The sequence below is a fragment of the Mustela nivalis genome (genome assembly GCF_964662115.1).
Source record: "Mustela nivalis genome assembly, chromosome: 1".
Classification (NCBI taxonomy): Eukaryota; Metazoa; Chordata; class Mammalia; order Carnivora; family Mustelidae; genus Mustela; species Mustela nivalis.
The window spans coordinates 75476350-75548438 of NC_139020.1; the positions used below are offsets into that span (position 1 = coordinate 75476350).

At 42.4% G+C, this 72089-nt stretch overlaps 1 protein-coding gene across 4 annotated transcripts; it reads right to left on the reverse strand.

Moving 5' to 3' along the window:
• Window positions 1-2840: 2840 nt before the first annotated feature.
• Window positions 2841-39967, reverse strand: CLRN1 (clarin 1; the record flags this gene model as incomplete). Of its 4 annotated transcripts, none has more annotated exons than XM_082686432.1 (3): window positions 39638-39967; window positions 15799-15978; window positions 2841-3106 (listed from the first exon to the last, which is right to left on the reverse strand). In XM_082686432.1, the coding sequence occupies exons 1-3, from the start codon at window positions 39888-39890 to the stop codon at window positions 2841-2843; spliced, it is 699 nt and encodes a 232-aa protein (XP_082542558.1). In that variant the 5' UTR covers window positions 39891-39967. The 4 variants fall into 4 exon arrangements, with proteins under 4 accessions (XP_082542558.1, XP_082542557.1, XP_082542556.1 ...); XM_082686431.1 differs by having other exon boundaries at window positions 2841-3148; XM_082686430.1 differs by having other exon boundaries at window positions 15799-16022; window positions 39634-39967.
• Between the last annotated feature and the right edge of the window lie 32122 nt (window positions 39968-72089).

Consider the following 72089-nt stretch of genomic DNA (forward strand, 5'->3'; position numbering starts at 1 on the left):
ACACCCCATGGCTACCAAGGCAAACCCAGCCTCCCTCTACCAGGGTTGGGCAGAGAGAGGGGAGAGAGGTGCCCTAAGATTGTATAATGAACTGATCAGCTTTGAATGCTTGCAAAGTGACTTAGAGCTGCTGCCCTGAAAGACGTCTGGTGGACTGCAAAGTACACAGAGGTGAGGGGCCCTCCTCCTCCTTGCAGCACCACCTGTCTGCATATAATCTGGAAGCTTCCCCCCACGGCAATGCACATGTCTTGCATGGTCAGTGCAGGGTGTACTCTGAAGGACTTGGGATGGCTTTCCTAGCCCCTTACCATCCTTTCCCCCAGTGTGATAAGTACTGATACTCTCTGAGTGAGGGTGTCTGCACACACGTGGAAAGGAGCCCCAACTGGCCTAGCCTCGGAGCTGTGTTTGCAGCCCCGAAGCCAGCAGGGGGCCCCGCGTCCCCGTCCCGAGAGAATGTGAGCCTGCTGGCTGCCACCTGGGGAAAGAGGTCGGACACCGCATAATGAGCATCATTCCCTGGCGTCTTTGATCCTCACAGAACCACAAAAGAAGTCCTGTCCAGCTCGCTCTTCTAAAGGTTACGCAGGCCACTGTGACCACACATTTCATCTGAGACAAGAGAGGGAGACAACGTGAGTGCACTCTTCTGAGGACCCAGATTGTATCCTGTTTTATTGTTGTGTGCGGCACAATTTCAGGGATCGGCAGCCCTGCCTCTACTTCCCGCCCAGGGACTATTGTTAGTTTGCCTATTAGGTTCTCATTAGATTTTCAGCCGCTGCTCCGAGTTTTCTTTTTGTGCAGAACAGAGAACAACCAGGGACTTGTTTCCTAAAGAAGAAAGCTTGGTGTTAGAAGTTTTTCAAACCTTTGAGAAGAGAGGGAGGTCAAATGAGAATGCAGGGACCTGGCCTTCCGGGATCTCAGGCCAATTACCCACTTCGGGGAAGGTCCTTGTGCCTTCCTGCCTGCTCCCAGCCCCAATGTTTCTGTGTTTAACTGTTGCATGAAGCCTTCCAGCACCGGCTCCACTGGCCTGCGCTAAAATAATCATCCCCTTCATCACTACACTGACCTATGGGTCTTCTAGAAACTCTCCAGGTATCGGGCGCCTGCATAGCTCAGTCGGTTATGCATCTAACTCCTGGTTTCAGCTCAGGTCAAGATCTCAGGCTCTAGAGATCGAGCCCTACATCAGGCTCTGCACTGAGTACAGAGTCTGCTTGAGATTCTGTCTGGCCCCTTCCCCGCTAAAAATAAATAAATAAATAAATAAATATTTTTTAAAACTTCTCCAGGTATATTTCCTGAATGAAGGCAAAGGGACAGGCATCTGGAAACTAACTTTGTGTTCTGATGTCAGCCTGTGGGCACAGATCACCATCAGAGCAATTTACTCACCAGGGATACAAACAGTCGTTTGTTTCTAATAAATTGTTCCAAAAGGGGAAAAGTGTTTTTTTGTTTTTTGGTTTTTTTTTAATGAGCACTTTCAGGACCTCTCGAATAGGGCCTAAGTACACAGTGGCTGTGGTGAGGGGACTGGTGGTGTCTTCTGTCACTCTCTGGGGGATAGAAGGAGAGTCTGTTTCAGGCTCAGTTGTGGGCTTTGGTCAGCTGCAGATGAATTTCATGGATAATTCAGGAAAATGAAAACGGACTTGGGTCATGCTTTGTGACAGATCAAAAACTAAGATGCAATGTTACCAATGATACCATCATGATCCCAGAATGTAATGCAATTTTCATAATTGGAAATTAGTGCTTAAAGACACTAAAGTTAGAAACAACGGCCCCAATGAGTCATTTTGTATTGTTTACTAGCAAGAATCATTTTTCATGATTTCTTTATGGTCCCAGCAATTATGTCTGTGTTTTCTTTTTTTTTTTCCCTTTAGAGGTTTGCCAATTTTGACCAACAGGAATGGATAATAAGATTGTGCTTTGAACAAACTTTAAAAAAGTATGTTGGGGGGCGCCTGGGTGGCTCAGTGGATTAAGCCGCTGCCTTCGGCTCAGGTCATGATCTCAGAGTCCTGGGATCGAGTCCCGCATCGGGCTCTCTGCTCAGCAGAGAGCCTGCTTCCCTCTCTCTCTCTCTGCCTGCCTCTCCATCTACTTGTGATTTCTCTCTGTCAAATAAATAGATAAAATCTTTAAAAAAAAAAAAAAAAAAAAAAGTATGTTGGTACTTTTTATCAATGCTCGCTTAATGCACTGTCATTTTAGGAAAGTGATTCCAGCTGTTTCCTGGTATCTCTGGCAACAAATGTGTGGATATATCAGAAATAGTATTTGTTTGTATAAAAATATATTCCTCATGCCTTTTGATTCCTCCCCGATGGAGCAGGCATTTTGCATTTGATATGGAGAGGGTAACAATGGTCCATTTTAGTCAACTGCCTAAAGAACCCAGTTCACCTGGGTGGCTCAGTCAGTTGAGTACCGGCTCAGGTCCTGATCTCAGGGTCCTCAGAGTCAGCCCCATGGGCTTCTCACTCAGCAGGGAATCTGTTTGAGATTCTCTCTCCCATTGTTCCTCCCCCTTCCCTGCACTTACAAGCAGCTGCTCATGCTTTCTCTTTCTCTCTCCCAAATAAATAAATAAATACAATCTTAAAAAAAAAGAACCCAGTTCCCACCAGGTAAAACAACCTTCCTTTTTCTCCCCTTCCTTTCCAGCCTGTACCCTTAGTATATTACTTGTAAACACTGCCGTGGAGGGTTTGGGTGCTTTAATTGGTGCATCTAGAAGGATGGACAAAATTAACCATTTCCAAGTGACCAAAACCAGTCTCCTCCCTTACTTGGAAGATTACAGAAGAATTTGCCTTTCAGTACATTAGATCTGCAGCCACATTAGTTGTCTCTGTGCCTTTGGATTTTGCAAAAGGAAACTGAAATCCAGCAAGTCGTATTAGGAGCCCATTCAAAAAGTGAACAAAAAAGCAAATGAAAACAACCCAGAATGAAGTGGTGTATTTTTCACTTTGCGTTTTGTAGGCATAAGTCCCCTCTTTATAATTTGCTATTTTTTCTGAGAGGTTGTGGATTTTCACTTCAGAGGCAAACAGTATCATGACAAGACAGCCACAGGATCCTGCAACAGAAGGAACAAACAATGGGTTGGCACAAATATTTCCTGATTGTAAGGGACAGGGAAGGGGGTCAGTGTGCAAACTAAAGAAAGCCTTTACCATCATCCTCATTTGCATTCTTCTGCAAAAAAATGCATCATTTCAAATTGGTAATCATGAGCCTGATTCTCCAACTGGTGGGTGGTAGGGCCCGAGTTATGTCTCTGCATGAAGACTTGGTGGGAGGGGGAAGGGGAGAGCCTAGCTGATCTCACCAAGGCTGGGAGATGTTCTTTTCTGATGATGAGAAGACTGCATTGCTGGGGACCTTAAGAGCACAGTGGTGGAATGAGGCTACAAAGGAGCCACTGTTGTGATGTGGCTTCAAGAGAACAAATTTATCTATACTTCACAGGCCACATAGAACAAATGTCAGTCATACAGCCCTGTCGTGAAAGAGCCTAGGGCTTCCTTCAGAAGGGCAGCTTGCCTTCCTCTCTTCACCAGCTCCCACCTGGCCATAGCTGCACACAGGAGTCCCTGGGCAAAAGGAGCCATAGATAAGGTATTGAGGCAAACCGTATTTGTTCTCCATGTTCCTAACAGAACTCGGGATTTTTACCTGGGCATGTGGCTGCCTTGAATAAAGGCTACATTTTTGCTTGAGGAGAGGTGGGTTGTAGGAGCGAGAATGTTTCCTTGAAGTCTGCGTGTATCAGCTCTTTCTTTTCCCCCTCCTCCTTCCGGTAGCTGAAATATGGATACAATGGCTGGAGCTCCAGCAGTATTTTGGAGCAGGTGGCCTCAGAAATGCAAGCCATATGCTATAGAAAAACAAGAAAGGCAGAGTCTGGATCCCAGACACCTGGAGCTATCAGACCAACCGTGGACTTCAAATTCTAGGTTTTTATGTGAAAGAAAAATAATTCCCTATTTTGTTTAGTCCACTGTTGTTATTTCTGCCTCATTTACCACTCATTGGTAGCTTAATCTAATCTTAACTGGTGCAGCTGAAGTCTGGGGTGAGCTCTCTTCAGGGAGGGGCTCTTCATACTGAGTGCTGCCTGGAAATTCTGATAGGTCCTCTCCCACTGAGGATGCAGAATGGGAGACCCCCAGATGGGCAGATGGCACAGGGGGCAGAAGCAGGCGACCAGATTAGGAGCACAGTGGGTAGCCCAGGATGCCAGGGACTTCCATGGCTAGTCCTGCTTCCCACGCCAGCACCTTGGGGTATCACTTAATATGAGACTTGCTGAGATGTCCTTCTGACTTAGGTCAAACCAGTTTGGATTCAGACCCTGATTCTTCCTCTTATTCTGTGAAATTAGACAATTTGAATCTCCAAGTCTCCATTTTCTCATGTATCAAATGTGGATAATAAATGTGGTGCCCAATTAGCATTTGTCATTAAAATTGACACATATAAATGTTTACTAATAGTAGCTCTTCCTATGAATTTTAGGTTTTCCTCTCATCTTGCAAGTTCTTACCATAATCCCTTACCTTGCCCCACCACACACCAAAGAAACCTGACTATACCAGATAGGCCACCCAAAAGAATGCATCACAGTGCCTTGTTCCTCCAAACACTCTCCCATTAGGTTTATGACTCCTTTAGGAGGGGTAAGTGCTCCTCGCTCTTCAATTACAGTTAATTCAAACACTCTGGGAGCAGCAACATAGTGGCTTGAGTTCCCATTCATTAGTTCACTCATTCATTTATTCTATTTGACTTGTTATGTGCCAAGCACCGGGACAGTGGTGGAGATTTCAACATTAAAGAAAACACATATGATTTCTCCTCTAACAGAGAGTATAGTCGGACAGGGTAAGACAATTACAAACCCGTTGCACTGAGTGTAAGAGCTGGGAGGGATAGATGGTTGTTACTGAGAGGGTGGGCGGCATCATGGAAGGTTCTTTGGAAGCAGCTACAGGAAAAGTCAGCTGAGTGAAGGGAGGCTGGACTATGTGGGGAGAGTTGTCTGGACATGAGGAGCTATAATGCAAATGATGTCCTCCATTCTTTTCCCAAAGGCCAGGTTTGGGTTGGGGTCGAGGAAGAGAATGGATCGTATGAGGGTAAAGGGTGAGGGGTGGGATGAGCAGAGAAAGAGAAATCACATTTTTTCTATTTTAGAATTTCACAGAGGACTGGCCCATCAGCTTGATCACCATATATACCCCCTGAATAATCAAATGATCTCGTTTTCTTGAAACTTCACTTCTCACCAGCCTTAGAGCAGCAGTCGAGAATATTCCTTTGTAAAATTGGTCAGCCTATTTTTGTATTCTGAACTTAAAACCAGAGTTCTCCCCTGGCAAAACCGTATTATTCCTTTCTTGTTAGATCCAACAAAAAGGCTGCAATGCTGTTTTCTCTTTATCTTTTATTTGAAAATTGTGGAGAAAATGCCATTGCTTTTACCGGAAGAACCTTCTTTGTCTGAGGAGATGGTGAATTTCAGACAGAAGCGAAACACTGTATTTCCTTAGTGCTTGAAAGGAAAATTCAAGCTCAGTTTCCTTTTCAAGTTGTTAAATATTTTAAAGGTACTACTTTGTTAAGAAGACAGCATCATAGTGAGACTGTATTTCAAATTCCTAAAGTAAAGGTTGCGTGGGGTATCTTCAGACTCACAGCCTTTCTCCACGGCAAATTGCCCAAGCGTGTGAGCTCCCAGAACAGAGTGCATGGTCCAGTAGTTGAGAGGATGGTCTGGGATTCTGCACTGGATTCTGGAGTGGACCATGAGGTCACCCTTGTCATTTCAAAGGTGGAGCAGAGCTACCTAGCTTGAGTTTCTGCCCCCCTCGTGACTCTGAAGAGAAGCAAAGGGAAACGACTCACCGTGACATCAGGGTATTTTTGCTTCCCTCTGTCCGTGGCTCTAAAAGACATGTGGGGCCAAGGATAACTACAATTTATGGACCAAAGAATACTCATGAAGTTTATCTTCTCTTTGTGGCCTGGCTACTACACACTTCTCACGGAGAGAAGTGTGTAGGGGATGGGAGTGATGCTGGAAATAGGGCTTGGCACTTGTCTAATATGCCCTTCAGTTCCCAGCAAGGGGGCCCCCGCCTTGGCTCCCACAGTTGGAGGGTATTACTCGCTCTCTTTCTTCCAGAAAGATCCTTTCTCATAAGGAGAGGAATCCTTGAAGTCAATGGGATGAGCCCGTCTTCTGCCTTTGACCCATGTTCTAGACCATACCCTCGGGACCTGGGAATTCCCTCCCCAAACAGCTTTGAGCACATTCCCAGGACTGCATGAGCATCTCATCTTCCTTGGACAGATTTTGTGGCTGATGATGCAGAGCCCCGAGGCCTGAGGATGCCCAAGGAACAGCTATTCCGAGGGCCTTGTTTGGATACTCAGGGTATCTTGAGGCCCATTACAGGGTAGTGCAGTGGAACCAAGCAAGGGGAGGGAGGTGGACAGACAGCGGCCCGTTGTCCTCCATCACTACATTGAGGTCCAAAATTCTAAATGTGAATCTGGCCTTCCAGGCCCTTATGGAGAGATGTTTGTCAAAGCAGGAGGATAAAACATGTCTCACTGAATAGTTTATTTGCTTAGAACTTTAAAATGTTTGGACATGGGGTAGGTGGGCTGTCATTAACACTTTTGCTCAAGGCCTCTCAAATGTTCGGATAAGGTCTGCATGCTTCCTGCTTCCTTCTCCCGGTTATCCAGGCATCTGAGGAGTCCAAACTCAGCGGGGGTCACTGGGACAGATGCCTCCCTCGTTCGTCTGACCAACATCACTCCTGCTTATCAGAAAGGTTAGAGCACACGAGATGTAGGAAAGCCTGCCAAAACTTGCTCCAGCTAGAATTTGGAACATAACCAGGCACAGGACCCAGGTTTTGCTGCCTTGCCTCTCACTGAAAGACCAGCCATTTTCCTTTATGTGTTTGATTGCCCTGCCATCTGGCTGGAACTGTAATATTTTTCCCCCTTTAATGACTGATTACTGAGTTAATCCCTGACTGAAAAGGATAGCTGAGGTATACGGCTGTCACACAATGAATTACCAGTCAATTAACAAACATTTGTAATGTGCTAGACACTGCACACTCATGACCGTCCTCTGGCAGCTGTCGGGGACTGCAGAATTGGATGCCTCTCTCCTCCAGCCCTTGCGATATACAGAGCAAAGGGCACAGCCAACGGGAAAGCTGCCTCTTCATCCATGGCTGACCCTGAAGCTGACTATGCCTTTAGGGGTCGGAATGTCCTGCCAGGATCTGTGGGGGACCAGGGGACCTGGGGTTTCAGTGACAATATGTGCTCAGGGTTAAAAAAAAAAAAAAAAAAAAAAAGAGCTTTCATACATTCTCCTATTATCACCAAGATTGTATTTTGGGAAATAATAAATTAGAATTTCAGTTCCATTTAAAGTAATGGCCAACCTTTCCAGAAAGCTAGCACGTCATCTTTAAACTCTCTTATAGATGACAAATATTAGAGGCATTCCATTTCCTCCACAGAATGATAAATTGATAATTTCCTTCTTTAAGGAGTCTTGAAAGATGATAAATGGGGGCGGGAAAGCCACAGCTTTGCAGGTGTAGGTGCTAATTTTCTGTGAAATCATGCAATCTCGGTAGAGAGCCAGCCAGCAAAGGTGAGGTCTCCAGCAATAATTTCTTCCACAAATAAAAGGAGTTCTGGCTGCCAGTGATATGGAGACCAGTGGCTGCCATCTAGAAGAGGGGCAGAGGGACAAGGAAAGCAAGCAAATACCTAAGAGTAGATTTGGAGGTCGTCATGGGGAGCAATCTGGTCCCACGTTTCCGAAGAGCCGGGTCCTCTCTTTGCGTTCTCCTGGGGAGTGAAAGAGCCCACCTCCGACTCACGTTTTACAAATGTCACACTGGTGAGAGTGGGATTGGTGTGGAGAAGAAATGACCTAAAATCAGCAGTCTTTCTCGAACCTGAATTGCCTTTCAGAAAAGACTACCTTTTGTTGCCAGGAAAGGCACAGAGCTGATTCTGCTTTAGTCGTTTATCAAACAAATAGTTATTTCATGCCTAGTGCATCGCTGAAGGCACTGGGGTAGAGCCCCGGATGCCCCCCAAAAATCCCTGCCCTCGGGGCACTGCTGGTGGTGAGGACAGTGGAAAAGTGGCAACACACAACAAGGCCAGCAAGGGCCCTCTAGTGCTTGCTTATCAGAGCATGGTTTGCTTCAAGGAGAATAAGGGGGTGGGCAGGGGAGGCCTCAGGGACAGGGTGATATTTTAGGCCTCTTAAACGAAGTCAGGGACTGAGAAAGTAGCTAACTGAGGGGAATAGCCTTTTGGGGTGAGGGAACAGCCTATGCAGAGGCCCCAGGGGGTCTGGGCCGACTCGAGAGAGGCAGGGAGCCGGGCAGAGAGGAGTAAGAGGTGAGTCGTGTGTGGGGCTGTGGTGGGCAGAGGGGAGTTGGGGGAACCAACAGGGGGAGTTTGGAAGTCTTGGCTTTTGTTCTAGATCAAACAGAAAGGAAGACACGTGTGCATGTTCTGAATAGGATAGGAGCCTGTTTGCTATTGTGATGGAACAAGATTGAGCATCTCCCCTCCCCGGGTCATGGCCCGGTACGGGGCACATGTTGGATGTGGAGTTGGATGGCTCTTTTCTGGCTCCCTCAACATGAGTAACCTGGAGCACCGTCCTCTTGTTATCCTGCTGCCCCCTGCACCTCCGAACAGGAGCCCTGGTCCTTTGCCATCACAGGCCGGCTAGTATTACTTCTCTCCTTCTGTGGCCGCCTTTCTAAAGTCTATGCTGAGATACTAGCAGTATGTTTTTATTGCTGACTTCTCCTACCACCAATCCTGTCCTTCCTCAGGTCCAGTGGCTCCGATACCTGGACATCCCTGTATCTGCTTCTTGGACTTCGGGTAGGTGCTCCTTGGTAAGGATGGAAGTCAAGACCAGGTAGCCAGTGACCACCGGTTGCAGAATAATATGCCCTAGACCTAGTACAAGGGCTGGGATACCAGGAGTACTAAAGCTGATATATAATGCAAGCCTTCTTCTATTTCTGTCCTGCTCGTTATTTTCCCATGTGTTTCATGTGTGACTGTGTTTATTTATGTTCTATGCCACAGCTAGAATAATAAGAATTAGGCCCATATTAGGAACATTCCCCTTTTATTTATTTATTTTTTAAAGATTTATTTATTTATTGGAGAGAGAGAGAAAGAGCAGGGGAAAGAGCAGGGGAGATGAAGAGAGAATCTTAGGCAGACTTCGCGCTGAGCGTGGAGCCTAACAGACGGCTCGATCTTGTGACCCTGAGATCATGAACTGAACCGAAATCAAGAACAGATGCTTAACTGACTGCACCACCCAGGTGACCCAGAAAAGTCCCTCTTTTAAAGGAAAGCAGTCGTTGTATTTGTTCACCTTGCTTGGTATAACTCATAACATGATGCTCTATTTAAGGGAAGACACAGTAAATACAATTTGCATTAAGTCAGCATTTGGGAGGTTTTTATCACCTCTAAAAGGCCCGAGTCAATACCCTTCATATCATTTTCAGGGAGTATTTACTGAACTATCTAGGATGTTCTATGATTGATCCATGGCAAGTCCTCTACCTAGCCTGCTCCCTTTTCCTGGCAGATCTGGGACCTCGCCATCAATTGGGAAACTTCTGAATGGAATATAGAAATAATGGAATAGAATGGAATATAGAAAGGCAGATATTCATACGTCAGAGCTCTGATGTGAAACAAAGGATCTTCTGTGCTCAGCTGCTTCTTCTCCAGGGCCCTCTCTTTCTCTACCTTCTTAATTTGTGTACATCTCTCTCTCTCCTGTTGTATTATAAACCTTGGGGGAAGTGTTTTACCCCTGTTTGACCCATTCTGCTTTCCCTTCTCATCACCTCTCCCTTTTATGCTTTCAAAAAGCTCACCATTCAGCCATACTCTTGAAATATCCCAGTCTGATAGCCTCAGAAACAACATGGCCTCTTGGTTTTCCTTCCTCCTTTCTGGACACACCTAGTCAGTGCCATAGCTGACCTCTCTTCCTTCCTCCTCATCGGTGTTCTTTAGGGATTGGTCTCACGCCAGTTTTTCTCTATCTACATTCTCTCTCATGTAGATGATCTCATCCATTTCCATTGCTTTAAATAATATCTATATCCTGACAACTCCTAAATTTATGTCTTTTGTCTAGACCTCTTCTCCGAGCTCCAGACTCATATATCCCACTGGCTACTCGCCATCTCTACTCGGATACTTCTTAGGATCTTAAACTTGACATACCACAAATAGAACATTGATTTTCAGTGCCAAGCTCCTCCTCCCAGCTCTTCCTTGCCCCAAACTCCAAGTCTGTTCCTCCCCTTGTCTTATTCATCTTAGTTAATGCCACCACTGTCTACTTGCTTAAGCCACCTGCAAAACGTTTTGGATTTACTCTCAAAATGTTTTTAGAATCCATTCATCTCTCTCCATGTCCAAGGCAATAGCCTAGTCTTTCGCCAGACATTTCTTAAAAGGTAAATCAGCTCTCCGACGTCTTCTTAAAATCTTTCACAAGCTTCTCAGTGCAATTAGAATCAATTCTAAAAGATTTACCATGGCTTTTGAGGTCTGAGTCTGACATTAACTGGCATCAACAGGTCTTGCAAATGATTTTTTTTTCTTGGCCATTTCTCCCTCATTACCTACTCCAGGCACATGGGCTTTCTTTCAGTTCCTATGGCAAGCTGACCTCTTACCCTAGACTGTTCACTTGTGCTTTCTCCTCTCCTTGGGTAAGTCTCTGGGGGTCCTCAGCTCCTTTGTATCCTTGGAACTACTTGGTGACCACTGCATCAAAGCCCCCATCTCCCCTTTCCCTTCATTCTCTATTCTAAAGTTTATCACCCTTATTGGAATGATTGTCTATATTAATTACTTAGGTATTTTTTTTTTTTAGGTATGCTTTTGTTTGCTTCTCCCACCAGACTTATTCCATGAAGGCAGGACTGTGTGCCTGATGGGTAATAGCATTTAGCACTGGTGCCTATGATCATGGTGGGCACATAGCGGGCTGTCACTCAGGGTTTGTTGAATAAGGGAAATGTATGCATCCCAATCAGCGGTTCTCAACACTGTCACGCATTAGAATTGCCAAGAGAGCTTACAAAAACACCTGTAGGTTGACCTGGGTGGCTCAGATGGTTAAGCGTCTGCCTTCGGCTTAGGTCATGATCCCAGGGTCCTGGGATTTAGTCCCATACTGGGCTCCCTGCTCAGTGGGAAGACTGCTTTCCCTCTCCTACTCCTCCTGCTTTTGTTCCTGCTCTCCCACCACCAGTCAAATAAGTAAATAAATAAGTAAAATCTTTAAAAAAAAAAAAAAAAAAGAACACCTGTACCCAGACTCCACCCCCAGAGACTCCAATTTAATTAACGTAGCACGGGGCCTGGTGTCAGCATTTTTAGCAAGTTTTTCAAAGGATTCTAGTGTATAGTCCAGAAAGAGAATCACTGCCCAAAATGAAGTAAGGGGGACCATAACGGTATTACTGAAATCCTAACTTGGGGAAAGATTTCTCAAATCTAGTTAATAATCGACAAGATGAGAAAGAGCAAATGGATTGGGTTGCGTGTGTCTCGTGAACAATGACAGCGGACAGAAATGCAGCACAAAGAAGGCTGAGGAATGTGATGGACCGAATTTGGAAGCTGTGAGAAGTGGCCCCAACATCTGGTCCAGGAGGGCAACAGATTATCAGGCCATAGCTCGAGCCAGCTGTGGCGAATGAAACCTATGGTGGCCTTATCCGCAGGTGTATTCCTTTTCCCTCTTTGTCTCCGGGATCTGGCATGCACAGGGGAACACAGAAAAGGATGCTCAGAGCACTGTTACTCAAGGCTTGTGGAAGGAAGACACCTTCCCTTTCCTTCTCCCCCATCTTCTTGCCTCAGGATGTCAAACCTTAGGTCCCCATCACCAAGGGGGTGGGCAGTAGACCCGAATGATATCAGCACAAAGAAAGGGGGAATCTTGGGGAACCCAGGGGTACGTGAGAGAAGAAGAGAATAGAGGTCTAAGGTAGAAGGGGTTTTCCCTGCGGATTGTGAGGAAGGCCACCTGGGCAGCAAAACGGTGGAGGACACTTGGTGGAAGAGAGCTGCTGCCCCTCCCCACTTCCCCAATGTGGGCCTGTAAAGGGGTCTCCAGTGGAGTGTGACTCATGTGGGAACAAAAGGACTTCCTCATACAGGCTCTCCTCTCTTTGGGCGTAAATCTGTTGGCTCAGAGTTACAGGGTTTGGGATGAGGCTGTAAGTCCCCATCCGTCCACAGTTAGGATATAGAGCTGGGATCTCCAAGAATGTTACAACTTGAGATAAACATTTCCAAAATGCCAGGAGCTTCTGGTTATTGTATGTGGACCGAACCAGAGGAGGTAGTCTGTGATTCAAGAGTGATCTGCTTACCCCAAAGGTCACCAACCATCAGTCTTTTTGACCCAAAGCAAACATGCTTTGCTGTCCTGCACAGTTCTTAAAAAGTTACTGGGATTTTTGGCGCTTAGAAAATAAGGATTTGGTCGTGAAAAAGCAGATAGGGTGCAAACAGTAGGCTTTTTTCTTCTGCAAGACAGATCTAGAGCTAGCTCCTTCTTTTCCTTACTCCTCTTCTCTTCTTTCCCTCATCCACAAACCTTTATTGAGGACCTGCTTTTGCAACAAGTTCAAAGATAAATAAGATATAATGTAAGCACAGGGTCTGTGTGTTCCCGCATATATTTCCGTGCTCAGGTTTTCGTTGCATTAGATTTGGCCAAGGGCCGAGATAAGATCTGGGACTTGGATTAGATTCTGCATTCTCTGAGTCATCTTGTCTTTCAAATACCGTTAGTTTGGTCGTCCGTTAGAACTGTCAAATAATTTGTCTTCCAAATGGGCTGCTCTTCTGAATTTCATTCAGAAGCTGGAGTGCGAGATGGTTGTGCCAGTTAATAAGCTGTTGTATTTCGCCTTCGAACCGCGCTTTTTTCCCTCTGCTTTGTGATGCTGGGTCAAGACTGCCCTGACTCTGGTTCTGCCTTGTCAGCTGCTTCCCGTTCTGTTCTGTCAGTACAGCACTGGGGAGGCAGTGGGGGATGTGGGCACAGCAGGATACAGCACTGGTGGTGTGGGGGGCAGGGAGGCTTTCCAAACCATTCCTACTCCCCCAGAGCCACCGCTGGTGTCACTCGACGGCGATCTCCTCAAAGGTCTGACACCCAGTGCCCCAGCCTCTCTCAAGCAGCTAAGTTCTGGTAACTCCAAACTCTTCCCTGAGTTCCATAAACCCTGGGAACGGCAGCTGCTTTCTGAGATGACAGTCTCCGAGTTACCTTAGGGTCTCCATTCTGTGTCGCCAGTCGTCTAACACCTGTTTCATCAGTTCCTGACAGCCCTGGTTCTCTCACCTGAGCTTGCTTCGGAATCACCTAAAGACTTGTTGAACGCATTGCTCCCCCCCACCCCAAGTGTTTGATGCCAGTAGCAGGTCTGGGGAGGGACCGGAGAATTTGCTTTTCTATCAAGTTTCCAGGTGCGGCAAATGCTGCCAGTCTGGGGAATTCCACTTTGAGAACTACTGCTGATCATTGTATTCCCGTGATCAAAATCGTGCGTATTCCCTGTTTTCTGGCTGGCCTCTGATTGATTTAATGGCCTTCACTAAAATAGCACGCCCCCCCAGATCTACCGGTTTGGTTTGGTATGTTGAGGGAGCAGGAGGTAATGCCAGCATCCGCTTCTCACCTGGACCCATCCACCGTACTGAATCACTCTCTTGGTCTGTCTGTCCGCCCCCTGTACCGGTGCTCTTGCTCCTCTGCCCTAATTCCGAAGCCCTCAGCCTTCCTTTACAGAGTTCATCCACCCCGCCCCGGCTCCTGTCCTACCAGCCCTGTGGGCCGGCTCTGCTCCCCGCAGCCCATTGAAATTCTGACTTCTCTAACCTGTACTAAGTGCCCACCCGACATCTCCTTCTGGGTTTGCTTTTTCAGATCCGCCAACATATACTGAATTGTTTACTGCACATAGAGCCTCATGGTGGATGCTCTCTCTGGAGATACACAGAAGAAAAAGACTTAGTCTGCCCTCCTGGGGTCCCCGTTTCTGCACGATTGAAAACTGCGCTATCCGCTGGTGAGAGACGTGAGGGAGAATGGTAGCAGAAACCCCACTCGAGAGAGAACCGCTTTGGTGAAGTGAATTACTAGATGGGCAAGAAGTGGATAAGGGAAGAAGCCAAGAAGTGTGCCCAAGTCCGAATGGATGAAGGCCGGACTGCCCTGAGAGCTGAGGGAGCCCCTGTTGACCCAGGACTCTGTTTTCCGGAGAGGGAGACATGTAAGCTTGTGGCTGGCATTGATCTGTGCTAGGCGAAGGGAGCAGGGGCCAGACACAGCAGGGCCTGGCACCCGGGGGCAGCCAAAATGCAATGTCAGAGGAGAAGGAAACAGACTAATAGGACTTTTCAATCTGCTGTTTGCTGGTGTGACTTGTAATCTCTCTCGTCTCCTCATGAAATTCTTAAGAGAAAGGCAGATGCTTCCTGGGAATATGACAAAGTACTAAGTCTTTTTGCAAGTTTAAAATGGGATGAAATTAGAGACCTCCGATAGAAGAATGGCTACATGCAAGTTACGGGTATAGTCTTGATTTTCTCGTGTTTCTCTTCTCCTGGTAAATATATCCTAAGCACCCTGTGGCAATATCCGGGGTTTCTATTCTTTTCCATCAGCCTTAGTTTTTGAGTGGGATTTGTTTACTGATGAACTGGTTTCTGAGCTCAGAGTTTATTTTTTCTCAGCTACACCTATCATTAGGCTACACAAAATACCTGTGGGCCTGAATAGGACAACTCATGTGGGCGGAACACTGGTCTTTACTTTTTGTGGGTGACTTTTACTTATTTTCCTGATTATAAATAAATAAATGCATGTTACTGAACATTCGGAAATACTAAAAAGCATAAGAAAAAGTGAAAATCACCTATAATTTCACTACTCGGTGGTAATTACTATGAACAGAATGGGACTCTGTGTGTGTGTTTGTGTGTGCGTATCTATATGGAGGCTAGAAAGAGGATATGTACAATCCAAATATTTATATACGCTGTCTCTACTTATACATAATCAAATTCAGTTCATAAAATCTTATGATTTTATTTATATTGATAAAATCATATACACTGTTTTAGTCACTTAATTTTTTGATACAAGCATGCATCCTTTTGATGACATCTTCAAAGATACAATTTAATGCCAGCATTTATGCATATAAAATATCATGATGCAGATCTAGAATTCCCTATTGTTGGATAATCATGTTTCTCTTCATTTTGGCGATCAGATACAATGCTACAATGGAAATCTGCGTCTATGTACAGTCACTTCACATTTAGGTAGACCTGTCTTTTGACACCTTGGAAGGCACATTTTTCTGTGTGTCAGAGTAGAAGTGCTTTGAAGCAGAAGTGGAATTTTGTACTCAGGGGCACCTGGGTGATTCAGTGGGTTAAGCCTCTGCCTTCAGCTCAGGTCATGATCTCAGGGTCCTGGGATCGAGCCCCACATCGAGCTCTATGCTCGGCAGGAAGCCTGCTTCCCCCTCTCTTGCTGCCTCCCTCTCTGCCTACTTGTGATCTCTCTCTGTCAAATAAATAAATAAAATCTTAAAAAAAAATAAAAAAGAATTTTGTACTCACCTGAAATGAAGCTCAAAAGATACAACCCTAGTGGACCATGCAGGGTTTCAAAGGGCTTGCCAAAAGCATTGTACATGAAGAAGGCTGTTCCCACCATGGTCAGAACGACCAGGATCGTGGAGAAGAGGATGACATTGACGTGGATGCTCACGGGGATGGCTTGGATCAAATCTGGGAAAACTAAAGATAAAACAAAGGTTAGAAGAAATTTCATTAGAGGTAGTCTGAAAATGCAATTTCAAAAATCAAATCCTTCTTTTTAACTTCAAAAATCACTAAAATCCTTCAGATGAATTCATTCTCACTTATTAATTTACAAGGAATTTAGAAAAAGGTTTAAACACAGGATTATTTTATAGAACTCACCAGTAAAGACCAACAAGGAGGAGATTTGGGGGAATTTTTTCTGCCTTGGGTCATATGTAATTACTTAACTAAACAAGTGGTGTCTTTATAACCAAAAACTGTACATATTGATGACCAAACTTTTAATAACATTTCACAGTAGCTTTTTTTTTTTTAATCTGTCTTGAAATGACATTTTCAGTTTGAGGATATCTGGGGGAGTTTGAACATCAGGAAGCATTTCTGTTTCCTTTGCTCCAAAAAAGAAAAAAATTGTTTCTAGTCCACACCAAGATGAAAAAATGAGGTATTTTCAGTGAACTTCAATATTTTGATGTCGCACAAGCTGTGGGAAAATAATTTCTGGTGATACAAGAAATATTTTCCATTTAGAAAACATGCCAAATCTATTTCTAGATTTTGTGTTCAGGACAAGTTTTTCTTGTTTGCAGAGGAAATGAAATACTTTATAAATGTAGGGTCTCTCTTATCTGGTGAGGCATCAGTATTCTTAGCATCAATAAATCTGGCAAGACCAATCCGGGGAAGTTTAGTTTCCCAAACATTTATCAAGTGCTTCTTAACTTATTTACTGAGCACCTAGTATGTGCCAGGCATTGTTCTAGGTGCTGGAAATAGAGCCATAAAACAAGACAGACAAGGTCCCTGTTGTCTCGTGGAGATTATAACCTAATGGGAGTAAACAGACAAGAATTAAACAGGCAAATTTCATAGCTTATCTACAAAGATGGCCACCATCAATTATTTCCTTCTACACACATGGCGCTTCCCCTTTAGAGAAATTTATTTTTCAGTCCCCTTGAACCTGGGCTGATTTGTGACTGTTTTGTCCAACTGAATATGGCCCTAGAACTACAGCATGCCAGTCCCAGGCTAGCCTCTGAGAAGATCAGCGGTTCCTACGTCTTTTCTCTTGATGGCTTGAGCGGTCATTCAGGAAGTCCAAGTTACTCTGCTGGAGAGAAAGGCCACCCAGAGTAGCAGCAGACATGGGAGGGAAGAGTCTTGGATGTCCAGCCCGGGAAAGCCTCTGGGCGACTTCAACCCCAGCTGCTATTTAACTGCAGCCCAAACAAGACCTAGGCAGGTGAATGTAGACCTTTTTCTTTCAAGCCCCTGACCTTTGGGGGGTTATAATGCAATGGTAACACTAAGACACTGTCACAAAATGCTGCCGCTATGCAGAAATGAAACAGGGCAATGGAATTTTGAGTGATTGAGTGAGTGGATAAGGGTGGTCAGCAGTTAACACCTGAGCTGGTACCTGAATGCCAGGAAGGAAGCCGCTGTATAAATACCCAAATACCTGGGGAAGAGCATTCCTGCGGAAAGGAACCCCGGCTGCGGCAGCAGCACTCTGATGAGGCTGGTGAGTGAGAGGAAGGGAAGTGCCATTGGGAGACTGGAATCAGACTGCTGCACCCACTGGGTTCTGGTCAGCTGACCTCTGTAAGGAGTTGGCTTTTCATTCTAAATTCACTGGGAAGCTGCACGGGAGTTTCAAGTAAGAGGGACACAGTCTCCTTCGTGATGTGAAAAGATCACTCTGGCCGCTGATTAGCAGGAATAAAGGATGTGGGGGGCAGGGAGGAGGGCAGCTGTGGAAGCAGGGAGACCCAGAGGAACCCAGGGAGACCCAGAGGAACGGGGTATTCACAGTGGCAAGAGACGGGGGTGGACCTAAGGTGCAGCAGTAGAGGTGGTGGGCAGTTATCAGATTTGGAATCTATCTTGGAGATAGAAGATAGGACCTGTTGAAAGAAGGGAATCAAGGATAAACAACCAAATAAGTGGTGGTGTTATACTGACACAGACAAGTGGAAGGTGTGAGTCAGGGCATGGGAGTGAGAAGTGAGGTTCTGTTTCAGATTTCTTTTTTTAAGATTAAAAAAAAATTTTTTTTTTATTTACTTATTTGGGAGAAAGAGAATGTGAGAGAGAGAGCATGAGGGGAGAGGTCAGAGGGGGAAGCACACTCCCCTTTGAGCAGGGAGCCCTGTGTGGGACTCAATCCTAGGCCTCTGGGATCATGACCTGAGCCGAAGGCAGTTGCTTAACCAAGTGAGCCACCCAGGTGCCCCTGTTTTAGATATTTTAGTTTAAGTTGCACCTAAGATATGCAAATAGAGGTTCCAAATAGGATTTATGTATCCAGAGGCCAGGGAGAAGGTGGAGGTCTTTAGGGAAGTGGTACCAGGGTGAGGCAAGCAAGGTGCCTAGGGCATGAAATTTAAAGGGACCAATCACTCTCTGGGGTCAACCCCCTCTAGCACAAGCCCAGGAGTAAATAAATGTCTCCTTAAATTTCACGACCTAAGGGCCTCTGTGACCTCATCCTGGTATGTAAAGCCAGAGGAATGGCTATCACCTGTGGAGAAACTGTAACTAGAGGAGAGAAGGACACTGAGGCTCCGCCACACTGACTTGCACAGGAGAGAAGAGAAACCAGCCCAGAAGCCTGAGAAAGAGAGCTTGTGAGTTAGGAACAAGTCCATGGATGGGATAGCAGAGAAGCCAAGGGAAGAAAATGTTCCAAACAATGACATGAATCTATAAGAACAGGTATGGAATGATCATCAAAATATGTTAGGTGGAAAAGAAAACAAACACCCAAACAAATAGAAATATGCATTCAGGGACAAGCCGAAGGGGAATGTATGTAATAACAAATAATTAAGTACTCACCTGATTTTATTCTCTCAACAACTCACCTACTAACAGGAAAAACTGGGGCTCACACACCCAAGATTTGTACTTAATAAGTGGCGGAGATTTGAACTCCTGTCCATTCTCTAAACCAGCATGCTAGAGCAGCCTCAGGGACAGGCATGCTTATCCAGGCAGACATTTCTAGAAGGCTACACACAAAACTTCTAACAGTGCTTCTGGAGAAGGAGACTGAAGGTATTTCATTATGTACCTTTAGGTTTTTATTTTTTCTCTATCTTTTTTTTTCTCTATAGAGATTTTATCTCTAGCTCTATCTTATTTTTCTCTATCTTTATCTCTATCTGTATCTTTCTCTATTTTTATTTTTTTCTCTGTCTTTTTTATTTTTTCTCTATCTTAAGCAATCTCTAGTCAATGAATACATAAATACCTAAAAAACAATAATACTAAATGGATAAATGAAGACTGAAAACTCCTGTGCCTTCTAGATTAAAGGAGGCTTCAGAGACTTAATACTAGATGCAATGTATGGATACTGTTTGTGATTTGAACAGATGCTTTATGAAAGTCATTTTTGAGATAACCAGAGAAAATTGAACATGGACTGGATATTCGATGGTATTACATAACTATTACTGATTTCGTCAGTTATGTTAATGGTATTGTGGTTGTACTTTAGATTTTTATTTATTTCTTTTTTGTGGTTGTACTTTTTAAAGTCCTTATCAATTAGAAATGATGTGGATGGGTAGGTTGAGAGGTAAAATAAGGAAATTCCTCAGCTACTGGGAGGAATGGCGGAGTGGCAATGTGGATGTTCATACTCTAGGGTGGTAAGCCTCTGCTGTCCCCTCCCCCACCCCCCGGGGTTCTGGGGGCACAGAGTGAAGCAGCTAGTCCTGTTCCTTGATGCTCTGCCCACCTGAGCTCCCAGCTGCTGAGATGTACCATGGATCCAACTTGCTATTCTTAGCTCCATCAACTGTCGATTTGGTTTCTACTAGCAGTTATCAAAAAACCCCGCATGGTCTATCTCCCCACCTGTTAAAAGTGGCAACCTCTGCGTCCCTGATAGGGTAGCTAGGGGGAGCCCGTCTGAAAATCAAGGCTGGTGACCAGTGAAACAAAGACAGAAAGAAGTTGCACAGATTTGCCTCCTAGAATTTTTAAGCTAGGAGCTAAAACAAATTGTCACATGGAGCATTGTAATTCTTAGGAAGTCTCTTACAATTTCCACTGTGTTGAGAAAGTGACCCAGCAGGACACTAATCCTTGTGAGATGTACAGTTACTTACACTTTCTCGGGGTTTCTGTTTTTGGTGAAAATGCTCTGAGTCTGTCATGACCAGACAGAACTCTGGTAACAACCCTTCCATTTTCCAACCAACGTTCCTGTGACTTTTGCTTGGCTGAAGCTGAGAACAGACCGTTCAGATAAATACAGGGAAGTGTCACTTTCATCGTATTGGATATGGTGTATCGAGATGTAGGTTGGTTTGGTCTTTCTGTTCTTTTAGGTGTGGGATTATAACACAGGGAAAGGATTTGAACATTTTGAGCTGTGGCAGGGCTGTCATTAAATCCAGCAAGTCACTTCTGGCCTCCAGAAATTACTTAATTAGCTGTTGACAGGTGAAGGGGACATCAGCTGCCTGCCGATGCCATATTCGTAGGACAGGATTGGTCCAGTGTATTCGGAATGACTTCTTGTCTTTCGTTCTCTTCTCACGGATTTCGTCCACTCTGTGCATGAGTCCATATTATCTCGCTCTTCCCGTCCTCAGACCACCCCAGCCCGAGTGCCTTTCTTTTCTCTGCTCTTTCATCACCAAACTTCCTCAAAGAGCAATACCTGAGAAATAATAATAGGACTGAAAATAACAGCCAAAAATTATATAGTATTTGCTAAGTTCCAGGTCTTTACCTATATTACATAAATGAGAAACTAAAGTCTTTATATTTTTACAACATAAATTGAAACATAAAGGAGAGATTTGAATTTTTTAATTCTTATGACAATATAAAGAAGGGACTATTTTATCGTCAATGTATAGATTAAAAAAAGAAGCCCAGAAGTCCAGAGAAGTTAAATTGCCTGATCACACAGCAAAGGGATTGCTGCCTTTGCCTTTCATTCCTCTTCCTCCTCCCATTTTTAAGATTAAAGTAAAATAAACACAGTAAGAAAAAAACTCTCCCTTTTTAGTGGCTATCTCTGTGAATTCTGACACTCAGTTATGCAATCACCACCTCAATCAATAAATAGAACAATTTCACTGTTCCAGAAACTTCTGGTTTCCCCTTTGCCATCCACCTGCCCCCTCACCCCACCCCCAGCTCCGGCACGTGTAGCTTGTAAGAAACTGGCAATTGTTTTCCAGAGTGACTGTGCTATTTCACCCTCCCACCAACCGTGTATGAGTCCCAATCTTTCTGCATTCTTGCACTTGGCAGCTTTTTAAAATTGTAATCATTTAAATAGGTGTGTAGTTTACCTCATTTTAATTTTGCTTGGCATTTTCCAAATGACTAATGATAGTGAGCATCATTTTGTGAGTCTATTTGCTTTCTATATATCTTTTTTGGTGAAGAGTGTTGATATCTTTGTGCATTTTTTATTGGATTGTTTCTTATTATTATTGAGTTCTGAGAATTCTTTATGCATGCTGGATATGAGCTCTGTATCAGATAAGTAATTCACAAATATTTTCTCCAAGTATGTGGCTTGTCTGTTCATTCTCTTATCAGTGCCTTTTGAAAAGCAGTTCTTATTTTTATGAATTCTAGTTTATCAATTGTTTTTCTTTTATGTATCATGTTTTAGATGTCAAATCTAAGAAGTCTTTGCCTCATGCAAGGTCACAAATAATATTTGCCCGTTTTTCTTCTAGACATTTTTTAGTTTTAGGATCACATTACAGTCTGTGATCTATTTTGAGTTATTTTTTTGTCTATGGCCAAGGTTAGTTTTTACTTTTGCACATAGATATTCAATTGTTTCAGTGCTTTAAAAAACTTAACTTTAAAACTTAACTTTCAGTACTTTAAAAAGACTTAACATGTGACCCAGCAACTCCATTTCTAGATATTTACCTAGGAGAATTAAAAACATATGTCCACAAATGTTTACAGTGGCTTTATTCGTATTTGCCAAAAATTAGAGACATCTTAAATATCCATCAACTGGTGAATGTATAAACAAGCTTTGGCCCATCCATAAGATAACATACTTTTCAGTAATCAAAAGGAACAGAGCATTGGTACATACAATAACTTGAATGGATCTGAAACACATTATGCTAACTGAAATGAACTACACTCAAAAGGTTGCATGTTGTAGGATTCTGTACATATGGCATTCTGGAAAGGACAAAATGACAGAAAAATCAGTTTTTGTCCCATGTTGACAGTGAGGGAGGAGATGGATCACAAAAGGGGCACAGGGGAAATTTTGAGGGTGATGGAAGTGTTCTATATTTTGACTGTGGTGGTATTTACATGCCCTTATGTATTAGTCAAAATACAAATTAGACTGTACACTCAAAAAAAAGGTGAATTTTATTGCATGTAATTATACCTCTATAAATCTGCCTAAAGCCATAAAAGAGGGGGAGGCTAAGGTCTGAACTGAGGAGGCCCTTCTGGACATGAACAAGAGCCTCAGCCCAGGTGACCATTTGGCATGAAGGAGGACGGGCTCCGTAAGAAAGAAGAAAGGGAGTATGGGGCCAAGAGCCCGGCGCTGGGTTCTAGTCCACCGTGTGACCTGGAGCCAGTCAAAGGGTCCCTGTTTCTCTCTGTAGAAGGAAGGTGCTCCTTGGGGAAGCCTGGGAAGGGGCCAGGCTTTTGAGATCAGAGGAGATTCACACTTCAGCTCCTTTTCTAAGTTGGTGAACTCCCTAAACCTGCATTTCCTTATCTGAAAAGGGAATTCTACCTTTCTCTCAAATGTGTGAGGACTCCATGACCTCAGCATACCGGAGTACTTAGCACAGTGTAGGTGCTCAGTAAAATTCTCTGTGCTGTGCCCCTCCGGTGGCCAGCTCCACTGCTGTTCATGGCTGTCCCTTCTCATCTCCTCAGAGACACTGCTGAGGGGTTCTCTCTGCCACGTCCAGTCCCCCCTTTCTTTGCATCAGTCTCATCAGCACACAAATAACATGCTGTCATTTTCTCATCTTAAAAAAAAAAAATCAGGGAACCTGGGTGGCTCAGTGGGTTAAACCTCCAATTCTTGATTTTGGCTCATGTCACGATCTCAGAGTGATGAGATGGAGCCCTCCCTCCGGCTCTCTGCTCAGCACAAAGTCTGTTTGTCCCTATCCCTCTGTTCCTCCTCCAGCTCACCAGGGCTCTCTCTCTAAATATAAATAGAAACATAAAATCTTTAAAAAAGTAAATCTCACTTAAGCCTTCCCGCTATTACTTCTTTTTTTTTCCATTTTCCCTTAGAGCAAAACCCCTCCAGGAATTGGCTGTATTTTCAGTGTCTCCTCCCTCTACCCACTTTCTTGAACCCACTTGCTCCGATAACTACCTTTCCCAAGGCACCGAAGAGCTTCAGGCTGCCAAACCCAACAGTCAGTCTTTGTCCCCATCTTACCTGGGCTCCTCCATTTGGCACAACGGCTCACTGCCTCTTCCCTGGAAATGCTTCCTTCGCCGGGTTCCCCCACACAACAGTCTCCGGCTTCTGCTACCTCACTGGCTGCTATCTTGGTCTGCTTTGTGGGTTCATCCTCCCCTTTGGCATTCTCTAGGACATGACTCCGTTCTTGTACCTCCTCTCACTCTTCACTCACTTCTTTGGGTCCTATCCAGTAGCATGGCTTTTACTAGAAACACTTAACAAAGCAGTATCTCCAGCCTGGATTTCGCCTTCAGTCCCACGCTTGTAAGCCCTCAACTTCCTCCCGAACATCTTGACTGGGGTATTCAATAGGCATCTCATTGTGTCCCAAACAGCACCCATAGTCTTCCCTTCCTCACACTTGCTGCCTTCAGCCTTCTTCGCCTCAGTTGCTGGCAGCTCCATTCTTCCTCGGCACCATCCTTGATTCTTACTCTCTCGTTTCCTGTTGAATCCATCAGGAAAACCTGTTGGCACAACCTTCAGAATCCAAACACTTCTCCATCTCCACTGTTCCATCGCAGTCTGAGCCATCGTCATCTGTCACTCACATGACAGCAAGGGCGTCCTGGCTGGTCTCTCGGCTTTCACCCCCACTTCTTCTTCTTTTTTTTTTTTTTTAGATTTTATTTATTTGACAGACAGAGATCACAAGCAGACAGAGAGGCAGGCAGAGAAAGAGGAGGAAGCAGGCTCCCTGAGAAACAGAGAGCCCGATGCGGGGCTCAATCCCAGAACCCTGGGATCATGACCTGAGACGAAGGCAGAGGCTTTAACCCACTGAGCCACCCAGGCACTCCTCACCCCTACTTCTTACAGTCTACTCTCAGCCCAGCAGCCAGAGGCATCTTTTTTTTTTTTTTTTAATATTTTATTTATTTATTTGACAGACAGAGATCACAAGTAGGCAGAGAGGCAGGCAGAGAGAGAGAGGAAGGGAAGCAGGCTCCATGCTGAGCAGAGAGCCCGACGCGGGGCTCAATTCCAGGACTCTGGGATCATGACCTGAGCCGAAGGCAAAGGCTTTCACCCACTGAGCCACCCAGGTGCCCCCAGAGGCATCTTTAATAAATGAATTTGTTTATGTCAATCCCCTGCTTAAACCATTTCAGTGGGTTCTACTCTTACTCAGAGTATAAGCCAACTCATTACAATGGACCTATGTGGGTTGGACTCCTTGCCAGTTCTCTAACTTCATCTGCTACCTATTTCCTTGAGCAGTGTGCTCTGGCCGTTGGCCTCATTACTGTACTTCAGTCACGCCTGGAGTGTTTCTACCTCAGGGCCTTTGCAAATATTGGTCCCCTGGTATCCTCATGACTTGCTCCCTCACCTCCACAGCTTGACGTAAATGACACTTGGTCAGGAAGGCCTTCTTTAACCACCTTATTTAAAGTTGTCACCCCCTGCCCGGTCACCTCTTCTACCAGTCCTTTTGCTTGCTTTTCCTTTTCTCCTTAGCAATTATTACCACCTGACCAAGTCTATATTTTAACCTGTTTGTCTTGTGACTTGTTTGTTGGTCTGATTCATTCACTGCTGTATTCCTAGCACCTAAGAATGCCTGGTACAATGTAGATCAGTATTGTTCAATTTTTTTTTTTTTCATTATTGCTCCTCACCCCAGGAGTCCTTTTAGACACTTCTCCTAATCACCCTTTCCCAATGAAATTTTAATACCACAGATATATTGTGTATTGATTTCTTCATTGTATTTATATCTGTGCTTTATACACAAGAGACTTTTTAAAGAATAAGCTTTTTTTTCTCCTCTCCCCCCAAGAACCAATTTTCACCCCCTTAGAGGGATTATGGCAGCCACTGAGAATGCATGATGTAGCTGTGGGATACATACATGTTGGAGGGATGCATTTTGCTTGGAGCAGGATGGGGGTCGGAGCCTGCTGTTGTCAGCAGGTCTCAGGTTTCTTGGTAGAAGTCAGTGGTTTATACTAAAGGAATTAGTGCCATAAAGGCAAAATGGGAAGGAAGAGGAGCAGAGGATCCATCTGGTGACCCCAGGGCTAGAAGAGAAAAAGAGGGGTTTGGCAGCTTTAAGTGTAATGGGAATTTCTGGTTAAGAACCTGAACTTGTTCATTAAGTCCAGCAGTCACTGTTGACCTTGATGTAAGCTGCTGATAGTAATAGAAACTGGATTGAGAGAGTTTTTGGAGAGAATCTGGGGCAATGGAGATAAAATAGAGTAGTCACCAGAGGGATAATAGGAAGTTTTTTTTGTTTTTGTTTTTGTTTTTTAAGAAGCTGAAAGACCTGGTTGGTAACTGGAATAGAATTTCAAATCTCTTTATTAAAGAAAAATTTTAATCCAGCATATTGGGGGATTGTCAACCTGTTACATGGAAACTGATGGCTGTTTAATAACAGGGTTTAAAGTTTGGGATTTGTAAAAGAATTCATCTCAACCCTGAACACGACAAAGCTCTTTTTTGTTAGCAAGGCAGGAGGATTAGGAAAAGATGGACTTGTTCCTCATTATGTTTCTGTTCAAATGTCCAACTGTTCGTAGAGGAATTTTTAAAAATAAATGAAAAACATTATAACAATGAAATGGAAATTAAGATAAAAATGTCACCCACAGTCCTACCAATATAAAAGCAAAATTTTTCTTTATTTTTGTTTCAAATCTTCGTCCATCTTAATATGTATTTCCTATATTATAATAATAATGCAATTTTGAAGTTATATTCTGTACTTCTCATTCAGAATATAAGCATTTTCCATGTTGCCTTCATAACTCATGTAGATAACACTGTGGATTTTCCAACAAACTAAGGCACTGCTGTCTGTCAGGTTGTCTTCATTGTTTCTTTCTTCTGCCTAATGCTGCAATGAACATGGGGGTGGATGACGAGCCGGACTAACTTCTGGATGAACTTCTAGGAACGGAGTTACTTGGATCAGAGTACTTTCTAAAAGAATGCTGTATGTGTATGGGTGCCTGGGTGGCTCAGTGGGTTAAGCCTCTGCCTTCGGCTCAGGTCACGATCCCAGAGTCCTGGGATCGAGCCCTGCATTGGGCTCTCTGCTCAGTGGCGAGCCTGCTTCCCCCTCTCTCTCTGCTTGCCTCTGCCTACTCGTGATCTCTCTCTGTCAAATAAATAAATAAAATCTTTTAAAAAAAAAGAATGCTGTATGCATATTGATACAATGTAACTAAAGAACGTGAGTTATATTTTGTAACACATATAAAACTACTGGTTCAAAGCTCAATTTCTCTTCCCTGCAGTCTGCAAGCAGAGATTTCTGACAAGATATCTAATCAAAAACAGAAAACTAGAAAGAACTAGTCATTGAGGTCACTCTCCTAATAGCAGAATAGAAGGCACCTGTCACAGGAGGTTGGGGGGTGGGGAGGGCAGCAAATCCACATTGTGTAACTAGCCCTGTGTACAGAGAAAGGCTGTCATACCCTCATTCCTGCAGTCTGCTATTACAAAACACAGCTGAGTAAGGCATAAGCAAATAGCTTGGAGTGAAAATGCAGTCCCAGGAGAGCTCTCCATAGAAAATTTGCCCTCCCGCAATCGTTTGGGCTATGTTCCTTGTCTGTGTGCCCCCATTCCAACTTGGGCCTCTGATCTCTGGTTTACCACAACCCCCAGCCATTCTGCAAAGTCTTCTCCAGTCTTTCCCTTTTCTGTCCCTTGTCAGATATTCCAGTCCTCCCCCACTCTTACGCACCTATCACACCCTCATCTCCATTTCCCTCTGTGTGTGTGCCTGGCTTCCAGAAGGCCTGAAAACAGCCAGTGAATGGAACTCTTCTATTTCAAAGAGGAAATGGGGGCCATCGAGGGAATACCCTCACCTTTCAGTTCCCCATTGCCATGCTTGGTTTGGTTCTCCCCAGCCTTCCCTCCATTCTTAGTGAATTTTTTTCCCTCCTATCCAGTCTGGACTTCTCCTGGTGCTGTCAGACTCATTTTCTACCTCACAGGGTCCCTTCTCAATCCTTTACCTACCTCTTTGGTCTGTCCTCAGCATTTTCCTCCCTACTGCTTTATCTTCTCACTATAGAATCACACTCTGGACCCTCCCATTGTGAACATACCGACACACACACACACATACACACACGCACGCACGCACAGAGAGAGAGAGAGAGAGAGAGAGAGAGGCATGCACGTGTATATCCTGGGCCATGCGGTACCTCTAGGAGCCTGACCACGGCCTTGCTCTGAGTTCTGGCCTTCTGCTCCTTCCTCAGCTCCTTCAAGGACTTCTCTTCCCCACCACTCTATCAGGACTGCCTTAGAAAAGATTCCCCTTGACCTTGTGAAATAAAAAAAAAAAGGATTATTTTCACTTTCTCTTATTTGACTGCTGCAGTGTTTGGGACTGCTGAACTCTACTCCCCTTTGAAAGTTTCTCCTCCCTTGCTTTGACCTCTGCTGGTTCCCCTACAGCTCACTGACCCTCCCTTCTCAGCCTGCTTGGCCAGTCCCTCCTCCTCAACCCATAAGGGTTGGTGTTTTCTAGAACCCACTCTTGTTCCCCTTCTCACTTGATTCCCTTTCCTGGGAGACCTCTCCTTCCAGTGTAGCTCCCACTCCCCCCTCTAATCCGGGGATTTCCTCTTCTCTACCTTTACTCCCGGCCACTCCCATGACTTCCAAACTGCACAGCTGATGGACGTTTCTTGTTGCTGGCCTATAAGTGGACCTCAGTAAACATGACCAAAAAGAATTTCATCTTCCCTCTAGACTTTCTCCTTCTGTATTGATCTCTGTGAATTGCTACAGCTCTCTGTCCTGCAGAAACCTGGGGTTCACCTCATGTCACTAAGCTCTGTTGATTTTTTGCTTCCCCTTATTTGGGAAATACTTCCCCTCCTTTGCAGCCCTCTGGCAATGCTCTGGCTTCGGCCACCAAATAGGGGATGGGGGAGCCTCATGACTGGCCTCCTCACCTCCCTTTTGGTCTTCCTCCCATCCATCTCTTGCCTTGTCACGTACCTGCTTAGTAAGGCTTCCCATTGCCTGCAAGATCAAGTGCACTGCCTCAGGACAGCAAACTCTCCCCTTCTGATCCCTGACTTCTTCCCTAGCCTTGCCTTTCTGCTCCTTTCTCTAACGTCCTCTGTACTCTGGCCACAATAAGCTCTTCATAATTCGGTTCATGCTATTCCTTTGCTCAGAATGGCTTCTTCAATGCCATGGAGTGAATTCGAACTCTAAATCTTAAGATCTCTCTCCCAATTCCCCTGTGCCTTGCCCTGACAAAGAGCAATTCTCCTCGTTGGAGCGTTCAGAATAAAAACCATAACGGTGATAGTAATTAGTGCTCTTCAGCCATCTACGATCCTGGTTCTTCCCCATTTGGGGCTCCCTTGCATAAGGCTGTGGAATAACCTTTCCCAGTCAAGTATACAAGGGGAAGTGGCATGTGTCTGTGTCAGGTCAGAGGATTTCCATGTCAGAGGGAGAGCCTCCACGATTCTTGCCCTCTGTTCTAACAGCTGGCAACGTTCCAGATGGTGGCTGCATCCTGGAATGAGCCTCCAGCGGATCCCTGATGAACATGTATTGTGAGCAAGAAATCAATCTTTGCTGATTCACCCGTGCGGCATGAACCTCCTTGTTATTAAAACATAATGTAGTCCCTCTTGACTGATGTACCTGTGCGCCTTTACAAATTGTCAGTTAGTTAAAAACCCTTTTGCCAGATTCTTCATTGTTCGTGGACCGGCACCCTCTCTTTCCCTTCATAACTGCAGAGTCTAGAATGTTTAGGCACAAAATAGACCCCAGTGATTTTTTCCCCCACTGGGGGATGGGAGGTGAGGGCACATATACTCGAACTTACAAAGAATTTGTGTCTTACATGTAGAGTCATGCTGTTTTCAATAGATCATTGGAGAGTAATAAGGATACGATAAAGAACCATGTTTTTACAAACTAAGTATGTTCTTTTATTACTTGCCATTAATCCATGTTTTATTTGCTATCTCTTAACGTATGGCTTTCATTTCAGCTGCCTTACAATTTATTTCTATCTGCTGGGTTCCTCTGTTGTGTTTATCCTGAAACTTTGTTCTCCTTTTCAGCCAATACTGATTCCAGTCTAACAGTCCTGTCTTTTATCCTACAGTTCTTAAACAGGAGTTTAGTCAATCCAATCTAAACCTGTATTGAGGCATTAACCAAGAGTATTAGGTAGTTAGACTATCATGCAACACCAAAGCACGGACAGAGCAGCTGGTGGGAAGAGAGACAAAGAGCCAGACGTTAACTGAAAAGCAGTATGACAGGTTGAAAAAAAGCATAGCTTTTGGAGTTAGGAAAGTTTGGAATTTATTTGGTTTTGCCATTTACTGCTCATGTGAGCCTCTGTATACCTCAACTCCTTTATGTGTAAATGTGAGTAGTGACGGAAATATTGCAGAACTTTCAAGAGACACAAGTGAAATTGTTTCTGTGGATGCTCTACGTACATTGGAAGTAACTGCTTAAAAAAATTTTTTTTAACATGATGAGAATGGCAGGGGAGTTGTGTTTTCACCAAGAGGAGTGGGAGATAGAAGAACCCAATGCTGTGAGAGTGTCTGCATTTTCAAATCTTGAGATCAGTCACTGGGGCTGGGAGGGAGCTCTTTGGCTCACAGGTGGCCAGAGTACTTATCTGTACATTGAGACCAAAGATTCCCCTCGCCCCCCGCTCCCCATAGGAGTCCTAGATACATGGAATTCAGGCAAACTGTCTCTCTTGAAGCTCAGTTTTTTACTTTATTCCCTCCCTGACCAGGTGGGCGACTATTCCCATAAATAATCCAGGGACTTTAGATTTATAGCTAATTACTTATTTGGTACCTGTCACATACTTTCCTCAGCACCTGATATATTGTTTTCATCCTCATTTCTATTTCCCTTGTGATATTTCTTGGACATTCTCTATGTAATGACTTATCTTAAATGATTTTTAGGCTGATGACAAACCTCTAAAGAGGACCCTTGATAATCTCTTTGGAAGGAGCAGAGCCCTTCCATAGGAGACAGGCAGGTGAAGGCCAAAATGTTAATTTTATTTCTGAGAAAGTGCTGGAGAACATGGCTTAGATTTTCCACTAAGTTCTGTTGAATTAGTCAGCCTCACCCACCCAGTCACAGGTGGGGCTGGACAGCTGAAAGCCTCCCAGTCCGGGACAGAGCTGGCTCCCTTATCCTGACCAGGGGGGAGAGCAGGTTCCTATACCTGGTTTTGGACAGACTTGGAAAGCGGGGAAGGCTCTAGGGCTGAGAGCCTCGTATCTTGTTTCTTACTCAAACTCCTCAATCCAATCTCTCATTCCCTCTGAGGCCAGGAGAGTGTAAGGGAAGTGTGAGACCCTTCATGGAAATACACAGCTAAAGGAGTAGAGGACAAGGATCCCCAAATCTCCCACCTGTGCGGAAACAGTGCTAAGTACCGCTGCTCCTCACTGCCCTCCTTCTGATGGTCTTGCCCTTCCCTAATGTGGAGAGCGCCAGACCCCTCACCTGCTCCCACCTTTCGTGGCCACCATCCACCTCAGTAATTCTCAGCCTTGGATACTACTGAACTCTCCCGGGGAGCTTCTAAAACCTTCCAATCCTCAGGCCCCACCTCCAGAGATCCCAGTTCTATTTGCCTGGGATGCAGCCTTAGCATCCAAAGTTTTAGAAACTCTCCAGGTGATTCTAAAGCGCAGCCAGGGTTACGGGCCACTGACCTGATGGCATAGGTTTCACCAACCCTTTTCACCTAACTCTAGCCAGATGTAAGATGCAGGTAACCCCATCTGTGAAGCTCCCAGAAAGAAGGCAGCCTCTGCCACTGTCAACAATGGTGCAGCAACTGCCTCCTAGATTAAAGCCATCTGGTAGCTTCTGAGGTCCTGCTTCCTTCTCAACTCCTCCTTCTCCACATAAAACGTGTGTAAAAAGAGAAGTTGTATCTGGCCTCTTGGTGCTCAGCGATTCATTTTCTTGAAAGGGAGTAAGAGGGAAGATTTCTTTCTTCTTACAGATATGCTCTTGATCTGACTTTGCCCTCAGCCCGTCGGCAGCCAGTTGTTAGGAAAACCCAGGGAAAGCTCAGGGCGTTCACTTCCTCTAATATCCACCATCATCTCCCACCCAGGTTATGGAGGCAGGCTTCCTCCTGGTGGCTGCGTGGTCAGGGGGAAGGAAATCCATGACCCAGCACTTCAGAGGAGGAGACCTGATGGTAAGACAGAACCATTTAAAAGACCATTTTTCAGTACCTTGCCTGAAATTCTCTTAGCGGACGTGTGTCTACCCGCCTCAGCCCATTTCAGAGGAAGCCCCACTCAGCCTTGGCATGAGCCTTACTCAGCCATGGCAGCTGAGGGACGACAGCTGCTTCGGTGCGTATGTGTGTCTGACCACAGAACCCATTTAACTGCTTCAAATCCACAGGGTATGATTATGTTGGGGTAATAACTCCTGAGAATGGCTTTGCTACAGTTATAACATGCTGAGAGGGAGCGAAATACGAATCCTGCATAAATTAGTCTGCCAGGTACAGTTTGCTATTAGTCAGCTCCATCATACCTGGAATCAAAGTGTATCAGCTCCCAGCCAGTCTGGGTAGTTTGGTGCACGATTGGATTGAAAGGCGAATTCGTTTAATCTAATTTAAATAAGTTTTGTGTAAAAAGAAAAAAAAAAGTCTTTGACTTTTGAAACCCCTGATCTCATTCAGAGATAAAAATGAGTTTTCATTTTTTTTTAAATGAGATTTTAACTTACACTCTAAATCTAACCCATTGGCTCCTCATAAAACACCAGATTTTAAAGTGAAACTTGCTTTTCTTTTCGTCCCTGCCTGTTCTGAAACCGTTCATGACACCCCATGAAGGAGCCTACAGTTTTGATCTTTGCTGCGATGACATAATGGCGCAGTCCAAGCCACTGACTTTGAAGATCTTACCACGAAGGTTTTCACTGGCAGTGTGCTTACATCAGCTAGCCACATGTGCAATCAGATATCTCCTCTCTCGACAGAAATTATCAACATCAAGGTAATATGATGACATAACCCAAAGATTAGCCATAAGCATGTGACCAGCTCAACCTAGATTTTTTTCAGCCTAGATTATTAAACAGGCTTTGACTTGACGACTTCACCTTCCAAAGGTCAAAGATTAGGGCTTAGACATCAGGGCCACCGAAATGTGAGATAAAGAGGCAGCGCAGGAATTCAAGTCGTAAGGCCAAGGACCCTTACATGGATATACAAGTTCCAGGTGTTGGGAAGTACTAACATTGTCTAACTGGCTGGTGAAACTGAAAGTACTCTTGTATTTTCTTCATTTCTTTGTGTCCTTTTTGCATATGGTAAGGAGACAGAACTGGCAATATCCTACGGGTCTGAATTTCAGTCTCAGGTCGGCTACCCACTCGATCTGGGACCTTGAGAAATTTGTGACCTCTCTGAGCTTACAGTTTCCATTTTGGTTCAAAAGGTATAGCATCGTCATACCTCCCATATAAGAGCTGGAGATGATTTAGGCACCCAGGAAATGGGCAGCTGAAATAAGTATTTTTTCTTTGGAGGTTGTCTAAACATCCTTTGGGAAGATGAGTTACCTCAGAGATTAGAAGAGAAAGCACAGCAGCAAATTGTAAGAACGATCTAGAGTCCTTCACCAATCGATGAAGTTCACACACATCAGGGTTAAGTTCCAGAAGCCCTAAGCTTCATGTCTCAGCTGAGCCCCAGTCAGTGACTTTATGGCTGTTAGGGTGGAGAGTGATTTCAAGGAAAGGAAGGTGTGTGCTTGAGTTTGTATGTGTGTGCATATGTGTGCAAGGTGTGTGCTTGAGTGTGTATGTGTGTGCGTGTATGCACACACATGTGCAAAACTCTAATAGGTGAGGCTGGTTCTGTGAGGGATTCTTCCTGGTAAGGGAACTGGAAGTAGTTGCTAAGGAGGAAGGAGACATGTCTTTTCTTGGCCAATATTTCTCACGAATTTGAGGATGATGTCTCCTCCTTTTGGATGAAGAAAACTCTGAGAGTATTAAACATACTGCTCATTCCTAAATCTTTGCCATTATCAGGAAATCAATGCAGGAAGGAGGAATTTTTCCAGTAAGGATGGAAGAGAAGTTTCCAGAAAAAAATTGGAGGGAGTAGTAGGTCAGCCTCTCACTGTATTTTGACCTTCATTTTGGCTTTCTCAATAACACCATTAGATGATGTGGGTGTTTATGGCTGTTCCCGCTAACCCACCTCCATAGAATCCCAAAACATTCCATTCTTCCTTTTCTCCTCCTTTAACCTGCAGTTTCCCACACAAATAGGAAAAGGTTTTGACAGGGAGGAAGAGAAGTATTTGCTTTGATAACAAAATTCCTTTGGGTCCTGATAAATGGTAGATATTTCCAAATACTTTAAAAATCATGAGCTTTGAAGACCAAAGAGTAAAGGCACACAAAACTCACCACTTTTGACGAGAGTGGCTGGAATCTGTCAGCAGAGACTTCAACCAACAGAGTAAAAGGGTCAATCCATTTTAAAGCTGGAAGGACCTTGTCTAGAACAGCCAGCCTCTCATTACATAGCTCATAAAGTGTCCGAACTAGAAGAGATGTTAGAAACCATCCAGTTTCATCTCCCATTTTATAGATGGAAGAACTGAACACGGATGAACGTGATTTGCTTCAATTCTAATCCCCAGTGAGTGACACAGACCTGCCTCAACCCAGACTACTTAATCTCATATGTCCGTTTACCAAACATTTCTCAAGCACCTCTTTGTGACTCACTAGTGGGAGTGTAGAGATGAGGAATACCCAGCCCCCCGCCTTCCGAGGGCTGAGGATCTCCTTACAAAGAAATACACATTCTCAAATACTTATGATCCAAGGTGACTTGAAATAATGGAGTGAACATCAAGGTCTGGGAAGGACAGAGCAGGAAACAATTATTTGGCCAAGAAAAGTTGAAGAGTTTCCCTTCACACTGGCGCTTCTCAACCCTTACTATCTTCGAATCCCACCATCACTTTTTTATTCCCCCCAATGGAAGGAAAACACAGTTTCTATTTGCTGGACTGTTTGAATGGGTGAGATCCGATATGAGGATCCAGAGCTAACAGGCAGGAGGGCCCACACAAGTGAGGCAAAAATGGTACAACTGTCTTTCCCCTTTCCCCCCACCAGGGCATCTTCCCGGGTCAACTCCATAGGTTTCCCTCCCGTCAGACCGTCCACTAAGGAAGGGAGGAGGGACAGGCCGTGTTATCAGAAGGAGGACATAAAGACATTGGCAGCTCTGCCATGGGAAGGAGGGGTGAGAAAAGAGAAGCGGGTTATGCAGAATGGTGAGGGGTGGAACACCTGGGGCAGATGGGGAAGTCACGCTTGCAGGAGACCCTGGAGGTACAGCGCCGACTTTCGGGAGTGGGGGCAGAGACCCTGAGTCCTAACGGTTGTGCCCCAAAATCTGTTGGAGGAGCCCCCTGCTTGCTGACACAGTAGTTTCAACATCCTCTCTGTAATGTGGGTGATGGACCGGACCTCATCTGGTAAAGAAAGTCTGCTTTTTTAAAAATAGGAAGTAGACTAACTCTCTGTTAAGCTTTCTAACAAATTTTCAATCGTAAGGTCTCAATTAAAATGCTTCAAAAGGATGACTGAACTCGCAAGCCGTGATACACGACTGGTTAGATATTATTTCCCAAAAAAAAAAAAAATTCACCTCCATATGTTTTTATCAGCTCATTGAACGATCTTGGCAATAAATAGATCAGCATATCTAGGAATGATTGATGCCATATGATTCTTGGGTTTCATATTGATGATGCTCTGCAGTGTTTCGAATCACCAAAACAGAAACCCACCCACACACATTAAGCTCAAAACTGTTTTTGAGTTTTTCTCTTGATGGCTACAGTTAGAGTTTAAACAGCATCATTAAAATTTTACAGGTGACATATGAGGAAAAATTAAGCCCACCAGTTGTGTTTCCTTGAAAGGAAAACCGTCCTTCATTATAATGAATGAAATTGTGTGCTAGGTATGAATGCTAGTGACCTCTGGAAAATGAAGCGCTGACCCATAAATGGACGAGAATGAGTCAGAGTAAACGAGGCAGAAGTTTTCCCAGCATAACTGTGCATGCTGGCAGGGAAGATTCTTGCTATAATTAAAAGAGATAGAGTAGTTAACAGGGAACGTTTAATAGGAACAAACATGACAACAGTGCCTAATATTTTTCTGGTCCGTTCTTTAACCTCATGTTATACTATGTGTCTGGGTTTTAAAAGTTACACGTGCATTGTCCATAAAAATAACATTAAATTTGTACAGCAGAACCAAGTAAAAATTCATTTAGAATATGGATAGGGACACTGTCAATGCCCAGTTTATTCAGAGTAAATCTTTAGCTAAATTGGCACTGTCCCATTGTGATAGCTATTAGCCACGCTGAAATGGCGAGGGAGCATTTGAAATGTGGCTCGTTTGGGTTGAGATGGGCAGTAAGTGTAAATACAGACAAGATTGCAAAGACTAAGCCCTGAAATATCTCCTATCTTATACTGACAAACATGTTAAAATGACAGTATTCTTGATATCTTTGGTTAAGGAAAAGTATCCTTAAAATTCATTTCACTTGGGGTGCCTGGGTGGCTCAGTGGGTTAAGCCTCTGTCTTCAGCTCAGGTCATGATCTCAGGGTCCTGGGATCAAGCCCCACATCGGGCTCTCTGCTCAGGGGGGGGCCTGCTTCCCACCCCCCTCTGCCTGCCTCTCTGGCTACTTGTGATATCTCTCTCTGTCAAATAAATAAATAAATACATCCTTTTTTTTTTTTTAATTCATTTCACTTTGTTCCTTTACTCCGTTTTTCTAATATGGCTCCTAGAACATTTGAAGTTTTGTATGTGAGTTGCATTTATGGTCCACATTGTATTTCTGTTGACCAATACTGATCTAAATGAAAAGTTTCGTAAGGAAAGAAGCATTTAGCAATCCCACAGAACTGAAATGTAAATTCATATTAACTGATGATAACACAACATGATAAAAACTGATCAAGAAGTGACTGATACTTTCATGAGTACCTTTTCCATTCCTCCTACACTGGAAAGCTTCTTAAAATCCAAATATTTGCTTAATAACTTTCTAAAGGGGATACCTAGGTGGCTCAGTCGGTTAAGTGTCTGCTTTCAGCTCAAGTCATGATTCCAGGGTCCTGGGATCGAGTCCCACATCAGGCTCCCTGCTCAACAGGGGAAACTGATTCTCCCTCTGCCTGCCGCTCCCTCTGCTTGTGCGCTCTCTCTCTCTCTCACTCTATCTCTAACAAAGAAGTAAAATCTTTAAAAAAAAAAAAAAAACTTTCTAAAGGGAAAATGAGAAAGGAGGAAGTTCTGGGAAAGGAGTAGTGCCCTAATCATAAGTTGGGCTCTGGAAGAAACAGAAAATCATTATCCTGAGCTTTTGAATTAGTCCTTTGTTACCAAGTGACACAAGAGGAGATACTCAAAGGCAGTGTGAAAGAGTTTTATTTTACAGATTCTTAGTTCAAAGATTTCAAATTTGAGAGAAGCAACAGCAGGAAAGGAGAGAAGTGAAGAAGGTATGATGAAGAAGCTTCCATCCTGGCATTCTGCTGACAAGAACCGAAGTTTGCCATTGTTGAGAAAACAGGGTTGGGCCTCTCATTCCCTTATATTAATGGGACAATACTTTTCTCTTAGGAAGAATATAAGAGGGGTCTCTTCTAACAGAGAGAGGTCTATTCTCTAACAGAAGAGAGGGGTCTCTTCTCTAACAGAATACACTGTTAGAACGTCATTGGTGGGTTGATGGCATTGTGAGTGGGAAGATATGGACCGCGAAGCTAATTTCAACAGGAGTTTAAACTTAGAAGGTGCAGTGTGTTCTAAAGGCACATTGGGGAGCGCCTGGGTGGCTCAATGGGTTAAAGCCTCTGCCTTCGGCTCAGGTCATGATCTTAGGTTCCTGGGATTGAGCCCCGCATCGGGCTCTCTGCTCAGCAGAGAGCCTGCTTCCCCTCCTCCTCTCTCTGCCTGCCTCTCTGCCTGCTTGTGATCTCTGTCTGTCAAACAAATAAATAAAAATCTTTAAAAAAAAAATAATAAAGGCACATTGGTTAGGAAGCTTTTATCACAAGAGAGCTGTTTATGTAAATGAGTATTATGCTTTTTAGGGACTCTGTTGGGAGTGTTCAGTTTTCTCAACTTTCTGTCATGATCCTCTGAAAGAGATACTTCTATGCTTAGGCAGAAAAAGTGATGCTTACATCTACTTTGCCAGCTCTCATGGAAATTAATGAGGCTTTCACAGCTCTAGCACCGAGAAAGGTTCTGTAGAGAGGTTGTCATCCCAGAACAGACAGATGTCAACTTTTCTTTACAAGGCTGGGGGCAGATCATGGAGATGAATGCAATTCTGGGCCAGATGATGGTGTGGTTTTAAACCCCACTGATTCTGAGTCCTCACAAAAACAAAGGGAGGGACAGGTGACTAGAGCAAGCACATCACAGAGGGGGGCCAGCAGAGAACACGGCCATAAAAATGCATGTTGAAACACCGAGGAATGTAGTTGTGTGAGGAAAAAGTAAGACGAAATATGCTTAGTGTCTAGTAAGTGTTCAGAGAACATATTGTTTTGAAACCCGTCCTGGGGTTTGAGTAAAGTTTATCTCTGTTTCACTGTACAAAATGCAAAGGCTTCAGAAAATTCACTGTCTGTTCCCTGCTTTTGTCGAAATTCGTTAGTGAGAAGCTTTACTCATGCTTTAGCTGCCGATGACTCATGGTTAAATCATTTCACTCATCTTCTTCCTTTTTTATTTTTTAATACGGTTGGAAATCATGTGATATTTGGCTTTGTTCTCTTTCCCCCCTAAGGAAAGCTAAGCAACTCTAACAGCCCATTACCTTAATGAACTAAAGCCATTCAGTGAAAAGACTTGGTATTCACTTCATCAAATCTAGTGATGATAATTTTTTGAAAAGCTGAAGACTAATTCTTGGGGATTTTTTGGAGCCCTGTGACAATTCTTATCCTCTAATAACGTATGTGAGTGAACGCTGGTGTCCAATGACTGCTAAGAAGATATAAGGAATGTTGCAGAAATATAAATAGGCCAGCGCTGAAATTTAATTAGACACTGCATAGGTTAATAATAAATTCAATTAATTTAGCTTTCTACCTATGCTAGAGAAAAAAAAAAATACCCAGGCAAAATAATAATTCATTTTAAATGCCTCAATTGGTAACCTCCTTTCCTGAAGAGTGATTTATGCAGTAATTTACTGGCTGTTTCTTCATAAGATTGTTCCAAACCAGCCCTTTTGAAATAATAATAATTTCTGAATGTGTGTTGTGAGAGATATAACAAATGACTTCTTATTAATTTTCATTTAATGAGTTGCCTATTCACATGGTAATTTTTAAAAAATTCTCTTCTTAAGATAAACAGGTTATAATACTGTGGGTAACACTTCCATCTCACAAAAATCGAACAGGAAAATCTGTCTTATATTCTCTACATGATTTGAAGATCAATCTGATGCAAATTTTCTATACTAAATAGGCATCTATTTCTTTCCCAGTTAGCATAGCAGATCATTTTAAATTTCTATAGCCAAGTGATTCAAATTGGTTAAAAAAAAATTTTTTTAAAGAATATTAGTGGCAAGAAAGGTCCTAGCAGGGATAATACAGGGTAGACAGGGTACAAAGTCATGATCAAGGCAGAAAAGTAGCTAGAGTTGGTTAAGGAGCCTATGACACTGATCCTTTTTTTTTTTTTTTTTTAAGAGCAAAACAAACATCCTCTCTTACAGCTTTTATTTCTCCAAGCCGCCCCTCTTCTTTTTAAAAGATACCAAAATTTCTAGCATAGATATTAATATTTAAGAACTTAATTGCTTATCTTCTCAAAGTTTAATTCCATAGCAGCTCATTAACTATATGTTGTCATTAAAAAAAAAAACAGAGTGAAATAATTAATAAAAACAAAATAATAAAAACTAAGAAGAGGTAATTGCTCAGAAAAGACCCAAAAAGTTCCCATCTGTTTTTAAAAGGCCTGCTATAAACAGGGCAAGGCTCTTAAAAACAATCCTTTGCAACAGTTGAAAGAGTATGCCTAAAGTATTCAATAATTCAAATGCAATTGTTACTTACGTGAGAACCGAAAGGGCCTTGCTCCCAGCCCGCACTGCCTCACACCCTCTCCATGGAAAAGCCCGTACTGCATCTCGCCCATGAACTTGTCCAGCTCCTGCCCAGAGGCATTGACAAGCAGAGCCCCTGTTTTGCAGAGGAAGGTGGCTTTGATCCACAACGGTGTCCCCAGGGCTGTCACCACTCCAAGGGCACACACAAAGCTTAACACCCCAGCCATGCAAAAAATGACTTTCTTTTGTTGGTTTGGCATGATGAGAAATGGCTTTTGTGAGCGTGAGGTTCAAAAATGAGACCTTGGGACTGATGAGAAGTGACTGCCCTTTTGGCTGCATTTATTACAGTGGCTGAACGGACAGATCCCAGCCGATCAGGAACCTTCACCCTCCACGGTGGTTCTTGTCAGCAGAATGCCAGGATGGAAGCTTCTTCATCATACCTTCTTGACTTCTCTCCTTTCCTGCTGTTGCTTCTCTCAAATTTGAAATCTTTGGACTAAGAATCTGTAAAATAAAACTCTTTCACACTGCCTTTAAGTATCTCCTCTTGTGTCACTTGGTAACAAAGGTCTAAGATAACAGATGGAGTCCTCCGGTAATTTGATAAATGCCTCCCCCTTCTCCCAGCCTTTTGTCTGATTGGGTGAGTTGAAACCTTCGGAAACAGGCTTGGCTCCCATGGTAAATTTTCAGCAACTCAAGAACCTCTTATTGTTGTGTTTTGTTTTGTTTTTTTTTTTTTTTGGGTAGGGGTTGAAGAGGTTGGACAGAAGAACATATGTATATTTATTGATTTTTACATTTTATTGATTTTGAAAAATGTTAATTGGGGGCACTTGGGTGGCTCAGTCAGTTAAGTGTCTGCCTTTGGTTCAGGTGGTGATCTCGAGGTCATGGGATCAAGTCCCATATTAGGCTCCCTGCTCCACATGGAGTCTGCTTTTCCCTCTACCCCTACCCCCTACTTGTGCTCTTTCTCTTTCTCTTATGCTCTCTCTCTCTCTCATGTGCTCTCTTTCTCTCTCAAATAAATAAATTAAATGCATAAGTAAAGTCTTTTTAAAAGATGATATTCATAACAGGATAAAATCTTGAACTGAGTTGGATGTCTTAGACCAACCATCTAGGCTTGTTATTCTAACTTCTTTTCACCCAGATCCATGATTTGGAATCAGTGTGTCAACAGAGAAGTGGATTCCAATTTTAACTGGCTCACAGAAGCAAGTATCTAGATTTCTAAAAGCTTTCCTTCAAAATGCTTGGCTGCTTCAGGACTATGCAAAGAAATAAGGTTCTGAGTCTGAGAAGTATCAGAATCTATAAAGAAGACAAGAGCATTGTCATGGAGAGGAGAGATTGTCCTCAGAGAGCCGGCTCTATGACTTCACCACAGAAAAGCAAGGGTCCAGCAGAAGTCATCAGTTAGGGAGACAAGAGACAAAGTCATGAGCAAGATTAAATAGCATAATGAGTCCAGTTACATTGTCAAGATCTGAAAATTAATGTTTAGAATTCAGTAACAGCTTTAAAAAAAAAAAGGTTTTATTCACTTATTTTGTTTTTATTTTTTTAAGATTTTATTTATTTATTTGACAGAGACACAGCAAAAGAGGGAACACAAGCCGGGGGAGTGGGAGAGGGAAGAGCAGGCCTCCGGCCGAGCAGGGAGCCTGATGCAGGGCTTGATACCAGGACCCTGGGATCATGACCTGAGCTGAAGGCAGACGCTTAACAACTGAGCCACTCAGGCACCCCTATTCACTTATTTAGAGAGAGGCGAGGAAGGATCTCATGTAGACCCCCTACGGAGCATGGAGCCCTACTCGGAGCTCAATCTCATGATCCTCACATCACGACCTGAGTGAAATCAGGAGTCAGTGTTCAACCAACTGAGCCACCTAGGTGTTCCATAACAGCTTTTTAACTCAACATTCCCAATGAGATTTTTCCTTCTGCAAAGAGATATAGGTTGTGAATGTGTATATGTGTTAAGTTTTGCTAAATATCAAATTGTATGCCACATTATTGTGCTGGGCTCTGACCTGCAAAATTAACTTTTAGTGAGAATTTACTATGTATGGTAGGTACATTGTTATTTTACCTAAATTATCTTACTTAGTCCTCACGATTACCGTATATAGTGATGATGAAGGTGGTGATGGAAATGATCTTCTCCATTATAGATGAGGACACTGAGGCTCAGAGAGATCAAGCAACTTGCCCAAGAGGGTAGTGGAGCCGGGATTCAAACCTGGGTCTTTTTTTTTTTAAAGGGTTTATTTATTTATTTTAGAGAGAGAGTGAGAGAGAAAGAGCATGGGGGTGGGGGGAGGACCAGAGGGGAAAGGAGAGGAGGAGGGAGAGGGAGCAAAAAGAATCTCAGGCAGACTCTGTGCTAAGCTAAGTATGGAGCCTGACTAGGGGCTCGATTTCACAACCCTGAGATCACAACCTGACAGGAAACCAAGAGTCAGAGGCTTAACTGACTGACTGACCCAGGAGCTCCTCAAACCTGGGTCTTCTAATTTTGAGGTTTATGTTGCTATCCTAAGCAAAGCTGTTGGCCTTGGAGAGTAGACAAGCTCTTGATTTTGGGTTGAGTTGGGCTGGGAGCAATAAGGGCAGAGTAGCTCATTATTCATTGCATAGCTTGGATGCTTAGAGAACAGAGACATCTGAAAACAATCTTTTCCTAGCTGGTCAAAAGCACATATTTATGGTAGTTTCTATTCTCTTGATCTACCTTTAAGCATGTCAGCTTAAAAGAAATTAATAAAGGAAGATGTTATTTATGCCTTTGTCAACATAAATGAGTCTACATTAATATGCACTTTGAGGGGGACTTTGAGGTACAGTCCTGGACTTCCTGACACAGCTCCCCTCTGTTAGTGGCTGCCAAAGGCTGTCTTGTTAAAGGTAGACAACTAAGTATAGAACTGATCCCAAAATGCCAATGTCTCTTCAAGGGAGGAAAGGGGCAACATAAACCATGACCACAGAAGAATAGGGCACACCCTAGATTCCCCAGAGGAACTCAAAATTAGGTTTACAATACAGGTAAGTTTTTTTTTATTTCATGTAACTTGATACACACAATAAGCAACTCACCGTAGGTTATGTGCCCTCCCAATGAGTTCTCCACTGGATTTAGAATAATTGCCATCACTATCCACTGGCAAAACAAGGAAACAGCAATGGCCACAGTAAGTGGTTCTCTGGGGGTAGACATCCTGTGTCCCCTCCAGAAACCCTAGTTTAAGATTTCTAAGAAGACCTGGCAGCTCTTTCTGCCCGCAGGCCCTGTCCTCATGCTTTAACCAAGCCACATTTTGCTTTTAAAAAAAAAAAAAAAAAAGATGTCTAAGAAGACTTATGTTAATTAAATCAACATAAGAGACGGAACATTTCCAAGCCTGGGAGCAGAAATGACCTACCTTAATCAATACTATTAATACATCTACAGAAATGATATGGTAAGGAGGAGTAGTTGGCATTGAACCGTGGTTTAATGAACTAAATACAGTCACGTGTATGGAAAGTGGTTCAAGAAACAAAGTTCTGACTCTGGACATAGAGAGCAGTCAGATCATACCAGTTCTTATGTGTGCATTGGTCTACAGTGAAGTTTTCCCTGACCTGGAGAAACATGAGAAAAAGAAATAGAACAGAGTGAGTTCTTTTATTGTAAAATTGTGTCCTTAATTTTTGTTCTTAAAATTTTCTTTCTTTAATGAAGTAATGATAGTTGAATTTTTAATATCCTTACTTGGCAAACTAAAAAATTGGCAAACCTCTATCTGTTCCAAGTTTGAATGGCCAACCCACCCACTGGTCCAGGATACACAAAAGCTTGGGCCCCTGTGTGGAAAGGATGAATCCTCAGGCTCACGGCAAGTGGGTGGATGACCTCTACTCTAACCCAGTGGTTCTCAGCCTTGGGTGTTCATCCGAATCTCTTGAGAAGATTTTAAAAATATCAGTGTCTGCATCCTAATCCTTGAGATTCAGATTTATTTGATTTTAGAGTATGACCTTAGTGTTGAAGCACCTTAGATGGTTGCAATGGACAATCAAGGCTGAAAACGGGGCCTCTTCTCATCTAATTACTAACTAGGCTTTGTGCATGCAAACATGAACATCTGGTCACTAGAGAGGAATATTCTGATTGTAAACCAAGAAACAGGTACTACCATTTATAGCTCAAGTTTCCCAAATTTTGTTCAGCACCAAGAGCCCGATCTTGTCAAAATGTCCTGATGGGGGACGCCTGGGTGGCTCAGTGGGTTAAGCCTCTTCCTTCAGCTCAGGTTGCAGGGTCCTGGGATCGAGCCCCACATTGAGCTCTCTGCTCGGCAGGAAGCCTGCTTCCCCCCTCTCTCTCTGCCTCCCTGTCTGCGTACTTGTGATCTCTCTTTGTGTGTCAAATAAATAAATAAAATCTTTAAAAAAGAAAAAGAAAAAAAAATGTCCTGATGGGTCAGGTTTCAGCATATCTAAGAGTAAAGACTCGGCCCAGGGTCATAGGTTTACCCCAAGTCACCACGAGAATGTCAAGGGTGATGTGTCCTGCTTGCGAAGCAGCGCCCCTTGGGTCCTACGCCCACCCCACCTCCTCTCTGCAGCTTCCTTTCAAACTTCAATATCAACCACCCACAGGTGGCATAGTAGTGTGTGTGATCCACCCTCTGAGAAGGATATAATAGAACCTGGCCGTCATTATGCTTGACAGCCTCCTTTTGAAATTTCATCTTAAATGTCTTGAATGACAGTGATGACACCATTTTTCTTGCAGCCTCTCTGAGAATTTGAGTCATTAATGTCAGCAAGTTTTCACCAAGTATCCTACTGAAATCTTTACTTCTCTCAATCTTAATAGGAATACATTTGGTGACATAAGAAAATAGAACTAGAACTTTCTACCCTCCTTCATGACCCCTTTCAGGTGCTGGCTGATGACATAATTCTTCTCTGTGACTGGAAACAATACAGACAAAGGAATACAGTTGCAGACTTGGTGTTTACTTTCAGTAGAGCATGTGTGCCTCTTCTCCTACGAATTTGGCTTCCTTGGTTTTTCCCCTTATGGTTGTTCAAAAGTGAAAGCAAAAAACAAAAACAAGAAAAAACAGTCCAAATCCAAAGGTGTGGGAATTCTCACCTGATTTGCGCCCTGAGAGTAAGAGCATGGTGCCATGAGCAAAGAGCACTGGGGAGAAAGATGTGATCCAGGCTCTGGTTCCAGATCCAACACTAGATGAAGAATTCCTTAATTTCTCTGGCATTCATTTTACTCATTTATGAGAAGAGAGGTCTTGGCTGCATAGGTGATTCTTAAATTATTTTTAACCAGAGAAAGCATTTCCTCAACTGAACTTCTGGGTGAAATAAGAGCTAAAAATTGAGCTTGATACTGGAAGAAGTGGGGATTGTGGAACTCTGCAGTGGGCTCCCCTCACTCCTTTATCCCTAAGGGCCCCCATTTGCAACCCTAAAATCAGATCTGAGATGCACAATGATATGCATGGGCCACAGGATCCTTTAACTAAAATTTTTTGTACACGTTGTAAGATTCAAATTCGTCTGTTTGCTAGATTATTTCTCTTTTTTCCCTTTGCTATCCTAACCTATGAGCTATTACAGAATATTGTATTGCTTAGAGACACTAGATGGTTGATTATTCCAATTATTAATTTTTAGATTTTTTTAATGAGAGTTTTTGGGGTTTTGTCCAATTTGTCACTGGTAATACTGATTTTGATTTTTTTCCAAATGGATCATTATACTCCAAGGCCTCTCCAAGAGAGATTCGACAAGGGTTTATCAGGCTTCCTATTCTAAAACAAGAGGCCTTTGTGAATCTATCCCATTTTTCTCATCTTTAAAGCAAAATCTGGCAAATTTGATTGACGTTTCTTGACTAATTCAAGTTGCTGGTGATCCTCAAGTAGCATTGTAATTCTCTAATGACTGTAAGGGGTAAAAAAAAAACACTCCACAGAAAGAATTGATTGATTTATTAGGGGGAAAATTACCACATGTGCTAGACCTTGATTGCAGCTAATATTTGTAGAGCTAATTGCTTGAACTAGAGGATTAAAAGGGTTGAGGGAAGGGAAGAAAAAGAAAACAAAGTTCTTTTGGAATACAGATGAAGTCACAGTGGATTTGGACTGAGAGGGTGAATTCAGTGCAGGGATTTTCAGGGTTGGTGATGATGGTGAAGACATTTAAAGTGAGTGCAAGAGCTAGACTTCCATGACAGAGCCGCCACGGAGAGAGCCGAGGTGGAAGAAAGTTGTCATCCCTGTCAAAGGAGACATGTGACACCCTCTGATTTTTCTAGGTTTCTAGCTGGTATCACAGGCAGAGGCTATGCTGAGACCCAAACCTCAACTTACTGAATCCTGACCGATTACAGGAAGGAGGGAAAAGTTACCTAAAGAGGCAGAGAAAGAAGGCACAATTTGAGATCCTTCCTTTAACAATAATAGAAGGACCAGATTCCTGGCACAGGGAGATCGACAATAATTTTCCTCATTGATACAACGTGGAGGAGATGTGTTACCATGGTAAACTTGGGAGCGGTTTGATTCTGTCATTCCTATCCCTGTATAAATGTTTTCTTTTGCGTGGGTGTGTGACACTTAAAATAATGATAATTTCTTTGATGACTTATATCAAAATAATAATATCAATATTAACAAAAACACAATACCTATTGGGGTTTACCCTATCCTGGGTGCTTTCCATGGGTCAACTCATTTCTTTTCAGACACACTGGGGCAATTATTAGGTTTCCTGCCCCTCTTCGGTTAAGATGTTCCAGGCAGTAGGATAGCTTAATTTTTAGTCAGACGGACTACAAAATCTCCTAAAATATTCTCGTAATGGAGAACTGTATCATAGCACAATTAGGCGGATTTATATTTTAACAAATCTCTGGAAATGAGGATTGTTGACTTACCGAGCTATGCTAGCTAAAGAGATCTTCAGACTGATTCACCCATACATTATTACTTTTTTTTAAGATTGTATTTATTTATTTGACCGACAGATCACAAGTAGGCGGGGGGGGGGGGAAGCATCCCAAAGCGGGGCTCGATTCCAGGACCCTGGGATTATGACCTGAGCCAAAGGCAGAGGCTTGTAACCCACTGAGCCACTCAAGTGCCCCTCACCCATACATTATTATCAGTGACTCACATAAAAACAGAGACTATATCTCATCCAAAAATTCAGCTTCCTACCAAACCTTTATTTGAGCCCTGACTATGGACAGAGACTGCTAAAAATAATTGATGGCCAAAAGGAGATTCAAGATTATTTTAATGTTCCTAAGGAGCAAAGCAATGAAATGTCTTCCGGTTTAAACATGCAATTGCCCTGGGGGAATCTGAGTTGGCAGGTCTTCCTGTGAGAAGACAATTAGCTAGACAATGAGCTCGACAGGAGCCAACAGTGAGAAAAGTGCCAGGTGCCAAGTGTTACTACGGGGAGACATCCGAGACATCTACCTTTGGGGTGATTGCCCAGCCCTGGGTCCTTTCGTGGTAAAATTCCTTTAATACCCTCGGATAAAAATTCTGTGGCAGCCAGCTTTGCACTCTAACTCATGCTTTTCAGCTTACTTGGGTTAGCAATAGATGTCTGGGCCAGTCAGAATCCATCTCCTGAAAGCTGAGACGTGGTACTGAGAGACGCAAGGCCAAAACACGGGAGGCGTCTGCAAGAGGAGGCAGCATCTCTTCCCATAAAGAAGGCCTTGAGTTGCCCTCTTTTCCCAAACTGCCTGCTCGATTTTTCTACCAGCTGTCCCCCTTCTCCTTCCTAGAAATCAAATGTAGGGCTCTGCTTTCAAAGTGTTCTTACTCTCTTACCTGTCTGTTTTCTGAAGCACAGACTTCAATGCTTCCTGCTATCTGGTTGTGGGTGCAGTGCCCAGGTGAGACCGCTGTCCAGTCACCTGAGTGAAGGACCTGTGGTGGCAGCCTTGGACCCCACCTGTGGTGTGCGAGCACATGTGTATTAGCAGCCCCCATCCCCAGGTTTAGGGCCTCTGTGTCTACCACTGCCCTAGCTCTAGGGGGAGCCTCCTCTCAGGCTGGTCTTGTCTGGTCCCTCCTTCATCAGGGATGGCCCTCCCCTTTCTTGTGGTCACTACCTCACAGGTGTCAGGGCCTCACCCTCCAACCCTAGAGGAATCACAAGAATCTGGATTGCTGAACTTCCTGGGATTGACTTCAAGGAAAGGAACTGGGTTCTGGGGCATAGACAGGCGAGATCTTGTGTATCTGCTGTTGGCAGCATGCTGGCTGCTGTCCCATGGGGGCCTCATTAGCCGCCATGAGAAGGACTGTGCAACAGTGTGATCATGGGACGTGACGTCCTTTCTGAGTCCCAGCTCCAGCTGATGCTCCCAGTACAGCCTCTCCTGAGTATTGTGTCCCTCCCTCTTCTTCAATTTCCCAGACTACAGTGTCTCTTAGCAAATCTGCAAGGGGTATGCGTGCCCTACTCAGATCTGACTCTTTCTACCCCCTCTCAGGATAGAGCACACATGAATCCATCCTTCAAATAGCTTTCCTTCTACCACAGCTACTCATATTTTCTCTCTCTCTTTCATTCTCAGTTTAATTAGCAAAAATAAATATTTTGTCCATCCATGAGAAGATCCGGAATGAAATGCATATTTATGTACCTTAGAAAAACAATATTGTCCCCTTGGGTGGTAAAATATAGGCTAGGCACTAGGGCATAAAATGTTAAAACTAAACATTTTTTTTTTTTTAACTAAAGACTTTAAACCTGGTGGTCAAAAGATTTCATTAAATGCTTATAAAGTAAGGTACAATTTCAAGATTAAAATTTTCTTTCCAGGACATTCAGATTGAAATGAATATAAGATCTTTTTTATTTTAAATTTTGGAAAATTAAAAATTATATTCTTGAAAATTTTATTCTTAAAAATTCTTTAAGAATTTTAATTCTTAAAAATTATATTCTTTGAAAAAATAATAAAGGCAAACTGTAGACAAAGAAACCTAGAGGGCTATGAATGCCTTATCTCTAAAGTCTCTCTCCAGAGGCACCTGGGTGGCTCAGTCAGTTAAGCACCCGACTCTTGATGTCAGTTCAGGTCATGATCTCATGTCTGTGAGATAAGCCCCACGATAGGCTCTGCACTGGGCGTGGAAGATGCTTAAGATTCTCTCTCTCTCCCTCCCCCTCTGCCCTTCCCCCCTTGCTCTCTCAATAACTGATTGATTAATTGATTAAGTAAGTCAGAAGTGTCCTTCCAAGATGGCAGCCACAGATGGGTTAGGGGGTGGTAAGTGCTGGGAAACCCAAGGTGGACTGGGAATAGCCTCCCGTACTGAGAAGCCAAAACTCTTGACTTGTCATGTACTAAAAATCACCAGCAAGCCAGATCAGACATGATACTATGTCTTTAAATGATGGAAAATGCCTGGGCACTGAGCCATGGGCACTACTGAGGATAGATGAACATTGAATGAATCCGGGATCTTTAGGAAGAAAAACCAAGCTGCACCCCTCGCCTTCACTTCTATTGGAAAGAAACCTAGGCTAACCAGTGACTTTTTCATATTAATGACACAGAGATGTTTTATCATTATGTAAAAGATTATTTTGACAAAGTTATTCAAAAGAAAAAACCTGAGGGGGAAAAAACCTGAGGGGAGCCTGAGTGGTTTCCTTTGTTAAACTGCCCGTTGATTTGGGCACAGGTCATAATTTCAGGGTCCTGGGATAGAGCCTCAGGTCAGACTCCATGCTCAGTAGGGTGTCTGTTTAAGGATTTTCTTTCTCCCTCTTCCTCTGCCCCGTTCCTGGCTCTCCTTCACTCTTTCTCATTCTCTTAAATAAATGAATCTCAAAAAAAATTAAAAAATAAAAAAATAAAAGAACAACCACACTATATTGGAAAATTAGAAATTTATTACAGATCTAAATGTAAAGCCTAAAATATTAAACTTCCAGATGAAAACATAGGAAAAATCTTTGTGACCTTCAGTTAGGTAAAAGTTCTTAGACAAAAAGAGTATGAAAAATAAAGTTAAGAACAAATTGATAAAATTTCCTGTTCTTTGTAGGGCGCTATGAGAAATGAAAAAGTAAGCCATAGATTTGGATAAAATACATAAAAAATACGTATCCGATAAAGGACTAGTGTACATAGTATATACAAAAAATCCTCAAGACTCAGAAAAAAACACCCCGATTTTTAAAAAGTGGACAAAATATTTGAACAGATGCTTCACCAAAGAAGACATATGGGTGACAAATAATCCCATGAAAAGATGATACCATCAGTCAAAATAAAACCATGATAGAATATCACAACCCACTTATTAAGATGATTTAAATTAAAAAACAACAACAACCTGACAATACCAAGTCCGAGCACGAAAGCAAAACAACTGAAACTCTAATGTGTGTTGATGGGATTGCAAAATGGCACAGCTGCTTTGGGAGAGAGTTTTAGCAGTTCCTTAAAGATGTCAACATACACTTGTGATATAACCCAGCCATCCTGCTCCAGATACGTACCAAAGAGAGCTGAAAGCATATGGCTGCAAAAAAAAACTTGTACACAAATGTTTGTAGTGGTTTTATTTATAATCACCCCCAAATGGAAATAACCAAAATGTCCATCAACTGTGTGTGGGTAAACAGTGTGGTACATCCGTATGACAGAATACTACTCAGGAAGAAAAAGGAACAAACTACTGACACATGCACCAAAATGGGTGAATCTCAAATGTTTCTTGCCAAGTGAAAGGAGACTCAACTGTATGACTTCATTCATACGACATCTGGAAAGGGAGAAATGATTGGGACAAAAATTATACCAATAATTATCAGGGGCTGAGAGTGCCTGGGGGCTCAGTTGTTAACTGTCTGTCTTCGGCTCAGGTCATAGGGGTCCTAGGGTAGAGCCCTGTATCTGCTCCTTGCTCAGCATGGAGCCTGCTTCTCCCTCTCCCTCTGCTCCTCCCCTCTGCTTGTGCTCTCTTTCTCGTTCTCAAATAAATAAACAAAATCTTTTAAAAATAATATATATCAGGGGCTGGAAAAGGGGGGAAGGCATTGACTCTTAAGAGGCAGGAGGGAATTTTGTGGGGTGATGATCATGGCAGGGTCACATGCCTGAAAACTTTTGTCATAATTTCTGGAACTGTATACCTAAAGAGGAAGAATTCCACTACATGTAAATTAAACCCTTAAAAAGGGAACGCAATTTGAATATCTTGGAATGCCAACGCTCAGCATATAGCTCTCCAGATATTTTCTCATGCAAGAAGTTAAACTTGAATTAACCTCTTTCTTAGAATAGAAAAACAGGATATTCTAGTCAACTTAATATTTTGCTTACCAGAGTTACCGTATATACTACTACATAGAGGAATCACTGCTTCCAAAAGAATTATAATTCAAGAAATCTTTCTTTCATTATAATTCAAAAAGACTTTCTTTCAAAATTCGTTCTACTAAAAATATTCAACATATTTTGGCAGACCCAGCACAGTCAGAAGACCTGGGTTAGACTATGTAGGTCCTGTGACTGACTAACTTACCCAATGACCCTGAGCAAGTAGCTTTCTTCTTTGGTGTTTATTTTTTCCTACTTCCCACAAGTAGATTTGATATCATTCATACTACTTTTTTTTTTTTAATATTTATTTCTTTGGGAGAGAGAGAGAGAATGAGCAGGGGGATGGGCAGAGGGAGAGGGAGAAGCATACTACCTGGTGAGCAGGGAGCCTGATGCGGGGCTCGATCCCAGGACCCTGGGATCATAACCTGAGTGGAAGGCAGACACTTAACTGACGGAGCCACTCAGGTGTTCCAACATGATTCATACTTCTTAACCTTTTCTCTGCCTATATGGGTGCAAATAAAGAACACTGTCATTGGGAAGAGCTTTCATCTGCTCAATCCTGAGCATTTCCCTTCTCTTTTATGGCACCCCTGTCACTCCTAAGATCAGGCCTTTTGCTACTACCCACTCCTCTGCCAGATTCTGTCCATTAACACCTTTTTTCAGAATATACACTGATGCTGACCATGTGTTACTGTGTTCCCTGCTATCACCCTTGTTGATCACTATTGTCTCTGGCCTGGACTCTTGCAATTGCCTCTTAACTTCTCTCCCTTGTGTAATTCATTCTCAATTCAAGAGACACAATGATCCTTTATAAATGTAAATATAAATCAGATCTCACCACACTCCTGGTAGATGCATTCCAGTGACTTCCCAAAGCACTGGTAATACAATCTGGACTCTACTGTGTCCCACAAACCCCTCTGTGGTCCAGCCAATCTAGCGAAGACATCTCTTATCACTCTCCCTAGCCTCAGCACACAAGCCTGCTTTCTCTCTTGGGACCCTCAATGTTTGTGTCAGCCTCAGGGACTTTGCTCTTGCCCTTTCCTCTACAAGCAGGGACTCCTTCACAGACCTTCCAATAGTTGGTCCCTCCTCCCTGTGCAGAATTCAATTCAAATATGACCTTCTCAGATGGTTCTTCCTGGACCACCCTACCTAGACAGCACATCTTGACCAGCCCATGTCTCTGTTTTATTTTCTTCATGTTGCCACCTGAAATTGTATTATATGATTTATTTGTTAGTCAACTTGACTACTGTTTTCCCCACTAAAATGTGAGTTCCGTAACAACAGGGAACTTTTCTTATTCCCCATTATAGCCGTGGGGCAGGGAACAGCTATCTCCTGACCCAGGGTGGACCTCAAAACCAATAAATTCCATTAACTGCCAGAATAAGTGAAGGTATGTATGCAAACTGAGCCCTAGAGACAAAATGTTTCTCTAGATCAGAAGTGAGAAGAGCAAGCAATGTCTGGCTGAAATTGTCTAAAGGCTTTGTAGAATAAGTGGCGTTAATATGTCTAAAAAGAATATGTATCAATCAGAAGAATCAGCAAAGAAAATTTAAGAGGCTGTAGGGAGAAAAAAGTTAGCAATGTACCTTCAGCTCCTGGGAGAGGTAGGTTTTGGTCTTTAAACCTGAGGTATTGAGTCCTGACCTGGGGGTGTCTGGTTTGATGGATGGCTACATCCCTTAAACTAGAGATTCAGCCAACCCCGCTGCTCTGACCACATTTTTCTCCTCTGGGTTGTAATCAAGTTTCTGTGTGGATTCTTCTGTTGAATCGAAGGTGCTGTCCAGCACAAGTCATTGGCTGGTCCCTCTGATTTGCTCCTGGTGCTCCCTTTGGCCAAATCCAGCTGGAAACCAAAAGTTAGCTTCTCAGGACATAGGGAAGGCTGAAGAAGAGTAGAAAATGGATATGAAAGGCAAATGTAAGAATTCCTCATAGCTATCACTATTTGTCTATCCATCCATCTACCATCTATCCTATCTGAAAGAGTAAAGCATATGAATAGTTTATAAAATTAAATGATAAAAGTCCTGTCCATGCACATAGCTGCAGCCACTTGCCCCTCCCAGGATGGACACATTCTCTCCTCCATCCCAGATCTAGTAGCAATTCTCCTCTGCCTCCTTATTGGATACCCTATCCTGACAACCACCAGTCCAAGATGCAAAAGGGTAACATAGCTAAGTTCGGTCTCCCCATACACCAGGGGTAGAGCAAAGAGCTCAACCTGTGCTGTAACCAACCTGGGCAATTTACCCTCAGCCATGATGCAGCTCTAAATATCTCATTTGGGCAGGGTTTCCTTGCCCAGATATTTTTTAAATCATTCATTGTTCTGTCACTCCAAATCAACACCCCAGTTAAGCTGTTCTTGAATTTATCCTACCCAATAGTAACCAGAAGTCAGGAATGATCATACATTTAAAATGGGAAATATTAACAGAATGGGATAATAACATAAACACATTGAAATGGTGCCTAACATATAATAAAGGCTCAAGAAGGTCAGCTATTCTTTACAATAATTATTGTTCATATATAATTACTTTCTGAACTGGGGAGATGCCTCATTGGAAAGAGTTAAAACATTAAGCACCATTTAAGAAAAGCCAGTGGGCCAAGAATTAACACTTGCTGCATATTCATTTCTATTTTTTTATCAAGTTAAACATAATAAACATAAAATTGCATTTTTGAAAGATTTAGACTTACTTTTTTTCTTACTTGATGTTCTAGTATGCTTAGTTACCATGCTGATAAATCTTTTGATACAGGTTTCTCTGTAACTTTAGAAAGATTTGAAATTCTTTTTTTTAATTATTTTTTAAATTTTAAAAAAAAATTATTTATTTATTTGACAGACAGATCACAAGTAGGCAGAGAGGCAGGCAGAGAGAAGGGAGAAAGCAGGCTCCCTGCTGAGTAGGAAGCCTGATGTGGTACTCAATCCCAGGACACTGGGATCATGACCTGAGCCGAAGGCAGAGGCTTAACCCACTGATCCACCAGGGGCTTCAAGATTTAGAATTCTTAAATGGGGAAATTTTATTTATTTCATTTTACTCTTTCTTTTCCTTTATAGCAGCTCCCAACCAGTGAATTCCCTCTGAGAATACATAAACCTTATTGCGTGCAATATGATACACACACACACACACACACACATATAAAATTGTATGCACATAATTGTGTGTGTGTATGAGTGATCCCTTTTAGCTGCAGGTGCATATGCCATCAAAACTGTCTCTTCATATCCTGTGATATGTGCCTTATTTTAATTTGTAGAAGTAATACTATCCAGGTGACAGGAGAAAGAAAAATTTCTGTAGCTCATTCTCCAATTGAAAGCTGACGTATATACAAACAATTCCTGTTGGCATTTCCAGGACATTTACTACAAAAGAGAACATATTTTATAGTTAACTTTGGAGATGGACATACCTCTTCTAGAGGGAAATCATTACTAAGGTAGGCTTATCAATTTCATTGCGTGTATGTTAACACTTGGACGTCATGCAGCAGTCTTTGGGTTCTGTGAATGACTGTGCTGGATGACTATGACAGAGCCCAGAATGAACTCCCAGAGATGTGGGTTTTGGGAGAAGTGTCATCACCAAAACTGTCCTGCTTCCTGAAACTTTGCCCGATGATGCAATACTCATGGTCGATTGCAAAGATTCTCTCCAGAAACTTCAATGACTTGGCAAGATGTCTTTGTAGCAGTAGAGTGCTCTTTGTTAAAAAATTAACTGAGTTGGGCATGGGCACAGAAGACTATCTGAAGGAACACCAAAATATTAACAGTAGCCTTGGCGGGGAAGGAGGAAAAGGAGGAAGTTTTTGTTTCTTGTTCCACTTGTTACTTCTTCCACTTTCTCACTTCCTGCATCCAGGTCCTACAGCAACCGAGACCCTGCATCTGCGTCCCACTTGTCTCCTTGAAAGCTGTTCCCTGATTTGGCTTCCTTTCAGAGCCCCTATTCTTTTTTCCCCATGTGAAGTCTTCCTGGTACCCCCAGATGGCGTTGGCTCCTCCTTCTCTAAGTGACTGATTAGTGCATCGTCACACTTTATGGTAATGCCTTAACACCTTTCCCCCAATACTGTTGTTTCTTTGAGAGCAAAGAACTTACTTATTTTGCTTACACATTTATATTTTTAATTCTGGCATCCCAGCATTTTCTACGGGATAAACATTTTTGATGGAATGTTTACGCTGGATAAATGAATGAGTGAACGAGTGAGTAAAGGAATGAATCCAAGGAACATAGACTAGGAAGTACCCGATGTGTGGTCCAGTTTCATTTCTGATATTCTGCCTAGGTCTTATTTTTCTCTCACCTTAATGGCACATTGGCACTCCCCAGGTCTGTAATTCTAATGTAATAATTTTTCAGCTTCTGTGGGGAGCCTAGGAGCAACCCTGGAGGCCAGTGCCACCTCTAACGGTTTTTTGCTCCATCATGGTCTTTAGCTTAAGGACGGTGCCACTTTGAAAAGATTGCTTAACTTCTCTGTGCCTGAATTTCCCCAGCTGCAATAAGAGAATCATAACTTAGTTAGCTCAAGAGTACTGATGAGGCTTAAATCAGATAATGTTTACAGAGTTTTTAGAACAATGCCTAGCAGACAGAACATGCAATAAATGTTCAATAAATATGATGATGGTAAAGATGTTTCCTTGATATTACTGAGGGGGCAATTGGCCCTTTTCTGCATAGGAGGAGGTAAACTAAGAGGCCTACTGTGAATTGCTTTATTCTGTAAAGATTAATAAAGTACTGGATCATTGTGTTACATGATCAACATAGAGGTTGTGAGCATAGACAAATTCAATCGTGCCGTGAGTTAGATTTCAAAAGCAGTACAGTGAACCAAGGCAATTTAAAATGTTAAGTGACTACTCTCATATGTCTAAAAAAATACTGTCGTTGGGGCGCCTGGGTGGCTCAGTGGGTTAAGCCGCTGCCTTCGGCTCAGGTCATGATCTCAGGGTCCTGGGATCGAGCCCTGCATCGGGCTCTCTGCTCAGTGGGGAGCCTGCTTCCTCCTCTCTCTCTGCCTGCCTCTCTGCCTGCTTGTGTTCTCTCTCTGTCAAATAAATAAATAAAATCTTTAAAAAAAAAATACTGTCACTAGAAATTTTATCATTACTGGAATACTCTGTCCCTTTGAAATATTCGATCTTCTAATACAAGTCATGTAAACCTTACAGTGAATGACTTAAGTACACCTTTCCCTGGGAGCAGTGTCGACGGACAGAATGTCAGTGCTGGGGGCCTATGGGAGGGAGGCAGAGGAGAAGAGTGGCCTGCAAGGAATTGTCAGATGTGAAAGCCCAGGGACCACAGCCCGTTTTCCGCAAGGCTGACAAGCCGGGCCAACATTATAAAGTGCAGACTGGCCTCAACCAGGGCTCTGCTCAAGGACAGCATTGTTATGGTTGCTGGAAACACATGCCCAGGACCGCTGGCTTGGGTTCTGGCTGCCTAGCCACCCACTCTTTGACCAGCTGTCTTGTTTTCCAGATCGGCAAGGATCTTAGCTGCAAGTGACAGAAATGCCAATCATACACTGGCTTAGGCATCAAGGGAATTGTTTGGGCTCATTCAGCTGGAAAGATCAGGAGTAGTGATAGCGTCAGGGTTCAAAGGAACTCATCCAGGCTCAGTTTCATTCCTTCCCTTGTCTCAGCCTTTTACTCAGGCTTCATGGTTGCATGGTGACGATAGCTTTAGTCTCCACACCCCCTCCGGTGCAAGGGGCATGAGAATGGAAGTCAGGTTTGCTTCAGAAATCTCAAAAAACAAAACAAACTCCTTATGTCTCATTGGCTCTAAGGGGTCACTGTGCCCACCTCTGAAGAAATTGCTGTGGCCAGGGAAAATGCAAGCTCTGATGGGCCACAAATAAATGGAAAGACATCCTGTGTTCATGGAGTGGAAGACTTAACATAACTAAGATGTTGATACCATTCAAAGTGTTTTATAGGTTTAATGTAATTCCTATGAAAACCCCAAAGGCCTAGAAAAATTCATCCTTAACTGTATGTGGAAGTTCAAGGGACCTTGAAAAGCCAATAGAATTTTTAAAAAGAAATAAAAAGAATTTTAAAAAAGAACAACATAGTTGAAGGACTTACACTTCCTGATCTTAAAACACACTACAAAGCTATAGTCATCCAGATAGTATGGATACTGGCATAAAGGCAGACACATAGACCAGTGGAACAGAACTGAGAGACCAGAAATAAAGCCTTGCTTTCAGTCAACTGTTCGACAAGGATACCAAGACCACGCAATGGAGAAAGGAAAGTTTCTTCAACATATGGTATTAGGACAACTGGTTATCTTTGTTTAAAAAAAAGTAGACAAATGAGAATACATTAAACTTAAAACTTTTGTACATCAAAGGACACAATCAACAGAGTGAAAAAGCAATTTAATGAATGGGAGAAAATATTTGCAAATCATATACCTGATAAAAATCTAATATCCAGAGTATATAAAGATCTCCTATAACTCAACTGCAATGACAAAACCAAATAACCTGATTTATAAATGACCAAAGACTGGAATAGATATTTCTTCAAAGAAGACAAACATGGCCAATAAGCATATGAAAAGATAATCAAAATCACCAAGAAATTCAAATCAAGGGACACCTGGGTGGCTCAATGGGTTAAGCTTCTGTCTGCAGCTCAGGTCATGATCTCAGGGTTCTGGGATCGAGTCCTGCATCCGGCTCTCTGCTTGGCAGGGAACCTGCTTCTCCCTCTCTCTCTCCCTCTGCCTGCCTCTGCCTACTGGTGATCTCTCTCTCTGTCAAATAAATAAATAAAATCTTAAAAAAAAAAAAAAAGAAATTCAAATCAAAACCACAATGAGATGTCACCAAAATTCCTCACACCCATTAGGATTTCTGTTATTAAAAAAATAAAAATTAAAAAAAAACAGAAACAAAAAACCAAAAATATCTAGAAAATAGCAAGTGTTGGCAAGAACATGAAGACACTGGAAATCTTGTGTACTCTTGATGGGAATGTAAAACAGTGTAGCCACTATGGAAATGGCACAGTGGTTTCTCAGAAAATTAAAAATAAAACTATCATATATATGATCCAGCAATCCCACTTCTGGGTATATATCCAAAGAAATCCAAAGCAGAGTCCTGAAGACATATTTGCACACCCAAGTTCATAGCAGCATTATCCCTGATAGCTAAGAGGTGGAAGCAAACCAAATGTCCACCCAAAAATGAGTGAATAAGCAAAATGTGGCCTGTACATACAACGGAATATTATCCAGTGTTGAAAGGGAAGGAAATCCTGTCACATGCTACAGTATGGATGAACCTTGAGGACATTATGTTAAGTGCAATAAGCCAGCCACAAAAACCAAATACTGCATGATTTCACTTCCGTGCTATATCTAAAGTACTCAAATTCATAGACACAGAAAATAGTATAGTGGTTGCTAGGGTCTGGGAGGAGGGGAAAGGGGGAGGTGTTTAATGGGTATAGAGTTTCTGTTTTGCTAGATGAAAAGTTCTGGAGATCTGTTTCATAACAATGTGAATATACTTAACACTCCTGAACTTGTACATTTAAAGATGGCTAGGACGGTAAAGTTTGCTATATGTTTCCTACCACAGTTTTAAAAGTACCTATCCTGGGGATGCCTGGATTAAGTGGCTGCTTAACCTGGCTCAATTCATGACCCAGGGTCCTGTGTTCAAGTTCTGCCTCAGGCTCCTTGTTCAGTGGAGAGCCTTCTTCTCCCTCTGTCTGACGCTCCCTCCACTTGTGTGCTCTCTCTCTTTCACAAATAAATAAATATGCATATATACATATTTATTTATTTATTTATTTATTTATTTATTTATTTATTTTAAAGAGGCATTAAAAAGTTCCTATCCTAAGACCCATATCAGGTTAATTAAATCAGGTAGAGTGGGGCTAGGACTTCAATATTATTTAAAGACTCCCTGGATTATTTTATGGTATAGTCAGGTCTCCAAGTAGCTGCCCTACTCTCTAATCTTGAATCTAATTCATCTGCCAGTTCTCCCTCCTTAGCTAGTTACTGCTAGGGGCAGGCTTTACCCTTTCACGCAGAGGAGAATGGCATCAGAAGTTTGCTTCATTCAGCTCTGGGCTGGGCTGCAGATTCTAGATGGGTCACCAAATCATCTCCATAGGTTAGAAGCAGGGCATTAGTGAACTCCATATACAACACTTCATGGAACTTCTGGGTGAGCCAAAATAGGAAATGCCTAGTATAGCTCCCAGTGAGATCCCAGGCCAAGCCAGGCTTTCTCTTAGGGGTAGTTAGCAGAAGGAAGAAAGCAGACAGAGAGGAAAGAGACAGTAGTAGCCCAGAGCGCTTCCCATAGAATAGAAGGCACAGTGGGCAGCAGGAGGAAAGGGGCCACTTAAGATGGGATGGTTAGGGTAGGACAGAAAGTCCCAGAAGCCTGGAATAGAAAGCTGAAGGAAGGGAGAGGGGAAACAATATAATTTCGTTCTGTCTAAAACTGGACCCATTTAATTCATTTTTGAGGAGAAGGGAGTTGGGGGAAATTGTAGGGGGAGATGAACCATGAGAGACTGTGGAGGGGTCGGAGTTTGGGGGTGGGTGAGCCTGGTGGTGGGTATTAAGGAAGGCATGGATTGCATGGAGCACTGGGTGTGATGCATAAACAATGAATTCTGGAACACTGAAAAGAAATTGAAAAACTAAAAAAATTTTAAAACTGCTGGGGTGATAGTGGGGAAGAGAGTAGAGAGCAAGAGTGAGCAGAGAATAATCAATATTCAAACTCTTACTTCTTAATACACCAATGGATTGAATTCAGGCTTTAGCATAATTTAATTAAATGGACTATTGTTTTTCTTTCTCACCAGTTTTAGTGAGAGCGTTACAAGTACCGAGGTGAGCAGAATTACGTTCTAATTCAAGTAGATCTATCTGCCTCAAAGCCAACGAAGCCTCTGTAAACAGAGAGCTTTCATACCAATTTCATGTTCAGCAGGGTGTGGGCACACAGAATGATGCATGTTACCTGCTTGGCTTTCAGTTTCCAGAAAGCAGGGGCAATGTGTTGGACAAGTTGAACATTTTTTAAATTACAGCTGGGTTTGTTCATAGGATGTATTAGCGAGGTGTTTTGGAACAGGGCTATGTAATTTATGATTCTGCAACACTTTCTTCCAAAAAATGTGTTCAGATTTGATTTTCCTTTGAAAATGTACAAGTTCAAGCACGTTCACATTGTTATGAAATAGACCTCCAGAACTTTTCTGTCTTGTAAAACGGAATCTCTGTACCCATTAAACAGCTCCCCTTTTGTCCCTCCTCCCAGACCCTGGTAACCACTACTACTTTCTCTCTCTATGAATTTGACTACTTTAGCTATATCATATAAGTGGAATCATGCAGTATCTGGTTTTTATGATGGGCTTATTTCACTTAGCATGATGTCCTCAAGGTTCATCCATATTCATTTTCATATTAAGTGTCAATTGTGCAATAGCAGGCTAGAAGTTTCAGATAGAGTGTCCTACATTAATTCCCACAGCAATACCCATTTTACAGTTTAGGAAACTGAGACTCGGGGATATTTTTATCAAATTTTCAGGGGCTTTACTTAGCTAATAAATAACAGAATTGGGATTTAAAGCCTGTTATTTTGAGCTCCAGAGCCAATAGTCCTTCTGTTGGTTAACCCAGATTTTGAAGAACGGTGGCGCTCAGGCATGTAATTCCTTTGATTCAACTTTCACAGAGTCACACGTAGATCACAGATACAAATATGAGTCCTCAAACTCAGAGGGCCCCCAAAATTTTAATTTCTATACATTAACTAAATCATCGGTGAAGCCTCCACCCTGACTAGGCGTTCTACTAATTTCTGTTGAAGTGCTCATGTCCCAGGCCAAGCGTTCCCCCACCCTGGCATGCACACAGGTATTTCTGTCCTGTGCTTTGGCCTCGCTGCCCCTTGGCACATAATGGCTGTAGCCTGGGGCCCAGCCACTGAGTTTTGCTCCATTCCGTGAGGGCTTGATTCTAAGCAAAGTCCTTCTTGAATCCTGCTCCCCAGGGAAGTAGTCATCTCTCACCTCAAAGTTTGGTATCCACAATGGGTTTAGATTTTTGGAAATAATAGTCAGAAAAGATGAGGGATGCCTGCCTCCAAAAGTTGTTGTAAAGACTAAATGAATCGGGGCACCTGGGTGGCTCAGTGGGTTAAGCCTCTGCCTTCTGCCCAGGTCGTGATCTCAGGGTCCTGGGATCGAGCCCCACATCGGACTCTATGCTCAGCAGGGAGCCTGCTTCTCTCTCTCTCTCTCTCTGCCTGCCTCTCCGCCTACTTGGGATCTCTGTCTGTCACATAAATAAGTAGAATCTTTAAAGAAAAAAAAAAGACTAAATGAATCGTCTGTAAATGCAATGTGCTCTATAAATATTAGCTATTAACACATATTTTAGAATATATTTACATGTATTTTTTCTAGTTTTTACCTATGTGGCTTACAAAATGTATGTAAATACATAAGATTTGTAATAACTTGCGTGTAAGCAGTGCTGATACTGTTTTATGCTCCACAGGCACAAAATTTTACTGTTCTGTTTCACACAGTTCCCATTTAAAAAAAAAAAAAAAAAGAGGAGGAAAGTATGATGCTGTTACAATTGAATGTAATGAATTACACAGTCTAATCTTGCTCCTTCCGTCGTGTCTAGGCATTGCTGGGAATTCAATACTCCCCTTACAGTTTTACACATACGATGACTGGAAGAATTTTCTAGAGACTCGTTTCCAGTTCTGTTTCTGTCAACTCACGTTTCTCCCCCAACAGCCACATATGCAGTATGATATGCTCCAGGTCAGTGTCGAATCATGATAAAATTCCTTTGTTTCACCATCGATCTCACAGTAGATAGAAGGAGCATTCCTGGGAGGCATTCTTATGCTGGGGTGATTGTAAGCCACCCCCAAACATCCCACTGAATCCAAATTAAGTGTGACCCCCCAACTCAGCTTCTTGTTAGCCAGATCCAAAAAATTCCCACCAATGGCTCAGTGCCACTTGATAAGAAGGGAAATGTGATGGTAAGGAAGTTGGAATGCAAAGATACACTGATTTTTTTTATTATTATTATTAACATAATGTGTTTTGGGTTTCAGGGGTACAGGTCTATGATTCATCAGTCTTACACAATTCACAGCATTCACCATAGCACATACTTTCCCTAATGTCCATCACCCAGCCACCCTATCCCTCATACCCCTTTCCCCTCCAGAAACCCTCAGTTTCTTTCCTGAGATTAAGAGTCTCTTATGATTGTCTCCCTCTCTGGTTTCATCTTGTTTCATTTTTCCTTCCCTTCCCCTATGATCCTCTGTCTTGTTTCTCAAATTCTCAATACCAAATTCTCAAATTCCTCATCAGTGAGATCATATGATAATTGTCTTTCTCTGATTGACTTATTTCACTAAGCATAATACCCTCTAGTTCCATCCACATGGTTGCAAATGGCAAGATTTCATTTCTTTTGATGGCTGCACAGTATTCTATTGTGTATATATACCACATCTTCTTTATCCATTCATCTGTTGATGGACATCTAGGCTCTTTCCATAATTTGGCTATTGTGGACATTGCTGCTATAAACATTGGGGTGCATGTGCTCCTTCAGATCACTGCATTTGCATCTTTAGGGTAAATACCCAGTAGTGCAATTTCTAGGTCATAGGGTAGCTCTATTTCAACTTTTTGAGGAACCTCCATGCTGTTTTCCAGAGTAGTTGCACCACCTTGCATTCCCACCAACAGTGTAGGAGGGTTCCCCTTTTTCCACAAGGAGATACTAATCTTAATGAATCTTAATGAAGGCTAATTTATCTTACAACTACAAATCTTCCAAAAGTTACAAGGACCTTGTAAGATGTCTGTGCAGGTGAGAGGCCCTGAAGCTTCCTCCTGACTATTTTCATGGTAAATTGCAAGTATTACGTGAACAAAAGACTGTGCCTCACATATCTAACAAATGATTACCATGAATGGTGGTTGACTTGTAATGGGGGTTGTCGAGATACCTGGGCTAACTCTTGTCCACAAGCTTTCTCCAAGTCGCCCACACTTTCTCGGCCCTTCTCTGACTTGTTCCACACCCAGGAAGCTCACCTCTGTGTTTTGCCTTTACAGACTTCCTAGCCCCTGTCTTCCTGTGGGCTTTAGTCAACAAGAGCCACCAGCAGGCGTTTGCTGAGTAAGAAGGACAGACTGGGGTACTTATCACCACCCACTGCTTGCCCCAGTTTTCTTCTGTTCTGACCCTGTTTGCCTAAAGCTCCAGCTCCTCTCCCAGAACCATAGAACTTGCTAGGTCCACCTAACACCACTTCTACCCTTTGCTCTCCTCAGGCTATAAGTAGCATAAACTTCCTGCTGCTTTAGTCCCTGGTTGCCTCACTATTCCTTGTTGGGTTTCCTTAACCTGTTCACACCTCTGTAACTAGTTCCTTCTTTAAATCCTTCCAGTCAGTCCTTCTGAGTGTCAGTTTCCTGCTGGATTCCCACTGGCTACCTTGTTCTGACCCCAATACGATGGCCTGTGATCATTTAAGGCTGTATTGCTTTCTCTTTCTCCTGGTATCCTGAGATCAAAAGTGTTGCTTAATTTCTTCTCAGAGTGAGTCACAAAAAAATGTGTACCTGAAGTCATCTGCCCCTCCCTCAGCACAGTCGTAAACCTGTATGAGCCCCACGTGTCACTTGGAAAAGAGCTCTGCTTGTTGACCCTGCTGTGAATTTCCCTTGGGGATGACAGGTCCCTCAGAATATTTAGCCTCTCTTTAAAGTCTTGAAGTTTCCATATGTGTTTATGTAACCACTCAGCTCTGTCCTATGTAGCTCTAGGGAAATTTGCTGCACTCATTGAAAGTTGAATTGTCCCATCATATTACATAAGATGAAACCCTGACCCCATTCAACCGCCAGAGCAAATAGCCAGAGACGACATTAAGTGAGAACTGATTTTCAATCCGGAGATCCCTTTTCATTCATGAGTCCTTTAGGGTTTCTCCCAGGCTGCACAGATGGCTGTTTTTCAAAACGAATATAGTTTTTCTCTGCCCTTAAGAAATACTCAATCTGGACATTAGAAATATTTCTGAAGGTGGGGAGGAACACAGGAAAAACACTAGCACTATGTTTATCTTTATTAAGAGAAAGGGGAAAGAGTGAGCAGCTATAGAACATTCTTATGTCTTCTTCATACAACTGCAGGTGAGATCTCTAGAGATAGTCTTTAAAGGGCCCCAGACCAGGGCTCGCTATGACAATACTGGTTTCGAAAAGCCCTCCTTAGGTTCTTGCCCCATGACGGTCATGGCTTCGCATGGAGGGGATGCACTCCTTGAATGTTTCAAGGAGGCTCACACCTGAGTCTGTTAGACCTCACTGTTGATCTTCTGTCTCTCCTGTCACTATTGGTTGGTGCCTGTGATGAGGGAGGCCCTGTTGAGCTGCTCAAGATACTGAAGTGAATATAAAAAGGTCCTTACCCTCTTTATGGAGGAGCTTACATTCTAGCAGGTGAGGCAGAAAAAGAAACATCTAGGCAACTAAGAACATACAGACATATAGTATAATTTTAATGCTAAGTACCCCAAGTATTAGTACTGCAAAGAAAATTTATCATACCCAATAAATATCTTCATAATTTTGGTGTACAGAAAATAGTTAACATATGGGGCACCTAGCTGGCTCAGTTTGAAGACTATGCGACTCTTGATCTTGAGTTTGGGAGTTTGAGTGCCATGTTGGGTGTACAGATTGCAATAAACAAACAAACAAATAAACAAACTTGAAAGAAAAGAAAAAGTTACCATAGCAGGTTTGAGGCTGTCATGCTTAAAAAGTCTGCTTGCAAGGTTCACCATTGGCTAGTGTCTAGGGAGTTCAGTGGCTGGCTAGTGTCAGTTCTCTACGCTGATAGAAAACAAAGCAGTAAGAGTAGCTCAGTATGCTGAAATGGTCTGAACACCTGCTCTCCCTCTGGTAGTCTAGAAGTTGGGTGTGTGTTATGCACAGGGTGTCTATGTGACCAGCTCCCAGTAAAAACCCTGAGTCTCTAATGAGCTTTCTTGGAAAACATTTCACACTGGATGTCACAATTCATTGTGGGAGGAATGAACTGCATCCTGGGTGACTCCATTGGAAGAGGTTCTTTTGTGCCTGGAAGATCGAGCCCGGTTTCCCTCAGACTTTACCTCAAATGCCTTTTCCTTTTGCTGACTTTGCTTTTACTATAATCAACCATAGCCATGAGTATGATTATTCACTGAGTCCTTTGAGTCCTTCTAGTGAGTTGCTAAACATAGGGGTGGTCTTAGGGACTCATGACACAGTTGGGCTAAGGAATCAACAAGTTGGAAGATGGTGGTAGGATAGCTTAGAGCACCACATAAAAAACTATTGTGGGTTTTTTAAGGTTTTATTTTTGTTGAGAGAGAGAAAGAATGCACATGCTTATGCTTGAGCAAGGGGAGAGGCAGAGGGAGAGAGAAGCTCAAACAGACTCTATGCTGAGCATGGAGTTCAACCAGAGATAGATCTCAAAACCCTCAGGTCATGACCTGAGCTGAAATCAAGAGTCAGACACTCAACAGACTGTGACACCCAAGCACCCCTAGGTTGGATCTTAATAAAGCTGTTACTTAAAACAAGCAAACAAAAAATAACCACAACAAAAAAACTGGGGTAAGTCCTAGGGAATATTTAGGGGAAGCTATCAGCATCCCAGCCAATGGACACCCTGCCATTTGCATAACCTAAAAAATTGCAGCCACACCTCATACTCAGAGAAGGTAACTTTGTGGAATGAGGAGATAAATGGATTCTTTTTTACAGATTTTTGAAAATCATATTATTTTGTGTTTTCTTTTTTCATCATGGTAATTATACTCTTTAATCTCTACCTGTATTTAACCCATCCCCCTACCACCTCCCCTCTGGTAACTAACAGTTTCTTCTCTATAGTTAAGAGCCTGTTTATTGGTTTCTCTCTCAGTCCTTCTGAGTGTCAGTTTCCTGCTGGATTCCCACTGGCTACCTTGTTCTGACCCCAATATGATGGCCTGTGATCATTTATGGCTGTATTGTTTCTCTTTCTCCTGGTATCCTGAGATCAAAAGTGTTGCTTAATTTCTTCTCAGAGTGAGTCACAAAAAAATGTGTACCTGAAGTCATCTGCCCCTCCCTCAGAACTAGAATAGTTCTATTTTTATTTTTTTTTTATTTTATTCATTTACTTGACAAATAGAGATCACAAGTAGGCAGAGAGGCAGGCAGAGAGAGAGAGAGGAGGAAGCAGGCTCCCTGCTGAGCAGAGAGCCTGATGTGTGGCTCGATCCCAGGACCCCAGGATCATGACCTGAGCTGAAGGCAGAGGCTTTAACCCACTGAGCCGCCCAGGCACCCCATCGATAGTTCTATTTTTAATTTTTTGAGGAAACTCCTTACTGTTTTCAGAGTTGCTGCCCAGTACGCCTTCTCATCAACAGTGTACAAGGGTTCCTTTTTCTCCACATTCTTGCCAATACCTGTTGTTTCTTGAGTTTTTAATTATGGCCTTTCTGACAGGTATGAGGTGATATCTCATTGTATATATATTTTTGTTTTTTTGTTTTTTGTATTTTGTGTGTGTGTGTGTTTTTTTATTTCTTTTCAGTGTAACAGAATTCATTGTTTATGCACCACACCCAGTGCTCCATGCAATACGTGCCCTCCATAATACCCACCACCAGGCTCCCCCAACCTCCCACCCCCTGCTATGATTGGCATTTCCCTGCTGATGAGTGATGTTGAGCATCTTTTGATGTGTCTGTTGGCCAGCTATATGTCTTCTTTGGAGAAATGTCTATTTGTGTCTTCTGCCCATTTTTGAATTGGATTATTTGTTTGGGGGTACAAATACAGTTGTAATGTATTTTGGATATTAACCCCTTATCAGATATGTTATTTATGAATATCTTCTCCCATTCAGTAGGTTGCCTTGTAGTTTTGTTGCTTGTCTTCTTCACTGTGCAGAAGCATTTTATTTTGATGTAATCCCAATTGTTTATTTTTGCTTTTATTTCCCTTGCCTCGGGAGACATATCTAGAAAAATGTTACATAGCCAATGTCAGAGAGATTACTGCCTGTGCTCTCTTTGAAGATTTTTATGGTTTCAGGTCTTGAACCCATCTTGAGTGTATTTTTGTGTATGGTGAAAGAAAGTAGTCCAGTTTCATTGTTTTGCATGTAGCTATCCCATTTTTCCCAACACTTTTTGTTAAAGAGACTTTTTTTCATTAGATATTCTTTCCTCCTTTGTTGAAGATGAATTGACCATATACTTTTAGGTTTATTTCTGGATTTTCTGTTCTATTCCATTGATCAATATGTCTGTTTTTATGCCATTACCATACTGTTTTAATTACTATAGCTTTGTAATAGAACTTGAAACCTGGAACTGTGCTTTGTTTTTCTTTTTCAAGATTGCTTTGGCTATTCAGGACCTTTTGTGGTTCCATACAAATTTTAGGATTGTTAGTTCTAACTCTGTGAAAGATGCTGTTGGTATTTTGGTAAGGATTGCATTGAATCTGTAGATTGCTTTGGGTAGTATGGACACTTTAACAGTATTTGTTCTCCCAATCCATGAACATGGAATAAGTTTCCATTTATTTGTCATCTTGAATTTCTTTCATCGGGGTTTTGTAGTTTTTGAGAATACAGGTCTTTCTCCTCCTTGGTTAAGTTCATTCCTAGATATTTCATTGTTTTTGGTGCAATTGTCAATGGGACTTCTTCCTTAATTTCACTTTCTACTGCTTCATTATTAATGTATATAAATGCAACAGATTTCTGTACATTGATTGTGTATCCTGTGACTTTACTGAATTCATTTATAAGTTCTAGTAATTTTTTGGTGGTGTCTTTAGGGTTTTCTGTATATAGTGTCATGTCACCTACAAATAATGAGAGTTTTACTTCTTCCTTCCCAGTTTTGAGATCCCTTATTTCTTTTTTTTGTCTGATTGCTGTGGTTAGGATTTCCAGTGCTATGTTGAATAAAGATGGTCAGAGTGGACATCCTTGTCTTGTTCCTGACCTTAGGGGGAAAGCTCTCAATTTTTCCCTATTGAAAATGATATTTGCCATGAGTTTTTCATATAAAGCCTTTATTATGTTGGATATGTTCTCTCGATACCTACTTTGCAGAGAGTTTTTAATCATGAATGAATGTTGTACTTTGTCAGATGCTTTTTCTGCATATATTGAAGTGATCATATGGTTTTTACCCATTCTCTTATTGATATGGCATATCATGATTGTTTTGTAAATATTAAACCACCCCCATATCCCAGGAATAAATCCCCCTTGATCATGATGAATGATTTTTTTAATATATTATTGGATTCAGTTTGCTAATATTTTGTTGATGATTTTTGCTTCTATATTCATAGGAGATATTGACCTATAGTCCTCTTTTTCTGTGGCATTACTATCTGGTTTTGGTATTGGGTTAAATTGGCCTCATGGAATGGATTTGGAAGTTTTCTTTCCTCTTCTATTTTTTGGAATAGTTTGAAAAGAATGGAAATTAACTGTTCCTTAAATGTTTGGTAGAATTCACCTATGAAGCCTAGTGTCCTGGACTTTTGTTTGTTGGGAGGTTTTTGATTACTGACTCCATTTTTTTCCTGGTAATTGGTCTGTTCAAATTTTCTACTTCTTCCTGCATTAGTTCTGGTAGTTATATGTTTCGAGGAATTTGTTCATTTCTTCTAAGTTGTCCAGTTTTTTCACATATAGGTGTTCATATATGCTATTACAATTTTTTGTATTTCTGTAGTCTTGATTGTTATTTCTCCTCTTTCATTGGTAATTTTGTTTATTTGTGTCCTCTCTTCTTCTAAAATGAATCATATTAGAGATTTATCAATTTTGTTGATCTTCTCAAAAAAGCTTCTCTTGATTTCATTGATCTGTTCTTTTTTTTAAATTTCTATATAATTTATTTTTGCTCTAATCTTTATTATTTCCTTCCTTTTGCTGGGTTTGGGTTTTGTTTGTTCTTCTTTTACTAGCTCCTTTGGGTATAAGATTAAGTTGTTTATTTCAGATTTTTCTTGCTTCTCAAGGTAGGCCTGTGTTGTTATATATTTCCCTCCTATAACCACTTTTGCTGCATCCCAAAGACTTTGAGCCACTGTGTTTTCATTTTCATTTGTTGCCATGTAATTTTTTATTTCTTCTTTGACTTCTTGACCCATTCATTGTTTAATAGCATGTAATTTAACCTCCGTGTATTTTTGCTCATTTCAGATTTATTTCTTATGGTTGATTTCAAGTTCATGGCACTGTGGTCAGAAAAAAGTGTATGGTTTAACTTTCTTGAATTTGTTGAGACTTGTTTTGTGCCTTAATATGTGATTTGTTTGTTTGTTTGTTTGTTTTTAAGATTTTATTTATTTATTTGTCATAGAGAGAGAAGCGAGAGCAAGCACAGGCAGACAGAGTGGCAGGCAGAGGCAGAGGGAGAAGCAGTCTCCCTGCCAAGCAAGGAGCCTGATGTGGGACTCGATCCCAGGACGCTGGGATCATGACCTGAGCCGAAGGCAGCCGCTTAACCAACTGAGCCACCCAGTCGTCCCCCTTAACATGTGATTTATTCTAGAAAATGTTCCATGTGCACTTGAAAAGAATGTGTATTCTGCAGTTTTAGGATAGAATGTTCTGAATATGTATGTTAAATCTATCTGGTCCAGTGTGTCATTCAAAGCCACTGTTTCCTTGTTGATTTTCTATTTGGTTGATTTGTTCATTGATACAAATGGGATGTTCAAGTCTCCTACTATTATTATATTACTATTGATTATTTTTTGCTATTAACTGTTCTATGTATTTGGGTGTTCCCAAGTTGGGTGCATAATATTTATAATCATTATATCTTCTTGTTGAAGCAGTCCCTTTATTATATAGTGTCCTTCTTTGTCTCTTGTTTCAAAGTCTAGTTTATCTGGGGGCACCAAGATGACTCAGTTGGTTAAGCATCCATCTTGATTTCAGTTCAGGTCATGATCTCATGGAATTGGGATTGAGCCCCACATTGGGCTCCATGCTCAGCAGGGAGTCTGCTTGAGATTCTCTCTATCCTCTCCCTCTGCCCTACCCCCACTCATGCTCATTCTCTCTCTCGCTCTCTCAAATAAATATATAAATCTTTATAAAGTCTGTTTTATCTGATAGAAGCATTACTACCCCAGCTTTCTTTTGGCATGCATTTGCATGGTAAATATTTCTTCATTCCCTCACTTTCAGTCTGCAGGTATCCTTAGATCTGAAGTGAGTGTCTTGTAGGCAGCACATAGATGGGTCTTGTTTTTTATCCACTCTGTCACCTTATGTATTTTACCTTTTTTTTTTTTTTAAGAGAGAGAGAGAGTGCAACAAGGGGGAGTGGGGGGAGGGCAGAGGGTAAGAGAGAATCTTATTATTTTTTTAAGATTTTATTTATATATTTGACAGACAGAGTTCACAAGTAGGCAGAGAGGCAGGCAGAGAGAGGGAGAAGCAGACTCCCCACTGAGCAGAGAGCCTGATGTGGGGCTCGACCCCAGGACCCTGGGACCATGACCTGAGCCGAAGGCAGAGGCTTAACCCTCTGACACCCAGGTGTCCCAGTAAGAGAGAATCTTAAGTAGGCTCCATACCCAGCATGGAACCTCAGGACCCTGAGATCATAACCTGAGCCAAAATCAAGAGTCAGTTGCTTAACCAGCTGAGCCACCTAGGCTCCCCATCCTATGTCTTTTGATTGGAGTGTTTAGTGCATTCACATTCAAACTAATTATTGATGATATGTATTTTATTGCCATTTTGTTTCTTGTTTTGTATTTGTTTTTGTAGTTTTTCTCTGTTCCTTTCTTTTCTTGCTTTCTTTCATGGTTTGTTGGCTTTCTTCAGTGATATACTTGGATCCCTTTCTCTTTATTCTTTGCATATCTATTACTGGTTTTTGATTTGTGGTTACCATTAGGCTTGTATAATACATCATCTACATAAAATAGTCTATATTAAATTGATGGTTGCTTAAGTTTAATCCCATTCTTTACTCTTCTCCCTCCCGCATTTTAGGTATCTGGTGTCATATTTTACATTCTTTTATTTTATGAATTGCTTGACTGATTTTTACAGAAATACTAATTTTTACTGCTTTTGTGGTTTTTTTCCTTTTCATACTCTCCCTTATGGCCTCTTCTTTCCACTCAAAGTGTCCCCCTTAGGGGCACTTGGGTGACTCAGTCAGTTAAGTGTCTGCCTTTGCCCCAGGTCTTGATCCTCTAGGGTCCTGGGATCTAGCCCTACATCAGGCTCCCTGCTCAGCATGGAGCCTGCTTCTTCCTCTCCCTCTGCTCCTCTCTCCCCACCCACCTTCACCCACTCTCTCTTCTGCTCTCTCTCCCTCTCTCAAATAAATAAACAAAATCTTTTTTTTTTTTTAAGTGTCCCCTTCAGAATTGCTTGTAGGGCTGGCTTAGTGGTCATAAACTTCTTTAGCTTTTGTTTACCTGAGAAACTCTTTATCTCTCCTTCTCTTCTGAATGATAGCCTTGCTGGATAGAGAATTCTTGGCTACAGATTTTTCCCTCTCAGCACTTTCAATATATTGTGCCACTTGCTTCTAGCCTGCAAAATGTCTGCTGAAAAATCCACTGATAGTCTTATGGGGATTCCTTTGTATGTAATTGTCTTCTTTTCTCTTGCTGCTTTTAAAATTCTCTATCACTATCTTTTGCCATTTTGATTTCTACATATCTTGGTGTGGGTTGAATTTAGGAGGATTTCTTTGTCCCCTGGATCTGGATATCTGATTCCAACCCCAGATTAAGGAAGTTTTCCAATATTATTTCTTCAAATAAGTTTTCTTCCCCCTTTTCTCTCTCTTTTCTGAAATCCCTATAATG